This window comes from Gossypium hirsutum, chromosome D04 (assembly GCF_007990345.1).
Source record: "Gossypium hirsutum isolate 1008001.06 chromosome D04, Gossypium_hirsutum_v2.1, whole genome shotgun sequence".
NCBI classification, from domain to species: domain Eukaryota; kingdom Viridiplantae; phylum Streptophyta; class Magnoliopsida; order Malvales; family Malvaceae; genus Gossypium; species Gossypium hirsutum.
In genome coordinates, this window is record NC_053440.1 from 51711989 (window position 1) to 51784077 (window position 72089).

General features: G+C 32.2%; 2 protein-coding genes, 2 long non-coding RNA genes, 3 other non-coding genes and 4 pseudogenes across 8 annotated transcripts; 1 reads left to right on the plus strand and 10 right to left on the minus strand.

Annotated features, from left to right (window-relative positions):
- Window positions 1-8843: 8843 nt before the first annotated feature.
- On the minus strand, window positions 8844-10980 carry LOC121215936 (uncharacterized). Its single transcript, XR_005911927.1, has 3 exons — window positions 9998-10980; window positions 9753-9890; window positions 8844-9533 (listed from the first exon to the last, which is right to left on the minus strand). It is a non-coding gene; the product is annotated as an uncharacterized lncRNA (long non-coding RNA).
- Window positions 10981-11303: 323 nt separating this feature from the next.
- Window positions 11304-12350, minus strand: LOC107898963 (uncharacterized). Its single transcript, XM_016824538.2, has one exon. The coding sequence runs from the start codon at window positions 12280-12282 to the stop codon at window positions 11389-11391; it is 894 nt and encodes a 297-aa protein (XP_016680027.1). The 5' UTR covers window positions 12283-12350; the 3' UTR covers window positions 11304-11388.
- Window positions 12351-15626: 3276 nt separating this feature from the next.
- On the minus strand, window positions 15627-19229 carry LOC107898961 (uncharacterized). Of its 2 annotated transcripts, XR_001684535.2 has the most exons (3): window positions 18848-19229; window positions 16420-16761; window positions 15627-16329 (listed from the first exon to the last, which is right to left on the minus strand). It is a non-coding gene; the product is annotated as an uncharacterized lncRNA (long non-coding RNA). The 2 variants fall into 2 exon arrangements; XR_005911928.1 differs by lacking the exon at window positions 18848-19229 and having other exon boundaries at window positions 16420-17210.
- A 3566-nt stretch (window positions 19230-22795) lies between these two features.
- Window positions 22796-24143, minus strand: LOC107898960 (major strawberry allergen Fra a 1-E). Its single transcript, XM_016824537.2, has 2 exons — window positions 23941-24143; window positions 22796-23222 (listed from the first exon to the last, which is right to left on the minus strand). Exons 1-2 carry the CDS (start codon window positions 24110-24112, stop codon window positions 22936-22938), a joined length of 459 nt encoding a protein of 152 aa, XP_016680026.1. The 5' UTR covers window positions 24113-24143; the 3' UTR covers window positions 22796-22935.
- Window positions 24144-31756: 7613 nt separating this feature from the next.
- LOC121215937 (F-box protein SKP2A-like) lies at window positions 31757-37313 on the minus strand (annotated as a pseudogene).
- A 7759-nt stretch (window positions 37314-45072) lies between these two features.
- Window positions 45073-49349, minus strand: LOC121215939 (callose synthase 12-like; annotated as a pseudogene).
- LOC121215938 (callose synthase 12-like) lies at window positions 45547-47883 on the minus strand (annotated as a pseudogene).
- Window positions 47814-47894, minus strand: LOC121216661 (small nucleolar RNA J33). Its single transcript, XR_005912841.1, has one exon. It is a non-coding gene; the product is annotated as a small nucleolar RNA J33 (small nucleolar RNA).
- Window positions 48104-48184, minus strand: LOC121216664 (small nucleolar RNA J33). Its single transcript, XR_005912843.1, has one exon. It is a non-coding gene; the product is annotated as a small nucleolar RNA J33 (small nucleolar RNA).
- LOC121216663 (small nucleolar RNA J33) lies at window positions 48396-48476 on the minus strand. Its single transcript, XR_005912842.1, has one exon. It is a non-coding gene; the product is annotated as a small nucleolar RNA J33 (small nucleolar RNA).
- A 4040-nt stretch (window positions 49350-53389) lies between the features above and the next one.
- On the plus strand, window positions 53390-55946 carry LOC121215940 (tubulin alpha-1 chain-like; annotated as a pseudogene).
- Window positions 55947-72089: the final 16143 nt, after the last annotated feature.

A 72089-nucleotide genomic window follows, 5' to 3' on the forward strand; every position in this document is an offset into this window, starting at 1 on the left:
AAAATTTATAATATATGCATTATCTATAATGTATATGTAGTACTGTTACATCCCAAATCCCGGGTTAGAAGAATCGGGTTTGTGAAATCGAGAGTTGTCACACCCTGATTTATAAGGTTAATATTGTGCGTTTGTTAAGTAAGAAAGTTATTGGCCTAGTGGTTAAGAAGTAGTATAAGTATCCTTGAATACCATTACTCCTACTCGTAACATATTTAGAGGATTAATAAAAAAATTGACATTAATATAAAAATAAGCATATTTATGAATGTAAGGAAATTTCCATGGATTAAGATGTAGAAATAATGAATTTGTGAGATAAATATGAAAATGATGAATAAATATGAGATTTATTGTGAAATAAATACGTGTAAACTCTATGGTTAAAAGATATGGAAATGAGCCATTGGCAAGTTGAGGTAGAAATGGTTGGTTATGAAATGCCTTATTAACTAATAATGTATTATGTATGTGGTGGTTGCCATAGAAGTTATTAATAAGAATGGTTTTGGTGTATATGAAGAGTCATGAAATGAGATATTTATGTGTAAATATGTCATCATGGCAAATTAGGGGGATAATTCGTTAAATTTTTAACCTTACAAGTTGCAGATAGAAACGACAAATTATTGAATTTGTCACCATATGAATATTAAATAATATTTTGAATTCTATGAATATCTAAACTCTAGAATTCTAATATGGCTCTGTTTGAATAATAAGAGTGTGACTAGCCTCGGTTAAATAAGTTATTTATAATGCACCCTAATAAACTTAGTGAAATAGTTAGGATATAATTGACATGCCAATAGGGATTATGTGTGCTTTTGGTTTTAGAGGGACGTGATTTGATGCCTTAGGGATAAGCACTTTTGTGCTCTTTGGTGTTTTGAATGGTTTCCGTGCATCTAAGTCATTTTATTGGAGTTTACTAAAGGTGAAATAAATTAAAATATTAATAATGAGACTTGACTATGAGTATTAATTGTTATATATAAACTAAAATGGAATGTGATAAGAACTATAAGTTAAATAAGTTGATGAAAAATTGAGTAAATGATATGTAAGTTGAGCCCCTTCCTCCATTTTATTATTTTTGACAACTAGGGAGAAGTCGCACCTCGAAATAAATATATACAGTTAAGAAATAAGATTAAACAAGAAATAGGCTTCAAGCCTAATGGTTAATAGTTAGCTTCCCTCCCTTGTGATCCCAAATTCAAACCCCTCAGTCCTCTTTTATTTTGGGAATTTAGCAAGTCTCCCAAAAAGAAAGCAATATGTACAATTAAGTGTCTAAATTAGGCAAGAAATAAGCTACAGGCTCAATGGTTGACCCAAGTTTGATCCCCTTCCTTCCTTTTTAATTTCGTAAATTCACCAAATACACCCCATAACTTATGTATATGATTAAGCGTAATAAATAAACAAGGAATGAGCAATAGGCTCAATGGTAAAAATGTTAGTTCTCCTTGAAGCCAAGGTTCAAGTTGCCTCCTCCACCCCTCTCCATTTTAAATTCAGGTTTGGCAAAATCTTGGGAAAATTGCATGTAACATCCTTAGTGTTTACAAACACTAGGAATTTACCCAATTCTTTCCTAATTAGAATTCATATATTGACCTTCCTCAAAATTCTAATAGAATTAGAATTCCACCATCTTTTTCTCTTCTTTTCCTAATTAGATTTTCATATTTCCCCTTTTCAAATCCTAATAGAATTTGTTCCCATCTTTCTATTTATTCTCTTTTTATTTTCTTTTCCTTTTCTTTACATCATATTTTCATCCTATTTGTGATAATTACTTTTCTTTCCCGAATCAAAACATCCTCCATTCGATCGTTCTTTCCATCGAGTTTTTAATTGTTGTCAATAGCATCTCTTTTCTTACCAAGAATCAGACCTGATTTAGGTAAATTGGATCAAAATCGATTGTAAGGAACATCAAGCGAACCTTCGGTGAAAGGTGTGTGTTCTATCCCAGGTGAATCAGAGGTGATCGTGTGTAGGAATAGGGCCACACCCACATGACCATGTGCCCTGCAAACCCTAGGCTAGTTCATGAACCACACAGTTGTGTCCCTCCTGTAGGTTAATTTTTGCATTTGCCAGAGGACCACAGTCTATTACACGGCCATGTAACCCTTCCACATGGCCTATAACTTCTTACACGGCCTAGCCACATGGCTGTGTGACCCCTGATTTACAGTTTTGCTCAAAATTTTATGAATTTTTCAGTTTGTCCCTATATAATCCTCAAACTATCTATAGAGATTTTATTCACTCGATTGAGTCCTTAATATTATGCATATGCTAGAATCTGTGAGTTGATGGTTGAATTGCTACTATATAATAATGATATGTGAATTTTACATGTCTACTGTCATTGTCTTTATGATGAACTGATACTATTATTCTTACCAACCTATTGATGATTGCATGCCTATTGTTACTGTTGAATTAAATACATGTTAAGCATGTCTACTATTACTACTGAACTGAATACATGTTAAGAATGTCTATTGTTATTGTTGAACCGAATACATGTTAAACATATTTACTGTTTCTGTACTATACTGTTACTTGCATGTCATACTACATAGTATGGGGTAGGATAATTGAAAGGAGGAAGTACTGACAATTTAATAATCTGCAACACTGGTGGTTCATCCACAAATTATTGGCAGCTTTTATTTGCAAAGATGTTGTGTATTTACAACCTAATGGCAGCTTGTCTACAAATACTAGTGGTTCATCCACAAATTAGAGTGTTTTGATTGGGAAGAGTTCTGGGGAACTCTTACTATGGAGTGTAGCGACGGGGCAGGACCTTTCATGTTAAACTGAAATTGCATTGCATTGAAACTCATAAGTATGCTCGAATGAACTGTCAAATTTTGTTATACTATATGATTGTTATTGTACTAAAAATTGTTATCATGTATGCTTGGTTTATTGTTCTGCACTAGTTTACTTGTGATCGAATTCACACTGAGCTTCTTAAGCTCATTCTCCTTCAATTTCCATCTTTACAGATAACCACCAGGTTAGGACGTGAATGCGGCATCTGAAGGATCTCATCTCGGAATAATTTTTTTCACTATATAAATAAAAGTATTTTAGATTCATTATTTATTCAAAGACTCTATTATTTTGTTTTGTTTTTTTTTTTTGAACTGTGGCATGGGACTTAGGTTTGGGGTTTATATTGCATGCATGACATTTAATTTGAATATAGGATATTGAAATATAAATATTAATTAATTATGCATGAGATTTAATTTGAATATAGGATATTGAAATATGGATATTAATTAATTATGCATGAAATTTTGGTCTTTACTAGAAATATGAATAGATATCACTTTTCTGATATTAGATTATAGGTAAATCCTGAATAATAAATAAATGGAAAAAAGATTAACTAAGTCTTCAAAAGTGGTTACTGTTAAAAGGATGATGTTAAACTTAATTGGTTTTGTTAAACTCATGAGTTTTTTCTGAAAATAGGCTAAGTGTTGTTCTAAGATAAACTCCGATAGCTTACCGGGTCATTTCGGTGACCAATTTAATCTTCCAAATTTGAATCTAATGTCTAGGTCGGGTTGGGGACGTTACAAGTATAATGTATATTGTTGGTAGGATTTGTGATGGATTTGGTGAAATTTGGTAGAATAATAAAAGATTTTATTGAATTTGAGCTTTAGTTCAACTTTGTTAATTGGGTGTAGGTAATGGCCAAAGTTTAATCCTTCAAAATTTTATGAAATTACATATTTGTATAATGATAAAATTGTACTTTAATTTTCTAAAAAAATTATGATTCATCTCTGACCTTTTAAAATAATTTTATGCTTCACCTTTATTTGTTTAACTTTACATTGTGTAGCTCAAAGTTTAATTATATAGAAGTTATAGCTCTTTGTAAATGAATTTTCTTTTTACATTTTATAAGCTAAGGTATAAGAGAACGTGTGTCTATGTTGGATAACTTCAATTAAATCAAAATACATAGACAAATCCAAATATGTTAGTACTTGAATCTAGAATTTCATGTAAATATTAAAAAATTCCATATAATAAATATCAAAATTTAACATTCCATAAAAAAAATAATTATAATATTTTTATAATAATGTATTTTTCTCAAATATACCAAATTACCCGACATAGAATTGGAGTTAATAATTTAATTTGACCAAAACACCGTAGTAAATTTATTTCTCTCTCTTGACTTTTATCTTTTTTTGTTACTCAAATCTTTAAGGATGGATGTCGTAAATTTTCTATTAATTTTATGTATGTAAAATTTATATATAATCAACTTTTAACCTGATACATCCAGTAAATAAATAATTTAATTACCTTAAATTGGGCTAGTTAATTTTAAATTTAATTAGATGCATAAAATGAGTTAAAATCTTACCTGTAAAGCTTCTGCTTAAGAAAGATTTCATCCACAAGCATTATTGTTTTTTTTTCTTTTTAATTTTGGTTATATCATTAAAATGCTATCATCAATATATTGCTAGTTTTACCAATTGTATTGCAACTCACTTTACAACTAGACACTGGGTTACTTATCTATTTTGTCGACATGTTTTGATTTAACTATCGTAACTATTTTTGTGCATATTTTTAAGGATATTAAGCAACAATTTTTGAGATTATGATTGATGAAGAGATTGCATTAAACAATTATATTAAAAGAGTTCTTGTAGAACCCTGAATTGTGGTCTATTAGTCTATTGTTCACCTTCCTCGGCAATAACCTGTGATCAAATCATTATTGTAACACCCCCTTGCGGACAATCAAAGAAGTTAAAGTAAAGACGAGCTCTTTTATCTTATGCCCTATCAAGAAGTCTAGTTGGGGCATAACTTTATTATTTTCATGACAATCATACCAGTTCAATTATACAAGTCAAATAATACATATATATTAGAGACTTGCTTATTGTTTTATATACGAGTGAAAAAGAATACTAATTTGTTCATTAAAGAAACTTGTGTTGAATACATATTGTTTTATAAATAAATTGTTTCGACCATTTTATGACTAAGCTTTCAAGAAGATAGACTTAATAGAAAACTACGAGCAAGTCAAGCTTAAACTCTATACGACCAGATCAATAACCTATAGAAGGCATTCTAAACTCTAAGTACAAATAAACCAACAAAACATACACATTCATAGCCTTTAACCCTATAGTTTGGCCGGTCATATATGCCAATGAGAATATGTTAAAAGAATGGTCCCCTGGGAGGAAGTTTTTTTGGGCAGCATTAGTGCAACAAATTACGTTTTTCTAGTCTTAAGATTAAGGGTTAAAAAGGAAAATGGGTCAACTATTTGGAATAAAAAAATTTGGGAATTTGAATATTTTCCATCTAGAAATTACCCACAACGTGGATCATATTTCATTCCAACATTGACTGGACCCTTTCAATTGAAATAAAATTGATAGTTTTTGGATCGTCTTGAATATATAAAAGGTTGATCTAGAAAGCATCGGCAAAATGGATCATACTTCATTCCAATATATGCGTCATCTTTATCATTATTAAAATGTTTATATTTACTCGTATGAGACAAATTTCACAAAACACGATATTTTCATTTTATTTATTTTCTCTACATCTAGAAAGTTTCTTCCTAAGCTTCACTCCATCTTCCTCAAGTTATTAACTTCTTTTCTTATTTTTATTTTAGGGTTAAATAATTATATATATATATATATATCTCATTTTAAGTTCAATTTTATCTTGGGATCATATCATTTTTATCTCTAAATTTAACAATTAGGTCTACTTTGATACCTATACTTTTTTATTCATTCTGGTACTTAAACTGGACAACTAAATTCATTTTGATCTCTAAACTTGCAAAGTATAATTTCAAGTGATGACATGGTTACAATATTAAAGTGTCACATACAGTGTTCTAATAACAGGACTAGTGGTTGATCCGGTCATACCATTGGTTCCCGATTCAATCAGTTCGATTAGTCCAACTTCTAGACTAACAATAATTAAAAATTGATTTTTTTTAGAAAAATTATTAAATCAGTTCAACCTGTTCAACTATTGATTTTTTGTTTGAGTTTTCTATTTTTGTCAATTTTTGAGCAATTTCTGATTCAACCGGTTCAATACTTTTGTTGGACTAGTAAACTAGTCAATTCTCAATCCTGACCAATCCAGCCATGTTCCAAAAACATTGGTCACATCATCAAATCTTGATTGAATCCAAGTTTAGGGATCAAAATGGATCTAGTTGCCAAGTTCAGGTACCAAAGTGAACCAAAAATAATACATGTACCAAAGTGGACCTAATTGCCAAATTTTAGGGCCAAATATTATATTATTCCTTTTATTTTTTAAAATAAAATATAAGAACTTGTATTATATTATTAACCTTATATTTGAAAATAAAAAGTTCCACTAAAGCTTAAATATGCTGCAGACATCTATGAGATTTACATTAAATTTTTTTCTCATTCATAAATATTACTTGAGAGATTAATTTGATTATTCTATAATGAAATCTTAAAAAATTCTTATATTCTTTCAAAAGGAAAATTCCTATAATTAGTAATGTAGAAGAAGAAGTAGATATAGAAATGAGAATTATTATACTATATTTTTGTTGTGTGTAACCAGTTATTTATATATATAAATTTAGTAGAATTGATTTAAAGCTCTCTAAAAATAACATATTCTGATGTAATTAACTTTAAGGTTTTGATTGTTGATTAAGTTATAGTTTGATTTGTATCAGTATTGTTATCAATGTAGGAGGATAACACTAAAATATATTTATATTTCTATATAATGATCGAGGAAGAAGTGAATGAGTAGTTTTAGATTATATAAAAAAAATTAAGATTTTGATTAGGAATAGGAATGAATAATACCATATTCCTACAACATTTATCATAAAACTGAATTGGTCTTACGTTAAAATAAATAATCCAAATTTATTTAAATTTATTAAAGTTTTTAATGATTAAAAAACAGTAGATTTCCCTTTCACCACTCATCACGTTGAATTTTTCCCTGTTGAAAATTTCAAATCCGTCGAGTAAATCACTCTTCCAGATAAACTCGTAACAATATATATGTATATATAGATATTAGCTGGAAATTAAATATTTTATTTCTAAATATTTGTTCCAAAGGGATTAAGGTTTTTGTATTATATATATAATTATCATAAATAGAAAAGTATTAGACATTAATATTACAATTCTGTGGAGCTATTTGTTCAAACTCAAAAGTTAGCTTGAAACTCGAAAATGTTTGAAAAAAATATAAGACTTGAAAAATTGATTTGGATAAAAAAATTAAGCCTATTAAAAATATGAATCGAGCTTGAATTTCAATATTAAAGTTTGAGTCTAGTTCAGACGGACTTGTTTTTAAGCTTATAGCCATTAATTTTATATATTATATAAGAAAAATTAAAAGTTTAAAATTTTAATAAAAATATAGTGTTAGTAAAGGACATATAATTAGTAAATATTAAATAAAAATAATTATATTTTAAAAATGTAAAATAATATAAGCGGCCTAAACGAACTTGATTAGCCATTTACAAATATGGGTGGACTTGGACAACATATGAAACTCATATTTCAAGTTAAGTCGGGCTTGAGTAATTATGTATGGTATTAATACCACACATAAGCCTAGCTCGAATCAACCCATAAACACCGCACCCTCCATTTCATTCTCACTACCTACTTTTGTTGTGCTTAAAATTCAGATTCTGTTTCATATCGGAATATCCATCATGCAATTCTTTTTTTTTTAAGTTGATTTGTTCAATAAAAAGAATTTGTTTCTCTACATTCAATTTCTTTAGATGGTATCAGATTTCTTTACTTCCTTTATATTCTCTTTCTTACCAGCTAATTTTAGCCTTACTCCTCCAAGTCCTTATTTTTAACATCCCAATTAAAATCCAACTTTGATGTTGGTCTCTCCAGTCCTCACCAGTTTGAATTACCATTCCTGGTCCAAGGAAATGAATATGGCACTCTCTCAGAACAAATTGAAATTTGTTGATGGCACAAACATTAATTCTTTACCTCTTTCGTGGGAGAGATGCAACAATATGGTGCTTTCTTACTTGACACATTACATGTCTCCTTCAAACATAAGCAATAATCCTTGGATTGATAAAGTATATGATGTTCAGGGTGACCTTCGTGAAACGAAGATAGCACTCTAAGACAAAATTGAAATTTGTTGATGGCATAATTTTAACTCCAACAAACACTAATTTGTTATATCCTGCGTGGGAGAGATGCAACACTATGATGCTTTCTTGATTGGCGCATTGCGCGTCTCCTTCAAACATTTCCAGTGTTTGCAAAATTATAAATTTGTTTTGTACATTATAAATAAGTATACATTTCGAATGTAAAATAAAGTACATAAAAAATTACAAAATTAAGTAATCATGGGTGTCCCGAATGTTTGTCACAATCGGGTGGGTGTCGGGCATGCCTAGGGTTCCATCGTATTATTTGGTTTGGCGGCTCCTTGTAGACTTCGGCTTCACCTTGACGTGCACGTCGGTAGTGGTAAGCATTCAATCGAATCGAATGAAAATTTTGAGTTAATCGAGTTGGTGAATCTTATTTTATCATCCTAACTAGATTTGAAATTTTCTCAAATCGAGTCGAGTGAGATGGAATTCGAATCAAATCGAATATATTTGTTTAAGTTAAATTAAAAAATAATTTTGGTATTTTTCATTTTTATGTATTTTTTTTAAAAAAAAATTCTTTAAAATTTTTAAAAATGCTCATACAAAAAAATTGAATTGAAAATTTAAAAGCAAACTGATGAAAAAAAGTAAGAAGATTTTGATTTTTGGGGGTAAATTGGGAGAAATAAAAGTTTTTTTTTAGAGGATTTTGATTTTTGGGAGTAAAAGAGGAGGGAAAATAAAAATTTTTGGAGGTAAGGGGATAAAAAAATTTGTCGGGGATTTGATTTGTGGTAAAAGGGGAGGGAAAGTAAAAAATAAACTGAAGAGAAGAAACCGATGGGGTATTGGGGGTTAAGGGTGGGGTAGTTTAATATTCAGTCTATTCAAATTATTCAAGTTATTCGAATTCGAAAACTCAACTCAATTCAAACTTGAAATTCAAAAAAGAAATTCGAGTTGACTTCGATTAACTCGATTCGAATAATTCGAAATTTAATTTTTTTTCAATTTTTTTGAGTCAAATAGAATTTTGCTCACCCCTACACGTCGAAGTTGATCACTAACTTCGTCTCCTTCCTCCGTGGTTGACTATGATCATGTCCTAATCGCCTATTGTGGGTCCCCCTAGGTTGAGTCAACGGTTGCAAAGATGACTCATCTTGGTAGAACAACAATGTTAAGAGTGTTTGCAACACTATTGACAAGCCACTATAGAAGGTGGGAATTGAAGGTGATATTGGATGTGTTGGTGTTGTTGGTGAGGTCGACATTTAATATGGCACGGTAGGTGGCAGTCATGCATAATGTATCCCTGAAAAAGGTGTTGATGAATGGAATGATGGGGCATATTGTGGTACTTGTGTAAAATAAACTAGTGTTGAATGTGTTGATGCAGAGAATGATTGTACGTGCTGTGGTGGTTGTGTAAAATAAACCAGAATTAAAGGTGATGATGTGGGGAATAAGTGTGTGTTGTGATGCTTGTGACAAAAAGATGGGTTAAAAGCAAAAATAAATGAACCACACTGACCAAGAGGTTGCACGGCAATCAGGTCCTCCAGTGCAAATGGGGCAAATGTCAATCCCGCTTCGTCTCCATCTCCCGACCTAGGATTGATACACCCTTGTTTTGGCCTCCTACGGCGATGTTGCCTACTCCTCTTTGAAGCTGGCAATAGATACGACTTGCCGTTATGTCTGGAGCAATCCATGTAATCCAAAGATGCCGCCAACTTCAATGTAAGAAGTGATTCACATGTTGGAAAGAAATCGTACCTACGCTCCCACATCTCGATATACTTTTTGTGGAATGTTGGTCAATCTTCCTCGAGTCTTCTCCATAAGTCGATCTTGTGTAGGTCATCAAGCTCTTGGGGTGATGGCAGAATACATTGCATACACTTGAACTATCACGTGACTTGATCGAATTCGAGCATCTCGACCGTTGCAAAAACAACCAATGACACTTTGACATGCTAAATGTTGCGATTGGCCAAAATTCGATCGAGACGCATTCTTGAATCCTCGGATCCACATATGGCATCCATACAAAATGCATTACGAATTTATAATTTTTAGAACGCGCGTAATATTTAATTTCAAGTGATATAATACATATTATATAATTTTGAAATTCGTAAACTAACCTCCTTTTCAATTTCATAATCTACTACTAGTCGGATGTCCTCGAGCTCGGTCAGTATACCGATATGTCTCACGGTGTTGTTCCACCTGTTCAAATAATATACTATTTCAAAATTACAACAACGAAAAATAAACAGTAACTATATTGTGGAATGAATTTTACCATATGACGAGTGAGAATTTGTAAGAGTTCCACTCGGGAACGTAAAAAATGGTAGTCAATACCATGCTCATGATTGAAGAAGCATATAATTGCCGATTTTAGTTCAATCCAGTATCGTTGCTCAATACATTTCTCGGTACAATGTCGCCAGCACCACTGATCCTCAATTAAGTCGTCTCGATTCTTTCAAGTTAGCTAGTAGTAGTAGCTACCTTAAACATATCAAATTGCGAGATTTATCTGGCATTAGCAAACCGCCGATCAACCTCAAGTTGAATGTGGGTGCGAATTGTTTATTTTAAACGTCACTCGTTGAAGCCTCGATAGTTTGGAAGTTGTTCTCCATCTCATCTAGATCCGACTACTTTCTTAATAGTTGCTCGCATATTGCATTCCAATCGGCACTAATAACTGAACCCGTAACGAAATCCCCATCAATTTCTTTTTCAACATATTAACCGACTCTTTATACTAGACTAAATCATCGTTTGAACATTTTCACTTATTATCCCAAATTTTATGCACAATTGATTAAATGAAAAAAATTAACTATTAAAGTAAGTTAAAGGTTTAAGATTTTGAAGTTGAAGATTTTTCTCAATTATTTAATTACTTTTAGTAGAAATTTTATTAAAATGTGAACGAAAGTATTAAAATATGATTAGATTGTTATTTTATTGGGAATGTAAATTATTTCACTAACATGAAACATCCAATTTCCGAATTACTATTCTGTCAAGTAGATATGCAGCTGATGGGGTGTCTCCTTGGATATTAAAAACCAAAACTAGTTTGTATTTACGATTAACAATGCTTCTAAATGACGGCAACACCAACTAAAAACAAACATACATTAATCTTAATAGCGGCCACGCCTTGCCAACCTTGGTGAAGTCCTACTTCTCCCATTCTGCGCCTCTGTTTTCTTCTTATCTTCTTCACTTTCCGGCTCATCGTTAACCTCCTCCACCATCTTCTTCACATCGCTACCTATCCCATCGCTAAAGTTCCTCCCTCTTTTCCTCACCAAGCCGCTATTCTTCGCCACTCGCTCAAAATCATCGCCCAGTTTCCGCACCGCACCGTTCCTCAATACCCTCTTCTTTTTTCTCTTCGCCACCGTTACTTCTTCTTCATCATCGCCTTTGTTTTCACTCTCGGTGTCGTCGTCATCGTTAAGATCCAAGAACCTCCTCCTTTTAACCGCCACGGGAGCAGGAGGGGGAGATACGTCTTCGTCATCTTCATCGCCCCTTAAGCTTTTCTTAAGGTTAAGACTCCTGTCGGGGGTGTCCTTGAGGAGCTTCTTGCGCTGAGCTTTAAGCCTTTTGACGTTGCCTTCTATGCGACCTTGGAGACGGAGGCGCTTGAAACTGAGACCACCCATGGACCAATGGGCTTCATAGGCCCATGAGAGCAGCGGATCAAGGACTGGAACAGGAGAATCCACGCGTTCGGGGTTGAACTTGGTGTCGGTGTAGATGCGAGGCCGTGGAAGACTGCTTCCGTAGAACTTGCCAGGACCGAGAGAAACCACCATTGTTTGACGCTTAGTAGTAGTCTGAGACCCTTTCGGGAATTTCGACAAACAGTTTAGTGAGATCGAAGAAAGGGGGGTTTGGATGGTGTGTGTGAGAGGTGTGGTGGGCTTTTGTATTTGAAGCTTTAGAGGGGAGTTTAAGGTAAGCGTGGCGGGTGAATTTAGCGGGAAAGCTATGGTTTGGAGATTGGCGCCCAAATGTAGCGCCATCATTGGCTGGCAATCAAGGTGTTTGGGGCTTTTGGCGGGGAATGATCTACAATGCTAAAATGGAAATAAATATTCCACATCTCAATTAATTGTAGAGATAAGTAAAAGACCCTTTTGTCTCAACATTTTTCATTTCTCCATTTCAACTTTTGTTCAATTTAGTATGAATTTTCGTGCTGTTGTAAAAAAAAGTATTTTTTGATAAATGAAATTATAACCTAGTAAAGTAAAAAAATATTTAAATAATCCTTAAATTTATTAATATTATGAAATTTCAATAAAAATATAAAATAATTATTTATAACTCGTTATTAATATTTTGATATATAAAATATAAAATTTGAATATTTTTAAGCAATTAGCATTAATTATTTGTAAACTTTAAATTGAATATATAAATAATATTTTAAATATTAAAATATAATCATTACAAATTTATATATATAATTTATATATTTAGAATAAATTTCAATAAAAATAATTTTATATCCAATATAAATATTACATAAAATTATAATTAAGGGTTAAAAATGTTTGACTTCAAAAATACTTTTCCCAAACGCAAAAATTAGAAAAAGTGTATTTGCATTTGGGTTCAAAAGCACTTTTTAGCGAACCTTAGTCTAAGGGCTAAATCTTCATTGCTGTAGAAAAGTGTTGTGGAAAAGTGCTTTTAAGAAATGCTTTTAAGAAATGCTTTTGAAAATTTTGAGTATTTAGTATTGCTGTCAAAAAGTGTTTTTAAAGAATAAAATATCCATTTTAGACATGATATTATAAAGTAACAAATATGTATTTAAATAATGTTCAAATTAGTTAATATTATGATATTTTAGCAAAAATATAAAAAAACAATTTATTATAACTTATTGTTAATATTTTAATATATAATATTAATTTTAAATATTTCTAAGTAATTAATATTAATTATTTATTAAATTTAATTAGAATATATAAACTATATTTAAATATTTAAATATTTAAATATAATAATTAAATATTTGTACTTAGATATTGACTAGACCTGTCCATGGGCCGGGTTCGGGTCGGGCCCGAAAAAAATTTCGGCCCGCCTCCTAGGCCCGGGCCCAGCCCGGCCAGAAATATGGGCCTGAAATTTTGTCTAGCCCGGCCCGAGAAAAATATTATAAGCCCGAGCCCGGCCCCGGCCCGGCCCATTTTTAAAATAAACATTAAAAATTTATTATAAAAATAAAAAATAAAAAAAAATTTATTTTAAAAGTATTTTAAAATTTAAAAATAAAAATAAAAAAATTTATTTATTATATTCGGGCCGGGCCGGGCCGGACCCGGGCCAAAAAAGTGGTTCTCGAAGCCCGGCCCGTTTTTTAAACGGGCCTCATTTTTTGCCCAAGCCCATATTTTGGGCCTATATTTTTACCCGAACCCTCCCATATTTCGGGCGGGCAGTCGGGCCGGGCCGGGCCGCCCGGCCCATGTACAGGTCTAATATTGACACAATTGTATTATTATAAAAATTATTTTTTTATTTTTAATTAATGCTTTTAACACATTTGTATTATTTTATTTTAAAATGTATTTGAATATATAACTCATATTAGATATTAACATAACATAGAAAATATAAACCTAACAAATTAAAATATTACATATATTTGGATTGAAGTTTTAAAAAGGGATAATATTTATATATCAAATATAAATACTAAAAATTTTACAATAGCATTTACAATTTAAAGTGAATTCATTAAACTAGAAGCTATAGCATCTCTTGTTAATTCCATTTCAAAACCATTTAAATTGTTTGATTCACCGTTATCATCACTATCATCGTCGTCGTCGTCATCATCACTTTCTCGACCATGCGCATTTTCTGAATCAATATTAATCTCATATGCTGAGTTAATATATTCGTATTCCATAAAATCTGCATCATTTCGACCGACATATTTTCGAATAAAATTGTGTATCGTCATTGTAGCAACAAAGATCATTGTTTGCTTTTCAAAACTATAACTTGGCATATCCCTTAAAATGTCCCATTTATTTTTCAAAACACCAAAAGTTCGTTCAATCACACTACGTAATGATGAATGTGAATGATTGAATATATTTTCTTTACCAGATATCAGTATACCTCTATGGAAGTCAGGTAAATGATATCGCTGACCTCTATATGGTCCAAGATAACCTTTCATTTGAGGATATCCAGAATCAACAAGATAATATTTTCCTACAAGTCATAATATAACAAACAATTAATTCAAGAATTTTTTTAATAAAAATAATCCATTAAAGAACTTATACTTTATTATTTAAAAAATCACATATAAATAAAATATCTAACCATTTGGAGGGTGCGGAAATTTATATTTTGGATCTCGAATTGCATCAAGAAATATTCTAGTGTCATGTGCCGATCCTTCCCATCTTGCCATGACAAATGTGAAACACATATTAAAATCACATACTGCCATAACATTTTGAGTCGGGATACATTTTCTTCCAATATAGGAAATTTGTTCATTTGGTGGAAGAATAGCCGCAATGTGAGTACCATCAATTGCACCTATGCAATCCTGAATAAATAATCATATTAATCTCGTGCATATTTTTAGTATTGATAAATATATTAAAATATAATAATATAAAATTAAATTTTAACCTTAAAATGCGGCATATATCTAGAATCATTACGTATTTGTTCAGGTATTGAGCTAAAAAAAAAATCTTCGGGTGCAATTAGATCAGTGGCCATCCTTGAAACTTTCTCAAGCACAACTGCAAAGTATCGACTAATTGTTGATCCAGACCTTTGAAATCTTTCTCGACATTGGGAAACTTTTGCACCGGTGCCCAAGATGTATAAAAAAATTCCCAACATTTTAGTAGAAGATATGTTTCTTGAAGTTTGCAAGTTGTATCTTGTCTCCAAAACTCTCAGCAAACTTGTGAATACCATTTTAGACATCCTAAAATTAATCATACAACGTGATTCGTGACCGTCAAGGATCTCTCTGATCCATGTCTCATCTGACTGTTTTGAATCCATACATGGTTGCCTCAATATATATTTCTCGTAATATAATTGTACGGAAGAAAATGTAACAACAAATAATCGGTTAAAACATTCCATGCGTTGTAAAATCTATTTCTTTTCCCTTTCATCGTCACTTTCATCACCGCTATAATCCTCAACTATACTCATCACTTGTGAATAAATTTTATATACAAAATCACATATAAACAACTATTGATAAAACTAATTTAGTAAAAAATAAGTAGAATATAAATTCAATATCTAAAGACCAAACATAAACAACTTTTAATAAAACTAGATTACACATAAATAAGTAGAACATAAATTCAATATCCAAAAATCAAACATAAATAACTATTGATAAAACTAGTTTAGCATTGTTGTTTAGTCACATAATAGATATCTTTGAACCCTAAAAGATCAGAAAATTTTCAACTATCCTCCATTTCCGTCTTAAGCCACAAAGCTCTAATATTGGGATTAATTGATAAAAACATAATTCGCTTGTCCTTATTGAGCAATAATCTAAGTGCGAAAAAGTATAGCAGACTAGCTTCTGGAACTTCTTCCGACATGCTATCAAACATTTTGACTGCTTGTGGAATACCATATGGATCCATAACAGGAGTCAAACTAGATATGGCTTGACTCATATTGTCAGCTGCATTGCAAAATTTTTCTATTTGACTGGACAATCTTGCAGCCCCTCCAATTTGCTTTGAGGATTTCTTTCTTTCAGTTTTAAAATGTGAACTTGACATCTCAGGGTTTTTTCTTTTTCTTTTTTGACTGTTTCCATCAATTTGAACATCATTTAAAATGTGAACATCATTTCTCATATTTTCTTCTTCATTCTCTTCAGGTATTTCGTTGTTAACATCCTCAAAAAAATCACTAGGGAGTGTACCAGAAGAAGGTGCCCATGCTTTATCACCTGTTACAACTATCCCCATGAACATTTGGTCCAACTTCCCTTTGAATTCAATATCAATGCCCGTTGTTCTAAATTTTTTAGCTTTAGGCACAACCTACATATAAAATGATAGTTTAATAACAGTAATTATCAATAACATCATAAATAAGAAAAAAATAAAAAATATTTAGAATTATTAATGTACCTGGAGCCTACTCTCCTACCATCCATCCGATGCATCAACGGTTCTTTTTATAGGATTCCACCCTAAACCAGTATCTTCGCCTTTAAGTTTCTTCCAAGCTTTCCATTCTTTTTTTAGGGCATCCCACCTATTTTTAAGTTGTCTTTGTGAAAAACCCTTGCCCGTTTCTTTCTCAAAGTTGGTCATTATTTTCAACCATCCATCTCTTGTGAAATGAGTACTAGGCCTATTGCCTTTCAATATCTCTTTAATACAAATATCACAAAATATTTTTGTCAATCTCTTATCCCACATTGCTTTTAATTTTTCATCACTAACTTCAACCACCGAAGTACTCATATACTGTGTATACGAATATATTCGTTTTAGCCAGTAAAGCAATCAAGAAAATTAAATGTTACATAAGTATATATGTTTACATGTGTATCAAAATTTTAACTATATACATGAACAAATAACAGTAACAATGATAATAATGAAGTAATCCAAGAAATTGATTAACATGGTAAAATGATATAAATTTATCATTACCATCATTAAAAAATGAAAAAAAAATCACGAGAATTAAGGGCTAAAATTACTCTTGATGAACATTTATAGGCACAAGTTTTTAATTAATATTTATGTAATTAAAAATAGTCCCTTTAAGATGATTATTAATTATTATTATTGCTACTGAAAAAATTTTCTATATATTAAGCCTTGAACATGTCACTTGTGTTTTTTTTTCTCTTTTAAGAATTTAACTGAAGTCGCCGGAAAATCACAGGCTTTATCACCGGAACACATTTCATCTCCTTTTCTCTCTTCTCAGACCAACTTTGACTTCAATCAAATTTCAATCAACAAGAATTTGTTTTGAAAACATAAAGAAAATTCCTTTTTTGGGTTTTGAAAATTGTGAGATTTTGGGCTTTTCGAAGAAAAGTGGAATGGGCTGTGCTGGATCGACTCTGGCCGAAGGAGACGGTGAGTCTATTTTACTTTGTTTTTTTCTTCTGGTTTTTCTTGATTGGTTGCTGAGAAAATCGTCGAGAAAGTTGGAAGCTTGAAAACAATGACAACATCTTTGATTTATTTGAGCTCTAGAAAACTTTGGAGTTAAGCTAGTTAAATGGTATATTGAACAAGTAAAGTTTCTGATATTTCCTAAGCAGCTAAAAGGTTTTCGCTTGAATTTCTTTTTATTTTTAAAAATTTTGTTTCAATTTATAGTGTTTTTTCGTTCATTTTAAGAGATATATAGCATTTTGGTTATTCAATTGTGTGATAATTATAGTCTCTCTTTTTTTTCCTATGGATGATATAAAAACAAAAACAAACCATAATGTTGGAGCAATGATTGAAATATCTATCATCTATATATTCATGTAACAGCTAAAAGATTGAAATTTATGACTTATTCCTGTTCATAGTATAAATAATGTTGTTATAGACTGAAAAAAGAGAAAGTAGAAGAAAAATGGGGCTAAATTTGGGATGATGATTTAAATGTTCTATTATTAGCTTGCAATTAGTACTCAATTTGTTTTCCAAATGTTTCTGAAAATTTTCTAATGTGTTCCATTTAGCTTTTTCAATTAGTACTCAATTTGTTTTCCAGATGTTTCTGAAAATTTTCCTTATCCTTTAATTTATTCCCCTCTAAACTCTACCAAAATGAGTTGTTGTTTGCTGAAATAGAGTATATGCATAAAAAGGTAAGTATTTTTTTTCCATTCTTGTTGCTCTTCACATCGCTATTTAATCCAAAACTAATATTTTGTATTTTCACAATTCCTAGCTGCTGCTAGTTTTCACTCTCACGCCTAATATTTCTTATGCTTCTCAACACTCAATATCTATTTCTCACTTATACTTCTTTTTTCTTTGCTCACTTATACACACCACACATCTAAACGTGTATGTATATAGGCTATATAAACCGACTTAGAGGCTTAACCTTACTGCCATACTTTCAGCAAGCTACCACCTTGCTTAGATTCTTGCCACATTGTTTCTATCCATGCATTATCAATTTAAAACCATTTATAACTTTCCACCTAGCAAGCCAACTTACCAACTTATCTCTATGATAAGCCGACCTTGAAGTGGATTTGACTTTTAAAACTTCCCCTCAAATCCAGCTTTTTCATTATATGTTTTTCTTTTAAGTTTGTGAATATGTTTGTCTTCAGTGAATTTGTAAAAATATCGGTTAATTAATATTTCGTCTTGCAATTGACTGGTTGAACGTTTTCATTCTTCACCTTTTCTCAAGAGGTAGCTAAAAGTTCATGCAACAAAACTCATCCTATGAATTAAACCTAGAGATCAAGGAAGCAAATCAACGGATAATTTGGTGTACTAATTTTCCAAGACATCACCAGCAGTAAAAGAAATCTGAAAAAAATGGAGTTACCCAGACGAAAAAAAAAGATAAACTCACCGGTGGTGGAGAAGAGGAACAAAGAAGCAGCAGAAGAACAAAGAACCAGCACCAGCAGAGGAACAAAGAATAAGCAGAGGAACAAAGAACCAGTGATGGGAGAAGAGATGAGAGCAAAGAACCAGTGTTGTGTGTGTGGCTAAAAAGGTAAAAGAGCAGCCCAAAAGCACTTTTTGGCTGAAAAAGCTAAAAATTTCTGCTTTTTCATCTGGCCAAAAACACTTCAAAGAAGTTAGAAATTTGCTACGAAATGAAGTGTGTTCTTCGTTACTTTTCACCCAAAAGTACTTTTATATGTAAAAGTGCTTTTCAAACGCCCAAAAGAACTGGCCCTAAGTTTGGATGGACCAATGACAAAGAGAGATTTGCTAATGCCAACTTTAAAGCATTTTATGATATTTTTTGTGGCATTGATCAACAAGAATTGAAGAGGATATCGAAGTGCACTAATTAAAGAGGTATGAGACATATTTGAAATAGCCCATAAAAGCATTTTATGTTATCTTTTGTGGTATTGATCAACAAGAATTTAAGAGGATCTCGAAGTGCACTATTATTAAAGAGGTATGAGACATATTTGAAACAACCCATAAATGTATTATTACACTTAAACAATTCAAGATGCAAATGTTAACCACCAAATTCAAAACTCTAAAAATACAACATTCAGAAACCATGAGTGAAATCTATATTATCCTCTGTAATTTATCTAATCAAACATTTTTTCTTGGAGAAGAATACTCCAGCTCTAAGCTAGTTAGAAAAGTCAACAGAGCAAAATTAAAGGTGAAAGGTGTATCACATTACAAGTCACACATGAAGTGACCGTTGGAAAAAAATATAGACATCATATATATAATAAGAATAATTACATGCTATTATTTACTATCACAAAATATTAGTTCAAATTAAAAGTGATCTAATTTAGCTGAAGTTTATGGGGCTTCAATTATTAAATAAAGTAATACATGTAGATAACCTAGCAACTAATTTCCAATTGATGATGGGCTAATTAGAAATTAAGATTAATGTAGAAAAGTTACATACTAGGGTTATGATCCCAAATTGCATATAGTAACTTTTCTAACATCTCATCTTCAAAAAAAAAAAAAAAACTTAAAATAAGGATTCACCAAAATTTGGTGGTATACCGAAGAAGTCTCACTAACTCTTTGACTACGGACAGGAAAAGAGGATAATTGAATTTATATAGAATCAATCTAAAATCAATCTACCCATGAGGATTAATTAAGAAAATGGAATTTAGAGAGAGTCACTTTCTCTAAAATACGAGTGTATTAATTTGAAAAATCAAAACCACAAGATTTCTAAATTTCATGATATCAATGGATTCAGGTATGCTTTTGCATCTAATTTTGTGTTTTATTATTAATAATTTGACATGACAGATATTGATTTATGGTTTTAAGTTTTATATCAAAATTTTACGATTCTTATAGTGGCCACTTCGATCTTCATTTCAATTGAAGAGCTTCAAGAACAATTTGTTTTGCTTACCTAGACCTTTAATAAAACCTTTAAAAGCAATTCAGGAGGTTTAAGAAGTTTGAAGCCACCAAAAACATTCTCAAAAATAAATATCAAAGATGAAAATGAAGGAAAGAGAAATGAATCTAGTGCCATGAGTATCACGAATTTGGATACACATTCAGGTTGAATATACTAATACTCTGAAAAAAAAGTTAATAACTGTTCGTTTCATCGATATGTATTGATATATACCAATTTCACATCCACCATCATACCTCGACTCTCAAAAGGTTATAATCTTTTTTATATGTTCATTACAATAGATTACTTATGTTGCTAACACCCACGAACATTCCTATTATACATAAAACATAATGAATCAAAGTATTTAGTTTATTGATTAAGAGTGTTTATTATAATTTTAAAATTTCCAGATTAATTTATAAATTATATTTAAGTAGTAATTTAAAAGTTACGTTTGAGTTTAAGATTCTATTATATCTAAATATTTTGTACTGGATACCTTCTACGGATTGTATTTTTTTCTTTTTCTTTTTGCCTTTCAACGTTTTCTATTACATAATGATTTACATCGGATTGTCTAATTTTTGCTCCTTTTTATTTTGTTCTTTCGTGTACTTCGATTTAATGATGGGCTAAATTTGGTATTTAAAAAGCCATCAAATAGGTTTAATTAGAGATGGTAGTGACGAATGATGCCAGATTCACCTCTACAGTCACTTTATTCCAATTTTTATGTACATCTCATTCCGCTCAATTTGGTGTTTTACTTATTTTTTTATTTTTTAAAAAATAAACAGAATTATCTAAAAAATATTTTTAATATTCTCAACTTTATTTTTACAAAATACAATTAAGGGATAATAGGTAAAAATAAGTTTTTCCTATGACATATTTTCAACTTTTTTAATAGTTATGTACGAGGGTAAAATAGTAATTTTATACAATAGACGAATCAAACAATTATTATAATTGTTCTGTTTTGATTTTTTACGTGCCTGTTTCACTGTTTATGTTTGAGGATCGTAGCTGCCCCTCCCAATAACATCATCTCCAAAGTTCATAACTACGTTCTTCCCTTAAAAATGTAATGTGTCTTACCATTATATTCGAACACTTGTTAAATTATTGCTACCAAAAGAAAAAAATGTATATACTTTGATAATTTCACTTCTAATCCCTTTTAATTATAAACAGATAAATTAATATTTTTAACCCTTCCAAGAAATTATTTATTTAATTTAATACAATATCTCTTAGCTTAAAAAATAAAATTTATTTATACTCCAACACCAACACCAAATTCTAAACTTCCATCCCTAAGTTGGATGAATAAAGAAATACATGTTTATGAAGTGCTTTATGTGGTTTCGCATTAAGAGTAATATTCCTGCGGTCTTTTCATAAATAAATTCCAATTTGACTTTGATGTTAGATTGTTGTGGTTAACAACAAACACAACACCTTTCTGGTTTTCTTTCATTAATTAATTTATATCCCATTCCACGATTGGTTTGCTTTACAAAATGGAAGAAGCTTTTTATACCATTACCTCTTTGTTTAATAAAGAAGAAGTAGCAATGAAGGCACAATGAATGGTAATGAAAGATGCCCACTTCTTCTTATCAGTTATTAGTAATATTTTATATAAAATGAAAACGTGATGAGAAAGGAAAATTATTAATAATAATAATTACCCCTCAGGTGAGACCTTTATTCTACCCACTCACCTCTAAAAGGATAAAATAAGTCAAATGGAATAAAGAGAAACACTGAGATTAGATTAGGTTACTATGTAATCACTACAATTGTAAAACAACCAATCTTTGTGATTTGAAGCAAAGAATGGAAGGGTGATTAAAACTTTTAGTAGACGTTTGTTTGGGATGGATTCATATCGTATTAACTTTATCCCTATTCTTAAATTTATATCAAAAAATGATCATTTTATCTTATCATGATGGATCATTTGGGAGACAGTAATTTTCTAGGTAGGCAATGATGGGATAGGGATGTGTGAAACATGCAAGACAAGGCCCAACGCCTGTTCTTGACGAGGTAAACTAAAAAGCACTACGTGCTAATTATACATATGTTCACGGAGCCTGACAAGTATTGGCATATGGGATAGTGTTTGTTGTTACTGCTTGACGAGATTCTGAGGGTGAAGTCCATATGTGCGATCTACCCATCACACTTTATATTAAATTTGATTAATTAATTCTTTTTATTTGATTTAACATATTATTATTGTAAACTAATTAAAATTTTATTACAGTCGATTGAGTTTTAAGTTCGATTGGTATGTATATTATTGTTAATGCAGGAAGACAAGGATTCGACTGCGATGAAGTGCATTATCCTCCTATTTATGGATTGAAGAGGAGATATAAATAATTTTAAGCATTGTATAAAAAAAACAAATATGATATGAGATTACAAACAAACCACACGTTTTTGTTTTCAATTTATTTAATATGGAATACAGTTTCACGTATAATTTCATTCCAAAAGAGTCATAATAATTATAGTGAACATAATATATAGACAATGATATGACGTGCATGTATGATCTGCTAGTAGCTTAGCTGAAAGTTATCAAAGGACTTGAGGAACCGGAGAGCAGCATCCTTGGCCTTTTCAGGTGGAGGAGTGGCCGGTGCGGACACCTTGAACTCAGCCTTCCATTCAGCAATGCATTTGTTAACGTTGTTATCTCCTTCAATAGGAATGAATGAGAAAGTGACTCTGTAAGCATCATACATCTCCTTCAAATCCCCTCCTATCACTTCATATGTCACCGACCTTCCCGTTTCCACCTTTTCTATCTTCTCCACGGATTCTTTCACATAATTCCTTATAGCTGCATGTAATTATGACTTGACTTGTAATAAAAAAACATGTATTTTACTAAGACTTTTGACTCACTTTGTTTTCAATCGTTTACTATGATTGCGTCATGTAGGATGATGATCTTAAAGATTTTGGAACATTAATTCACTCACAAACTTTTAAGACCAATCCCATAATAGGTTTGGATGGACGGTACGTTTACTTGCGGTTAGTGTAAAAATAGCGATGACAATAAAATTAAATATTGTAATAATACTGTAATATGATACAAAAAATAAACTAAACACACCGCAATATACCCCACTACTTATCTAAACCCACACTAAATGATCTAGCATCTAAAGCTTTTATGTTAGAAACATTATAGTCCACATCTCCATATTAATCTACAACAATATTATAATATTGGCCTCACAGTCCAATTATACGACCCAACCCTTCAATTTGGGTTCGAATCATAGAAAATGCTAAAACTAGTGGTACTAAATAATTAACCAGATGGAGTCTTAATCAAAACTAAACAATCATCCAAAATTAATCTAAAAAAACCACCATCAACATCGCAATCAATTAAGATAAACAGTATGATTAAAAAAATGAAAAAAGTAATATATATGATGATAAATCATGTCAGGACCACTATTTAAATCCCTTTTGCTCGATAAATTCAAGTAAATTAAAAGGTAAGAGAGACATGTGTGTAAGTAAGTAAAAGGAGGGCTACGAACCAGGACCAAGCTTGAAAAGCCTCAAGCTGCCAGGGGCACCATCACCTTGAATGTATTCAGCGGCAGAAAGCAAATCAGGATTGATTTTGCTAAGGATTGCATTGTTTCTGTACATTTCCCAAGCTTTCTCCGACGGGATGTTCAGTACCACTTCCCCTTTCATCGTCTCCATCTCCTTCTTCTCTCTCTTTCTGTGTTTGTGTGAGTACAAACATATTGTATACAGGTGGAGTTGGTTTTTATAATAAGACACTGCAATAAAGCCCACGTAATGTGCTTTTTTATTATTATTATTATTATTATTATTATTATTATTATTATTATCCTTTTCTTATGTTTTCACGTTGCTATTTCTTACATCCAATTATTGCACACACATCCCCTATTTTTTAAAAAAATTAATCCCAATCAATATTGTTGACACATTGTGAGGTAAATTTGTTTCTATGGTTGTTTGTATGATTGAAATACTGACCACAGTTTCAAACACTATTACATTGCTCTACTTGTCTATTTTAAAGTTTGTGCTATTTATTTTGAAGATAATTGTATGAGCAAAGCTCAAAATATGAAGACTAATTGAGTTGAAATTGAAGACTTGAACATTGACTTCTTGCGAATTAATATCGGTTACTTGCGGAACAAGTAAAGTTACTTTTTATATTTGAAGACATTGGATTAAACCAAAACTCTTATGGAAGTATTATCTTATGCAGTTATGTTGATCTTTAGCCTTCTTTAGAGAGAAGTGATTAGATTGTAATTCTTATGTAAACACAACTTAAGTAGTATATAAACTTAAGTTTTGCCTAGGTTAAGGGTAACTGAGACTTTGGATAGAGCACAAATATGTTCAAGTTAGGAACATGTGTGTGCATTATTTTTGTAAACAATCAAGTATCTTGAGTTGCAAAATTAAGCTTTCGGGACGAAAGCTTAGAGGGATGGTGATCTAGTTTTTGTACAACGGTGAGGTCACTAAATTAGTGACTGTTAGACTAGTGTTAGGACTTAAATCATTGGTTGTACAGTGAAAAAGATAGTGAACCATTATTCTGGGCAAGGCCCTATAGACGTAGACTGATGTCGAACAGCATAAACAATCTCGGTGTTCCTTTTATTGTTTTCGCACTTTTTGTTTCGTGATTGAAACTGTGACCATAGTTCCAAGCTTCATTTTAACCATAGTTTTAGTTTGCCAAGCAAGTACCCCCTTTCGTTTTTACCTATTATATTCTCTTTTACAAATCACAGGTTTCAAATTTTATATAATAATATAAGAGAAATCTATTTACATCGGTGCAAATTTAAAGTGGTTTACACCATTTTGTAACTTACTCTCATATTTCTTGCTTTATTAATATAAATCATGCATGCCAAATTTGACGCAAATTAAAAATTCCAAACTATTTGTTTTATATATATAAAACTTTCAACTGTTGAATGAATATTAATATATACACTTTTTTAGATTGATATGATAGAGATATCAGATCGGTTTGAAATTTTTATGCATCACAAATATAATTATATCGATAAATTTAATAGTTGAATTTATAAAATATTAATTATAGAAAAATTATGAAAAAAGTGGATTCCTCTCTAATAATATTTTGAGATAAAAAAAAAGAGAAATTGTTTTAGAAAAATGAAAACACACCTTTTTAGGTTTTTGGCACGTTGGAATCAAAATAAGCATAGTCCCACTTAAATCAATGAAACAAAGAAATTGAGAAATTACTAGACTCACGTGATTAAAGTTTCTTTAATTTACGGTTTTTAAGTTCTTTTTAGGTTTTCTTTTATTATATTTTTTAGGATAAGGCATTTTCATTTTGGGTGATAAAAATAAAATTTTTACAGCTTCATCATTTAATTTTTAGGATGTTTTATTTTAGTCACTCAACCGTTATATTTTTAACAGTGGTTAACTATATATGTCGTATTATGTTCACACTTTCATTTTGGCCACTCAACTTCTAAGTCGTTTTTATTTTAGTCACCCCAAAAAAAATCTTCTTTAAAATATTGATTGGGGTAAAAAATTTTAAGGATTAAAGTGAAAAAAGATAGAAACTAAAATAATATATTAAAAAAATTGTCAAATTGTACTTGCTTACATATTGCTGAAAATTCTTTTTTATATATATTTAAATTTAAAAATTCAAAATTCAAAATATAAAAAAAGTTAAATAAATTGTTGAAAAATTTTATCCCTTAATAATGTTAACCGATTTGTTATTGTAATATTGAAATTAATTAAATTAATCTCATACTAAATTTTAAAATTTTATTTTATGTTTCCATATTATTCTTAATGAAATCAACTCGATAACTCATATTTAATAACTGTTTGTGAAATTTAAATTTCTTTTGATTATATAATCTTGAATAGGGGTGAGCGTACAATCGAATTGAGTGAAAATTTTTCGAGTTAATTGACAAATCATATTTTATCATCTAAACTCGATTTGAAATTTTTTTAAATTGAGTTGAGTCGAATCGAGTGAAACTGATCGAGTTAAATTAAAAAAATTAAACATGTCAAATTAAAGTCTTGTTACAGTATAAATAATTATCTATTAGAGCACATAAATTTGAAAGCATATATATTCGAAAACTTTTTAAAAGCAAAATAATAAAAAAATAAGATACTTTAGCATGATAAACTTGAATCATTAATTAACTTATTTAGGCCCCAAAATTATTAATTTAGAAAATTTTCAATTTTTTAACTTTCTTTTTATATTCTTTATAATTTTTTAATTTTTTTAAAAATTAAAAATTAAAAATTTTGGAATTTTTATAAATATATTGAACTTTAAAAATTATTTTGAATTTTTTTTGTAATCTTTTGGAGAGAGAGACCAATTTGCTCATTTTTAAATTCGACAGGGACCAAAGAGGTATTTACACCAATCTATTATTCAAATTATTCGAGTTATAAACTTCAACTCCACTCGAACTCGAAACTCAAATTATTTATTCGAGTTGACTTGGATAACTCGAAGAACTCAATTCTATTAACTCGAAATTCAATTTTTTTTTCAAATCGAATCAAATTTTGCTCACCCCTAATCTCGAATCTTTCACACTAAGCTAAAAGCAAAAAAAAAAAATCATTGCAATCAATTAAATTAATTGCTTGTTCTTCCTTTGGGTAAAGAAGTGATGAACAATTTTTGGGTTTTGTTTGGCATGGAAGATAAAATTAATTAATTTAATTAATTGTAATGATTTTACTTTGCTTTTAGCTTAGCATGAAAGACTTGAGATTATATAATCAAAAGAAATTTGGGTTTCATGTACAATTATTAAAGAAGATTTATTTGATTTTATTTTAATTTGGAAACATAAAATAGAATTTTAAGATTTAGAAGGAGATTGAATTAATTAATTTATTTAATTCCAATATTATAATAACAAATCGGTTGACACTATCAATGAATAAATTTTTTTAATAACTTATTTAATTAATTTTTGATATTTTGAAATTTAAAATTTCAATATTAAAAAAAAATTAGAACTTTTGACAAAGGGGTAAACAAGTACAATTTGACAGTTTTTAAAGCATTATTTTAGTTTCAAGCATTACTTTAATCCTTAATGTTTTTTTTACCCTGATCAATATTAAAAAAAGGATATTTTTTGGATGACCAAAATGAAAGCAACTTAAAAGTTGGGTGACCAAAAAATAGTGTGAACATGATGTGGCGTGTACAAGTTAACTGTCATTAGTGATTTAATGGTTGGGTGGCTAAAATGAAAGTTCCCTAAAAGTTGAGTGACGAAATTGCAAGGATTTTCAAAATGAAATCATCCCAAAAGTTGGGTGACCAGCTAGGTAGTTTACCTTTCATGATCTATTACTCTTGCATTATAATTCTATTTTATTAGTATGTTACCATGCTTAGCATTGGGTAATTATTTATCTATGTCAAATTATAAAGTAAAAATTTAAAGGTTAAATGTTCTAAGTACTTATACACTTCGTACATTTTAAATTTAATGTCCTTACTTTTATTTTCAGGAATTTATTTCCTATACTTTTCAAATTTAAAAATGCAGGTTCAAATGTTACCACTGTTAAATTTTTTCTATTAAATTTCACTTGATTACTTTTTGAAATTAGAAAGGAAAAAAAAAGACTTAGTAGTGATGTAACAAAAAATTAGTTGAAAATATTGATGTGAATTTTCTTTCTTAGAAACACCCATTCGAACTAGTTATGATAGTATATATATATTTGGAATAGTGCTCTTAAGAAAGATTATGTCAACATTGTAATTGAAATAGTTAAAAATATTAATTATTTAGACTAATTAATAACATTAAAAGTAGAGGGACCAAATTATGTCAAAAATTAAAGTACATGGATTCAATCCAAGTTTCAGCATAGTAAAAGACAAAATTGAAATTTGACTATTCTCTTATTTTAAAAAAAAATCCAAGCAAATTCAAAAGATGTGTCAAGCTCTAAGACCGTAAGAGTATTCAAATTATATATAACTACGTGATAGTTTAATCGAAATGTTAATAATATTTTTGCTATTTGAATTAACTAATAACATTATAAAATATAGGGACTAAGTTATATAAAAAATTAAATTCCAAATTCAAGTACAATAACGAGAGTAAACCGAAATTGAACATTTTCTTATAATGTAAATCATAGACGTGTCAGAAAAAGGACATCCCTAAAGTCCTTCCTAGTTATATAGATTGTAAAAGTAAAAGACCAAATTAAATAAAATTAATATGTAAAGGTTAAATTCTAAATATGATTATAATAAAGGGATTAAAACTAAAATTTCATTATTTATCTTTGAAGGATAAAAAGAAAAAAGAAAAGAATAGTGGGTGTGCAAGTGTCATGAAAGAAGGCAGTAAAACCTTGCTTTTTATATGTAGTTTGTAGATAAGGATTAAATCTCAAATACGATTAGAGTAGAGGGATTAGAAGTAAAAGTTAACCATTTATCTTTAAAGTAAAAGCAATTGTAGTGGGTTTGTGCACGTGTCGTGAAGTCTTCCTTTTAAATATTTCATAGTAGTCCTCTTAGATTCTGCTGTTTGGCACTTGATTGGCAGCTTCAGCACTAACCAAAACCACTATGAGATATTTTGAAGTGAAGAATGTTTGCGTCATAAATTCGGTCCAAGTAGAACTTTATGGAAAGCATTTTTATAATAAACAAAATTGTATGTTTTGGGATTAGAATGAAATCATGAAAACCGAAGTTAATAGTCCATGGTTTTATATGTTCAAATCTTCTTATATTGTGAACCCATTAAGAGATCATCGCAAAGCTAGAAGATAGAACTATTATTGGGATCAATACTAGATTTTAGGGGTAAGTTTGATTTTCCATTTTTTCTATTTAAATGTTTTTGTTTTAAAATTTTGGACTTATTTTAATAAAATGAGCTTTATTTTATATCTTTTTGGACATTAATAGATGAACTTTTAAAGTTTCTCCATAAATATTTATAAAAAAATTAAGTAAATAAAAAATAATCAATAATTCTTATATGTTATTTAAAATTAACATATAAAAATGTACATTATTTTCACTATTTTAGATATAAAATATTTATTTTTAAATAATAAAAATTAAAATTTATTATAAATTAAATGAAAATAGAATCCGTTTCGATTCGAGTAATCGTGGTTTTTAACTTGTATTCCATAAATCATTTAAGCATCTTAGTTTAAATTAATTTTCAATTTTTCTCACTCACTCTTATTGGATTTATTGAAAGTATCATCGAATCAATAGCAATAAGTCCTGTTTGAATATGCTCATAAACAGAACCTCTCGAAATAATACCTGAGGCAGGAGATTCAATTAACCGAGATTTAGAAGTTGGAATTTCACCCCAACCATCAATAGGCTTAGCCAGATCATTTATAACACACCCAAATAAGCCTCACTCACTGGTATCTGAGCAATTTTTCCTGTTACTTTTACAGAACTTCCCTCTTGTATCATCAAATCGTCACCCATTAATGCAACGCCAACATTATTTGATTCCAATTTTAGGGTAATGCCTATAGTAACCTCTTCAAATTCTACTAATTCACCTACCATTACTTCATCAAGACCACGAATACAAGCAATGCCGTCGCGCACTTGAAGTACGGTATCAGTATTTACAATCTTTACTTCTCTATTATATTGCTCAATACGTTCACGAATAATATTACTAATTTCGTCGGCTCTAATAGTTACCGTGAGTATTTTCTAATTATTTTTTAAAAGAAAAAAAATCATTTTTTTATCACCCCAAGTTCCATCATGTTCATTCTCTAGAATCTTTTGCTTATAAAACCATTATATTCTTAATCCACACTCGTACCATTATGAATTAAGTCCTAGAAATTTTAATTAATGAATAAATTGGAAAATGGAATTATATTGTGATGACTAATTGAGGGTATATTATGGTGTTTAATTTCTTAAGATTGTAGGCTGCTAGTGGAGGAGGAGGTCATAGGAAGAAATTAAGTTAAAAAAACAATAGGCCAAACTTTTTCTAGGACCTAGGGGAATATTTATGATTTGTTTTGATATTGTTTCCATTCCATCTTGAAAATCTAATAAAGTGTTGTATTCACCTTTAATATACTTGATATCAATTTGAAAAGATGAAATATCTCTTGTAATCTAGCAAATATTTGACTGAATATTTTTCAAATATAGTCTATGTATCTTTCATGTTAATTTTAGGATTCATGTATAATAAGGGTAATTACATGTTATCATTATAGGTTAGCTCAAATTAAAAGTGATCTAATTTGGTTAAGGTTTATTGGGATTTAATTATTAAATAAAGTATGGGTCAAATATGTGTAAATACTCTAGTAACTAATTTCTAATTGACGATGGGCTGATTAGAAATTAGGGTTGATATGTCTAAGTTATGTATTAGGGTTATGGTCCCCAAATTACACATAAGATATCTTTAGAAAAGAGAGAGTCACCTTCTCTAGATTACTTATGTGCTAATTTGGAATATCAAAACCGTAAGATTTGTAGATTTTAAAAAATTGATGAATTCATGTACGTTTCCACATCTAGTTTTGCTATTGACTTATTCTTGATGATTTGACATGACAAATGTACAAGCCCAAATATGCCCGGGTCTAAGCCAACACTCAGGCCCAAACCAACAAACAAGACCCAAACCCTAAACCCGGCAACTAGCAGCCCAACACAGCAAAACTAAAAAATCAAAAGAAGAAAACCCTAGCCGTAGCAAGCCCTCGCCTCCAGCAAACATCCAGTCGCCGTAGGACTCGGAGATCGGCCTCCCCACGCTCGCTGTTTGCTCCACGAACTCCTGCAATCGTGGACTCAGAGAATCCGGAGGAGAAAAACAAGCAAAGAAACAATATCATCGATTTATTTTCTTTTTTTTTCGGCCTATAAGAGGCCACTTTTAATCTGTAAATAGGGGGAGAAGAGAAAATGAACAGTGAACAGAACCAATATCAGTTTTTCTTAAGGTGATTTTTTGGTTTTCATTGTAGCGTTCATCGTTCTTCCACATATATATACATGTATTTTCTTTTACTTTTTTTTCCTTTTATTTCATTTAAAATAATAAAAAACAAAAAGAGGAAAACTTACCTTTCGACAAAGTCACCGAGCCGTCGCCATCTCCGTCGCGTTCGGAGCAGTGGTGAAGGGGCTAACGATAGGCGGCGCAAGGAAGCTAGGGTCGAAACCCTAGCAGAGCAAAAGAGGGGGTTTTTTTTCCTTTTCATTTGGGTAAATGATTTTTTAGAGAAAAAAATCTGTTTTAAATAACAGATCAAAACGGCGCCGTTTTGTCCAGGCCCTGACCCGCGCTGTGACCCGACCCGAAGGGGAGGATCCGCGTGTTTGGCTTCAAAGGGGAAATTGCGCATTTGGCCCCTCTCTTCTGCAACGCGCTTCAATTAAACATTTTTACTTGTTTTAAATTTGGGCTGCACATTTTAATTTTTCCTCAATTCGGTCTTATGTTGCGCAGCGTTTAGGAAGGCGGGAATAATTTCCCTTTTGGTCCTCCGCTATTGCGCGCATATACAATGTGGTCCTGTCTTTAAATTTGCTTTGAATTTTCCCATTTTTTCTTTTAAGTTCAATTTAGTTTTTTAAAACTATTTTATTCATTTTTTATTATAATTATGTTATACTATGATTTTTATTGTTATTATTATTATTATTATTATTATAATTATTTTATACATACATGCGTCGTTCTTTTATTTAATATATATATGCATGTTGAATTTCAATGTCAAAGCAGTAAGTTATACTACATTGCAAATACTGAATATGAACCCAATGAAAGCAATACCTGTTATGCGGACACAGCCACACAAGTCAAGGCATCTGAGATCAGGGCATCCATATGCTAGACTCGTAACTCCTAGATCACCAACGTTGTCACACCATCCCAGATTTAAAGAGTGCAACATATTGCAGTTCTGTCCAATAGCCTATACCAATATTTCTGACTCAAGTAAGTCAATTTTCTAATTAGCAAGTAAATAATAGTATTGTTCATACCTGCAATGCGCAGTCAGTTGCAGCTTTAACGCATCCACAGAGATTTAATATTTTTAGTTTTCAACAAAATTTAGTCAAATATTCAAGACCTTCATCACTAAATGATGTGCAGCCACTGATGTTAAGTTTTGTAAGCTTACGGCAACCATGGGCCAAAGCTTACAATGAGCGATCACCAAGCTTGAAACTTTTGCTGAGGTCCAGGTCCTGCAGATCATGACAGAATTTCGCAATCGTCTCAAAAGCAGTGTCCTCAAGCTGCAGATTTTCTTGGCGTAGTGCGAGAGTTAGCAATTTGGTAAATTTAGGAGCAAGGGATAGAACCAAGTTGTTCATGTTCTTCCAGCACCTGCAGCAAGATACCACACAACCCAATTTTAGCGAGGAAGTAAACTACCACAAATAAAATGACAAATCTAAATGCAGCCAAGCATAATATGAAAAAGTTTCCAACCAATAAGGTAGATATAAGATATTTCAACATCTCCACATCAAACACGCTTTAACCATTACTACTAAGATTAAATGTTAAGCAAGTTAATAAGCATCAGGGGGCACAAAAATACTACCATAACCACCAATATACATTGATAAATATATTTAAGAATTGATAAACCCGACTAGGAGATTGTTTTCAAGTCATGCATTATTTTATCCTACCTATCAGAAACTAACGTACTAGGTGCTACAAACTTGGAGAACACTGAATACATCTTCCTAAATCAACCAAATACTTTCTTCAAGATTCATAAAAAGGAACAATGGCAAATATATTATTTGTAAACTCGTATCATTTATGAAGGTTCAAAAATCAGAAGCATAGCCAAATGAATGGTACTTCAACAAAAAATCATGCAAGTTTGCTGGTTAATTATAGTTAAAATAGAAAGTGACACAAGCAATTGTAAAGGCAATAATCAAGGGCTAACTGAAAATAGAACTTTATGAGGTTAACCCAGACATCTCAAGATGGGTAGGAAATGCAAGTTCAATCAAAGGGAATTACATCTTAAAGAAAAAAAAAGATAAAGCTTCACTAGTCATAATTTCAGACAAAGAAAACGCAAAAACTAAATCAAATCGGCAAAACACGATCTTAATCTTAGACATAAATTATGCAACAAATCGCCGAAAACATTGAAGAGCTAGGTAAGTCACGTGTAACACCCCTTACTCGTATTCGACATCGGAATAGGGTACGAGGCATTACTAGAACACATACATTTGTAAACGTATTGAATCGAGTTATAAAATTTCATCCAAATTAAAATTTTCAAATTATTAACATGCTTTTATAATTCTTCACAATATATATAATGCAACATTTCCTTCCAACCACAATCTCAAATAATGAATTTAGTCAATCGAGCTTAATATCAGATGTCAACTTATTTTCCAACATTTAACTTCAATTGCACTACAAATACTTGTCAAATTAAGGATCGTCTTACGGATTTGAGTACATCGTTTGCCCGACACCACGATTTGCTTGAATATTTCACAATGCTATAACTCAGTATGGTTTTCTTCACGGAAATACCATACCTACTTTTCACAACTCAGTATGGTTTTCTTTACTGAAACACCATACCTACTTTTCACAACTCAGTATGGTTTTCTTTACCGAAACACCATATCTACTTTTCACAACTCAGTATGGTTTTCTTCACGGAAATACCATACCTACTTTTCACAACTCAATATGGTTTTCTTTACCGAAATAACATACCTACTTTTCACAACTCAATATGGTTTTCTTCATTGAAACACCATACCTACTTTTCACACTTTGCCATGGATCCACCATGGACTTATTCGTCGATTCATCACTGGCTACTGAACGCACGTACTCAATCCTGTGTATTGCTTAATTTGAACTAACAATCTCATTTTCTTCTCATTTTTACCATAATCATAATTCAACAACAATATACGAATTGTTACATTATATCATTCACACATTAACAATTAATTATAAAAGTTCAGCTGTATGAACTTACTATTTCATTACCTTTCCACACCCGTTTTCTATGCACATCACACAGAATATAAACATATCATTCAACCATAGTCGCAAGCTAGTGTATTTAAACATAACTCTTTTTTTGGGGCTAACCACATGATAAACCATTTCACTAGAGATTACTTAATTTAAATCTTACCACCCTTTTCATGATCACAAGCATATTTCCAATTACGCACTTACCATTTCAGTGCATAACTTATAAATTTAACGCGGCATAATCCAACCACTACTTGGCCAAAGCCAACATGTGTTAATTCATAAACCATTCATGACATTACTTCATGCCAAATTATATACGGAATATACCATACACACATATTATGAAACTTTATTTTCACACATGAGCTTATACCATGACCAATAATGCTCAAATATAAGCATCATTTCTATTTCATCATTTATCAATTAAAATCAAGCATATGACCAATTATACACAAATCATTCATATATTTTCCAATTTTCCTCCTCATCCTCTCCATTCCACATCCTTAATGTATATAACACACTTAAACAACATTAACTATAATTTCACTATTCACTCACATGTATATTCAAAGCTGTTTATCCGAGTCAGAGTCACTAAATTATTTTTATCCGGAGCTACACAGTTCAAAATTAAGATCCATTAATTTTACCTAAAACTAGACTCACATATCTTATTACCATAAAATTTTCATAATTTTTGGTTTAGCCAATTAATACAATTTATTCTTTAAAGTTTCCCCTATTTTGCTATCTGACAGTTCCGACCACTCTTCACTAAAAATGAATTATCTAATTGTACAGAATTTGGATGATGTTTCCGTTTATTTAATTCGAAAATATATTCATTAAATATTCTAAGCATATAAATTATAACTCATAATTATTTTTCTTCATTTTTTATGATTTTTCAAAGTCAGGATAGGGGAACCCGAAATCATTCTGACATTGTCTCACAAAAATTATTATATCTCATGATTTACAATTCCATTGCTTACACTGTTTCTTCTATGAGAAACTAGACTCAATAAGATTTAATTTCATATTTTATTCACCCACTAATTCAATTCCCACAATTTTTGGTGATTTTTCAAAATTATACTACTGCTGCTGTCTAAAACTGCTTTAGTGCAAAATGTTGATTTCCATTTTGCCCCAAATTTCACAGTTTATGCAATTCGATCATTTCTCAATTAACCCCTCAATTAATATAATTTTCTCAATTAATAATTTACCTAGACATTATAAGTTATTTCACAACTATTTAAATTTAGAATTTCCACATATAACCCTAACTTCAATCTCTTTTACTATTAGGTCCCAAACATTCACTTTCTATTCAATTATTTTGATAAAACCAGCATATGAACAATTTAAAACTCTAATTCCATGCTAAATCATCATATACTTCCAGCATGCATTCATAGCAACTTTCAACTTCTTTCATAGAATCAAAAACTAATGAATACAACAAGTGGCCCTAGTTGTAAAAGTCATAAAAACAAAAAAAATTTCAAGAAATAATCAAGAATTGAACTTAACTGCAGTAAAAATATGAAGAACCAGCTTAAGAAAACCCTTCTATGGTGTTTTAGCTGATGAGAATGCAGAAAAATGAAGAGAAATCTAGATAATTCCACTTTGGTCCTAACTTTATTAAGTAAATTTTGCAATATTCCAAATTTTCCCTTAATTCTCCTGACTTTGTTGCCGATTTCATGCCTTTGCCGTCCAGCCCAAATAGAATTTGGGTCTATTTTCCTTTTAAGCCCTCTTTCTTTTATCATTTAAGCTATTTAATCATTTCCCAAAATTTTACATTTGTTACAATTTAGTCCTTTTTGTTCAATTAATTACCGAAACTTTAAAATTTCTTAACGAAACTTTAATACTAACTTTTTAGCACTCCATAAATATTTATAAAAATATTTATGGCTCGGTTTAAGATCTCTGAGGTCTCGATACCTCATTTTCGATTCTAATTATTTTAATATTTATTTCTAGTGCACTATTCACTATTTCAAAAATTTTCCTAACTTCACGTTTAACTTATACTCACTAAATTAATAATATTTTCTACCCATTTTTCGAATTTAGTGCTCTCGAATCACCGTTCTGACACCTCTGAAAATTCAGGCCATTACATTTTCCTCGTCGAATTTGTGGTCCCAAAACCACTGTTCTGACTAGACCCAAAATAAAGAAGATGAGGAAAAAAACGAAAGAAACATTTAAAGCGATAAAAATCATGAGCCAAAACAATTAATGAAATGAAATGAATTTTCAAAAAACAAGATCAAGCAGTTTCGTAAATTCGTAAATAGGATACAAAAAGGTTTTACAAATTTAGGTTAGACTGTAGCGTTTCCAGCAGAATTGGAGAGCACACGTTTTACAATTTGGGGAGCATCAAAAACAGCTATGTATTTAAACAAACCAACGTACCTTCTCATGGTATCTTTTAAGCTTTTAAGCACTGGAGGGTTGCCTCAAAGCAGTAGCAGCTATCCTGAATGAGAAATCAAATTTCTGTTCTTTTCAGCCAAAAGCACATTTGTGGGAGAAGACAATTCCAAAGAACCAGCAAAGCAGGGGAAAGAAAGTTTGTGGGATAAGATGACAGGTTAATTTGGTCAATTTTCAGCCAAAAGTACTTTAAGCTGAAGAAAATGAGAAATTTTTAGCTTTTCATTTGGAGAGAAGTCTTTTTCTGATGGTGAAATTTTCTGAAGAAAAGGAGGCTGTTCTTCATTCCCTTTAAGGGAAAATGACTTTTTTAGCCAAAAGTCCTTCTAAAACGTGCAGAAGAACGGGGCCTTAAAAAAATGAGTTAAAGATTAATGTTTCTGGTTTTTTATTGCGCTCTTTAGATAACCTTATTTTGGGTTATTTCAGAAACTGTAGTGCAATCAGAAATTTTAGTTTTAACCTTTGACTATTGGGTAAATTTTAAAATTGAATATTGGTATAATTATATATATATTAAAATAACTTAATTGAAGCAATAACTCACCAAAGTGATCTTTTTGTATAATTTATTTTGTTTTAAAATATAAAAGGTTGTGCGTAGGTAACTTAAGTTATGTTAATATTGATCGGCCAAAATGAAAGTTAATGATATTACATGTACAACTATGGTAATAAACATGTGACATTTATTCGGCTTTACATGTGAACAATAAATTAGCCCAAAGGAATATTTATGGTTCGACATGTTTTTATTGTCAATGTTTGATTATTACACCCAAGATATCACTTAAAAAGTTAATATTTTGTCCAAATATGAAATATTAAAATGTCTAATATCTTAAGATGAGGTTTACCTTTATTCAAATTGGTTTGCTTTAAATTTGAAGTCTTATGTGAAGTTGTTTATGATTTATTCAACTATTATTATATTTGCCAACATCATTGTGCATAAATATATATACATATGTATACTATTATTTTTTTAATTTGGTTGAAAGACAAAATTAAGAGATACTTTGAAACAAATAAATTCAGATTTTGGCTTTGGGTTTTAATTAAGAATGTCTAATATATTAAATAGATTAGTTGAAACAAAATGTCACCAAAGTGACCTCTTTTGCATAGATTAGTTTATTTAAAATATCAAGATGATTATATGTTTTTGTGATTTATGCGTTTATTAACTGACCCAAAAGGTAAGTTAATATTTGACAGAATTTTAACGACATTTGTGATAATAAATGTGTTACAATTATAAAGTACTTTATGTGAGCAATATGTTAGTCCAAAGATTAATTTATTGTTTGACATAATTTATTGTCAATGATTGATTGCTACAACAAGAGTACCGCTTACTATTAATATTACTGTCCAAAGACTTGATATTAACGTTGTATTTGGTATCTTGAGATAAGATTCGCCATTATTTTGAATTTATTGTTTACGTATGAGTGTTGATGAGAGCTTGTTTTTATTTATTTTTATTTTATATTCAGTTAGTTCATCTTCTGCTACCACAATATCTGCTAATATAAATTCTATACTCATGCATAATAGGACTAATTTCAATGAATGAAAAAGACACTTACTTGTAGTGCTTGATTGTATGCATATAGATCTTGCACTAAGAGAAGAACAACCTACACCTCTCATTGCGGAAAGCACCCCTGATGCTAAAAGGGATTCTGAGAGATGGGATCATTCAAATTGCATGAGTCTAGTGATTATGAAGCACAACATTCCAGAATCCTTTACGGGCACAAAATTTGAAAAGATTACTCAAGCCAAGGGTTTCTTTGATGAAATTGAGAAACATTTTGCTAAAGACGATAAGGTTGAGATGACATCACTTCTGACTTCTTTGATGTCTATGAAGCATAAGGGTCAAGGAAATTCTGAGCGATCTAGGGGCTATGAGTTTTATGATCCCACAATTAGGAATATTTTTTAGACGAGAATTGCAACATTTTTTGAAAATGTTGAGTTTGGAGGGAGAAATAAGGTTAGAGACATTACTTTTGAGGAGAAATTGGATTCTAACTCAGTTCCTGCTATCACTTTTGACGATATTTAGGTTCTCATACCTATCATTGATCAAGAAGTGAATCCAGAATATCAATAAGACAATGTTGAACAACTCCTTAATCAAAATGAGGTAATTGTTCTAGAAGAACAAACTCAACAACCTCAAGAACGAATTCCTTTAAGAAGGTTCACTAGAAAAATGGTTATAATGGCTTTGGTGGAATATTTTGACATTAAAATTGCATCAAATGGATTTTAAGTTTAATGGTTTCTAAATGGTAACATTGATCATACATTTATATGGTGCAACTAGAAAACTTTGTGTCTGATGATGCAAATTTAATGATTTGCAAATTAAAGAACTCCATCTATGGGCTTAAGCAGACTTCTAGTCAATAATATTGTAAATTTTACCCAATGATTATCTCATTCGGTTTAAAGATGAATTTGACAGATAATTGTATATACCACAAGTTCAATGGGAGTAATGTCCTGTCACAGTCCGATTTCGACCCTAATCGGACAGTGGTTTCGAGAATATGAATCCGATTCTGAAAAATATTTTAATACTATTTTCTGTGTTTATTATGTGTTAATTTACATGTGTGAAAGTTTCGTGAATTAATTTTATTGTTTGTATGCTTAATTTAATAAAATGACTTAATCGCGTAAAATGTGAAATTGACTAATTAATGTGTAAAGTGCTAACTTGCTAATGTCTTTATAATGTGAAGTCCTTAATAGGAAATTAGGTCATTAATCAAGATAGTGGACGGCATTATGCTTATAATTTATAGTTTTTATATTATGTATAAAGGTTATAATAATATATTATATTATAAAGTTAATATATTAAAAGACAAACAAATTAAAAGCCACATTTTCATCTTATTTTGACCGAAACTAGAGAAAAGAAAAAGAAAGAAACCTAAGCTAGGTTCGGCCATCTTTTGAAGCTTAATTCAAGGTTAGTTTTTGTTCGATTTTTGATAATTTCTACGTTTTTGAGATCATTGCTTTGAATACTTCAAAACCCATGTCTTAATATTGTGAATTGTTGATGATTTTGAAATGTGCCATTGATGAATGCTTGAGCTTTGTGATAGTTGATGATGAAAAATGAAAGATATGTGAAAGATTAACATGTTTTGTCTTTGAATTTTTGGTAAAATTGAGTAATTAGGGCTAAATTGTGAAAATAATTTTTTTAGGGACTAAAATGTGAAATAAATGAAATGTGTGGACTTGTATGAACACTAGGAACATTCGGCCCTAGTATGGTGTGATTAAATTTTGTGTATTCTGTGTTTTGTGCAAAAAGGACTAAATTGCAAAAAGTGTAAAATATTAGGGGAAAAATGGTAATTTTCCCATTTATGTATTTTTGGATTTAGTTGAATGATTTGATGAATAAAAAGGCTAAATTTGAATATGTTTAGATCAAGAAACGAAGAAAACAAAATTGGATTGGGGAAAAACGAAAGTAGTCGAATAGTCGAACGTGTCCGTCGATATCTGAGGTAAGTCAATTAGCAATTAAATGTTATCTAAATTAAATATACGCTTATTATATTTATATTACATATGATAAGCTGAAACTTAATATATTCAAATTGAATGAAACTTTAAATTTTATTATTGATAGCCGAACACAAGAATTTACTTTGGTAAGTTGATATTAATGATGCAAATTACATGTATGTTAGCTAAAGTTTGTTTAAAGTTCAATAATATAGAACTTATAGTGGATAATATATGTATATACATGTATAAGTTCTTGAATTTAGTTAAAAGTATGTATGTTATATTTATATATATAAAGTTCGGATATATATGTATATACATTAATAAATTCTTGAATTTAGTTAAAAGTATGTATGTTATATTTATATATATAAAGTTCGGATATATATGTATATACATGAATAAATTCTTGAATTTAGTTAAAAGTATGTATGTTATATTTATATATATAAAGTTCGGATATATGTGTATATACATGAATAAGTTCTGAATTTAGTTAATGTTGAATGTTATATATGTTTACAAGAGGTTCGGATAGTTATGTATATATGAGTATAAATTCTTGGATTTTATTAAAAGTATGGATGTTACATATATATATATGTATAATATATTTGAATATGTTTGGATCGAATAAGCATGTATATATATGAATAATTGCTTATATTGAGTATAAGTATGAAATTATATATGTATATGTTAAATTCGAAAATGTATGTGTATACAAGTATAAGTACTTGTTTCGAATGTAAGTATAAAATTATATATGTATATATGTTAGATTTGAATATGTATATATGTACATGTATACTTTTTTTTTATTGAAATGGGGTATGAAATTATATAGGTATGTGAGATTCGAATGTTAAATGTACATAGTATGTTATAAGTTAAATAGTATGATATTAGTAGTAGTATCTAAAGTATGAAGTTATAGATAAATGTGTTTGGTTGAATCATTGAGATATTAATGTTGGATTTGGTGATTGAACTTTATATATATCCATGTGGTTCAAGAATATAAGTTATAAATTTTGGGTTGAATTTTTATGTATGGATTTTATATACATATATAGTTTGAATATGAGTTACAACTTATGTGAAATGAGATTTTAGGCTTAGTGTCTAGAAGGCTTATCGCCAGTGAGATAATTCAAACTTTATGTCTAGCAGGCTTGATGCTGGTGAAACATTTCAGACTATAAGTCTAGCAGGCTAAAAGTCGGTGTACTGAATCAGGTTTTAAAACCTAGCAGGCTAAGTGTCGGTGATCTGAACCAGGTTATAAGCCTAGCAGGCTAAGTGCCGGTGATCTAAACCAGGTTATAAGCCTAGCAGGCTAAGTGCCGGTGATCTGAACTAGGTTATAAGCCTAGCAGGCTAAGTGCCGGTGATCTGAACCAGGCTATAAGCCTAGCAGGCTAAGTGCCGATGATTTGAATCAAGTTATAAGCCTAGCAGGCTAAGTGCCGGTGATCTAAATCAGGCTTTAAGCCTAACAGATATGATTTTGGTTATATGTAATGGCTAAATATATGAACATCTGTTTCTATGTATTTGATGAGCATATAAACGTTTGGATCTTTGTGTTTAGTGAGTAAGTACGTATATTGGTTGTTATGAAATTGTTGGATATATATATGTGTGTATGCATTCGGCATATGTGGATTATAAGTATATATGTGCATTCGGCACATGTAATTGATAAGTATAAATATATGATTTTGGCATATGTATTTGAATAATTATATATATAAATGCATTCGATGAAGTGCAAGCGATAAGTACACTAGCAATCAATATATGCAGTTAGTGAGTATGTCTATAACTTGGTTATATGCATATAATGAATATACATATGTTCGTTTATATGTATTAATTAAATATACATTCTTTTAGATATCAACAAAATGACTTAAGATAGCAATGTTTGAATCATAATTATATTTGGCATTTGTGATCTCAATAAATTTACTTAAGGAATTATATGATTATTTTATATGTATTATAGATATGCTAAAGACTTACCAAGCGATAAAAGCTTACTTTGTTAGTTTACGTCCATTTGTTTTATAGATAAAAACAAAGCTGCAGGCTCGGGGATTGTCAGCAAAGATCATCACTCTATCTATTGTCTCGGTATTGAAATGTTTAAATTTTAACTTATGGCATGTATAGGCTAGATAATGTTTTGGAAGTCGTACTTTGATGTACTGTATATATAATTAATAGCCATACGAAAATGGCTTATTTTCTTATGGTTTAACGGGATCGAAATGTTATGTTTTGTTTTAAAAGGTTAAAGTAGAATATATAATTATACTTACTTAAAATTTGACAAAGCTTAATATATTTCAATTTATATATATATACAATGCTTATATTTTGATTTGGAAATAGTAGATTTAAACCTGTATTCAAACGAATTGCATATAAATGTTAAATCCTTGAATTCTACTAAACGTCTGTATTGTATTGTGTTTTGTCCAATAATACCTCGTAACCCTAATTCGACAACAGATACGGGTTAGGGGTGTTACATGTTCTATATTTGGTTTTATATGTTAATGATATATTACTTGTCAATAATAAGTTAAGTCTCGACCAATACCCTAAGAATGATTTTGAGATAAAGGAAATGCATAAGATTTCCTACGTCTCAAGAGTGGGGAGTCTAATGTATGCTCAAGTATGTACAAGTCCGAACATTGCATACGTTGTTGGGATGTTAGGAAAATATTTAAGCTACCCTTATTTGGACCGTTAGATAGTAGCCAAGAGGGTTATGAGGTATCTTTAGAGAACAAAAGATTACATGCTCACATATTGAAGGTCTGGTAAGTTAGAGATCATCAGGTATACAGACTCCGATTTTGATGGAATATTGATGCAAAATTTTGTCACTAGGGTGAAAATTGTGACAATAATTGGTAGTCATTTATTCCAATAACAACAGGAACACATCAAAGTCAAAACACATAGACTTTAAGTTCCTAGTCGTTAAAGTAAAAGTTCAGAGTGGTCAGGTGCCTATAAAGCATATTGAGACAAACTCCATGATTGCAGATCCGCTTACTAAGGGATTATACCTGAGGTTTTTCATGAGCACACTGCTGATATGAATGTAATGTCATTTAAGAATATTTGATTTTAGTGGGAGTTTTTACTTTTAAATGCTTTTATGTTATAGACACATTTTCAATTATTTCAGTTTATGCATATAAAGTTTATTTTCTGCAGAAATGAAGTTTATTTGGTTTATTCACACTCTGGTTTTGGTAAGGTTTAATCTCACTAAGGAGGACCAGTTGAAAATAGACATGTTTAGATCATGTTGCATGTAATTTCCATGCTACACATCCATATTTGATCTATGTTATTTAGTTGTTTTAATATATGTGATCAGGGATGAATTTAGTTATGATATATGTAATGAAAGTCGTCTTTGTTTTGTGTTAACATAATTAATGGACGAGATTGTTTGGAATACCTTTTTGGATATGATAGTAAAGTTTTGAGCTCATAAGGTTATATAATGACATGTAATTATAGAGTAATTAATATATGTGGTCCAAGTGGGAGATTGATGGAAATTATGGACATCACATGTATAATAAGGGTAATTACATGTTATTATTTACTATTATAATAGATTAGCCCAGATTAAAAGTGATCTAATTTGGCTAAGTTTTATCGTGTTTTAATTATTAAATAAAGTATGGGTCAATTATGTGTAGATACACTAGTAACTAATTTCTAATTGATGATGGATTGATTAGAAATTGGGGTTAATGTGTCAAAGTTATATATTAAGGTTATGGTCCCCAAATTATATATAAGATATCTTTTCTAATACCCCATCTTTAGAAAAGAGAGAGTCACATTCTCTAGATTACTTATGTGCTAATTTGGAAGATCAAAACCGCAAGATCCATAGATTTTAAGAAATTGATGAGATCAGGTATACTTCCACATCTAGTTTTGTTCTTGATTTATTATTGATGATTTGACATGACAAATCTTGATTTATGATTTGTTAAGTTTTATATCAGATATTATTTTACGGTTCTAACATAGGAATGTCATGAACCTTACCACAACACCCAACACTTATCGATAGTTTTATGATATGTTTAGTTTCAAAAGTAGCATGTTTTGTTGACCATTTTTCCAGTTTCTTTTCAACTATATTTAGCTGATTATTGTTCTTTAGATTCCTTAAGCATTCTTTGCTTTAAAACAATTTCTATATCATAAATCACTATAATTTGTTTCAACATTTTAAAAGCTTGCTTTATAATTTGGTCTGACTAATTTTGTATGTTTTTGTCAATGCAAGTTCTCTCCCACAGCTAATTGGTCCTTTCTTGTTGAAAATTTCCAAGTCTCCAATTGACAGACACAGAAGGTGTGGATAAAATGGGGCATTCATTATAACTCGATTATTAGCTTATTGATCGGGTGTTCATCTTAAAACCCAACAACCCTCTTTGTAATATGTGAATTGACAGTGATTTATTGCAAATCAATTGTAGAAGAAACAGATTGCATCAAAATTTTTCACATCCGGGTGGGATATTGATGTTACAAGACCCTTAATGTGGTCTCATTCAGTGGACCTTGATGGAAACCCCATTTGGGGTCTTTGTAAAATATGAACTTCTGTCTCTGTTTTGCTACTGTGTTTTCTACTGTCAACAAACCAGAAACTACTGGCACTTTTTTAACTATTCTATACAACCAAAGACAAATACCTTTTTTCTTTACCTTGGAAAATTCCATCTAAAATTGAATACTACACCAATCCTGACGAAATCTCATCTCATATCATATCCCCTTGTTTCAAACTCCAACTAATGGTGGCCAAGGAATCTCCATAGGGACTCAACACAAGTCTGCAAAATGTAAATCCATTACTCAGATTATAAAAGCGTACTCAAACAGCATTTTGCAAACAAAACCATCACTCTACTAATCATATGAGCAAGGCTACAAAGTGCTGATATATACCTAAATATTTTATGAGTCAGTCAGATTTTTTCCGGTAACAATCTGGAAGATTTGTAGACCCCTGCTAAATGCTTCATTGAATAAGATCCTTGTCTTCATTGATTGAAATCCAAGCATCCACGACAAACATGCCAAGGGGGCCATAACAATCATCCCAAACAGTATATCATAAGTCGAGCCACATACACAACGGACTCCCAATGCCTTGTAGACTGCAGAAAGGGTCGAAGCACTTGGGCGATCGATATAAGTCCCCAGCCAGTGGGAATAAAAGCTAATAAACTGGTGAGGATGTCAATAAATTTGAAGGAAGTAAACTCGAGTCGTGCAATTACAACGAGTATTCCGAAAACAATGACCAGGAACTGAACCAGCTGAAAGTAGATATGTTCCTTAGCTGCATATTTATCCCGAGCATATGAGATCACCATATAGATTATAAATGCCACAAAAATGTAGATCTAGGACAGCAAGTATACATAAATACGGGTACTATTAGCAGCAATTCCCAGCTGGTATACCATTCCATACTGGAAAAAGAAAAACCAAAGGTCTAGAACTATCTCCAGTATCTTTCCCCAGAGGCTAGTTGTCCTTAGATGATCTTGCTCCTCATACCACCATCGCTCCCAGCTCCGTTCAGCCTTTGCAAAAACACCACCACGGTACCATATCCAGTTCATAAATTCATCAAAGTCATCAACAGTCTTTAACCAATCAAAACCAGAAGGATTGAATACAAAAGGTGCCATTATCCATGATAGGACCAGAAACCAACTTGAGATAGTCATAGCTATGTAAACAAATGTGTCCTTTGCATCAGGGTTGTGAGATGCATAAATAGTAAGTATGAGCCCAAACTCAATGGCCTTTATAAAATGGCTGCGAACATACAATCTGTAATTTTCTGCAAAGCTTTTATGCTGCACAACAAAACCACGGCCAGTTCCCCGATACTTGGGTCTACCATGAAGGACAGTCCAGCCAAAGAAGTGAGTACGGGTTCCCATGGTGAATGTGTAGAAAACTGATGAAAGCTGAAGTTGCATTGTCAAGAAATCCCAGATAGCTTGAAGGAATCCATGCTCAAGGGAATTCTCTACTATCATCGGAAGAGCAGTGAAAATACCAAGTTGGATGATGAACTGTTGATTTAAGATGGCACTAAGTGCTTTATTGTTGTTGTTGTTGCTTGCCAAGGTAGCGATCTCAATGCCACTGAGAGCAAGATAAAGTCTGCCCCACAGAAAAGCATATACAGTAAGAATAACCATCAGTGTATTGACAAAAAATCCTACAGTGGTATAACATCCAGAAGAAGTCCAGTCTATGACCCAGCCGATAGACATCTCTGCTGAGAACTTCCTCACCATTCTCACTAGCAACCTTGGTTTCAAACATCGAAATTTGATTCAACCCAACATCCCTTCCCTTCCCAACCTGGATGTATTCATGATGCGAGACATTTCCTCCTCGCAAAGTACAATTAAAGCCAGTAAAAATGTCCTCACTAATATTAACCATTCTGGAAACTTTACTGATCCCACCCTGGGTCAAAACCCAAAACCTGTTAAAGATATCCGGGTGGCCATAATGCATACGAATCTTCAGAGGATTTGCCAAGACACGCTGTCCTAAAGTGACGAAACTTGTTTCTTGAGCTGACATAAACCAAGTAAGTGATGAAACAGAACCGGTAAAAATATGTTCCCTGACTCCCAATATGGTGGGCTTTCGTATACCATAGTAGGACTTGTATTCCTCCAAGAGATTGCGCATTTTCAGTGTCTCCTCAAAGTAATTTTCTTGGTTCATATCAATAGTTTGAACAGCATCACCACGGGTGAATATGATGGCATGGTTTTGATTTTCTGGTTTGCCCTCTCCAAGCTTCAATGGACTAGGCAATTGGACATGATAGATTTCCACCTCTTTCTGTAATTGCTGATCATACTTCACAAGAACAGAGTAATACTCTTTCTCATCCCTCCCAACTGAAACATCATCAACATAGGCAACTCGAAGAGCTTCATTGTGTTTCATCAGATACAAGATTTCCTTAGCATGTGGATCCTTTTTGTCCTTTTGAGCCCCATATATCTGACAGGCAACCACATATGTGAATTTCATCAAAGAGGCACCTTTCTCGTGGCCTTTAAATAGCAAATTCAGAGAACTACTTGCTCCACCTAAACTCTTGGAAGAAGGTGACACCTTAGAGTTGAAACCATCCAAACTAACATCTTCTCCCACAGAACCAAGTTCTTGTATCCCTTCTCTAATATCCATCTCCGAAGCAGAATCAAGGAAAGCCAGCATCTTTAGAGCTCTATAATAGTACATCATTCCTCTGACAGTTTGAAAAAGTGTCTGACCTCTGTAAGATGCCCAGAGCCTCAAACCACATATGTGAATTTCATCAAAGAGGTGCCTTTCTCATGGCCTTTAAATAGCAAATTCAGAGAACTACTTGCTCCACCTAAACTCCTAGAAGAAGGTGACACCTTAGAGTTGAAACCATCCAAACTAACATCTTCTCCCACAGAACCAAGTTCTTGTATCCCTTCTCTAATATCCATCTCTGAAGCAGAATCAAGGAAAGCCAGCATATTTAGATCTCTATAATAGTACATCATTCCTCTGACAGTTCGAAAAAGTGTCTGACCTCTGTAAGATGCCCAGAGCCTCAAACCATACATATGTGAATTTCATCAAAGATGCGCCTTTCTCATGGCCTTTAAATAGCAAATTCAGATAACTACTTGCTCCACCTAAACTCCTGGAAGAAGGTGACACCTTAGAGTTGAAACCATCCAAACTAACATCTTCTCCCACAGAACCAAGTTCTTGTATCCCTTCTCTAATATCCATCTCCGAAGCAGAATCAAGGAAAGCCAGCATCTTTAGAGCTCTATAATAGTACATCACTCCTCTGATAGTTCGAAAAAGTGTCTGGCCTCTGTAAGATGCCCAGAGCCTCAAATCTCTTAGCTTGGTTGTCCATATCTCATCATCCTTTACCATTCCTTCTCGTCACATTCTTTCCATGAAATTTTTCCAATCATCGTCATATATGGTCTGCAAATAATATAGGATAGAAATTCCATCTTCGTTCTCAGTCCGGAGCTGTTCTTTGCTATAGAGCACTTCTTCATTATAGTGAGGGTGAGGACACTAAAAGCCATCATCTTCTCTACTTGAGGAGCATGAGGGATATTCATGAAAAGTGAATTGCTAAAGAATGCAATTCACCGTCTAGCCTCAAGATTAACTGGAATATTCTGCATGGAATCCTTGGAAGTAAGAATTGTATGCAAGCGCCTAACTTGCCGATAGAACTTCTCATCATTGGGGTCAGGCAACTTAACAACTTTTTCAAACAGCAATCCTGCCATGGCAGCAGGGTCACGAGGTGCCAATCCATCCTCCCTAAGTTGTTCAATGGTCCTCTGGTCTTTGAAAAAATCACGAACAGCAATCTCATACAGGGCCTGCAAAATATACACCACCTGGCTTGCATCTTTCTTGGGCTTGGTCAATATCTCAACAAATTGTATCAACTTCAAATGAATCTGGGGTAGAGAAGTCATTTTGAATGTCTTGGTAAACTTCTCAATCTCAATAGAATGATCAATTTCATGAAATAGAACAGCAAAAACGGAATACTCCTCAGACCTGGCATTAAGGATTTCAAGCATCATGTGCTTGATACTGTCATAAGATTCAATCACAGCACAACGCCTGTACTCGTTCTTGCTGATTTTATGCCAGAGCCACTTATCAGGGGCATCCACCAACTCTTTTTGTAACATCCCAATTTAGGGCCTATCGGAACAGTGGTTTCGGGACCCCAAATCCGATGAGGAAAAATTTATTTTTACTATATTTTTATGGCCTACAATTTCACGAAAAGATAGTAAAAATAAAAATAAATTGTAGGCCATAAAAATATAGTAAAAATAAATTTTTTCTCATCGAATTTGTAGTCCCGAAACTACTGTTCCGACTAGGCCCTAAATTGGGATGTTACACTTTTGCCTAGCTAAGAGCAAGTACCAGCTCCTTACATAGCAAAAAACATGGCCAGCAAATAACCCTAATATTTCAAGAATTGTGGGGCAACTTTAGTAGTTCAACTTCAACATCAGAGACAAATATCTTCTTCCCTGAAAATGTTAATTATCTCATTCCATACCAGAGCAAACTTTTGAGCCTCAACCTGGTTTGACTCAAGCTTCCTGTAAGGTTGCCCAAGCCCATATCTCAGCTTCAACATGCTAATAGCATCATTAAACTTGTTCTTAAATGTTGGTCTGGCATCCAATAACTGTTCTTCTGGCATCAGATTGAACTACATTGCACTGGCAAAGAACTGAAACCTAAGCTTTAACTGTTGGATGTTTTTAATCTCACCTAAATGCTGCAATAACCCCACTCTTGCTCCCAAAAAGGAGGAATAAATTGAATACCAAATTTGAATGTCCATCAAGTAAATAAACACCACAGGTATACACAACAAACCAACAGCCAACTTGATACTACCACCAGGCCACTCGTAATCCACATTGTTAAGACCTAACAATTGTTTGGTCGGTTTAATCATGGGTTTAGTCTGCAAGAAATAACTAAATGCAAATTTCGTAGCTAAAACCAATACCCAAAACAGAGTATACTTAATATTATCAACTAGCCCTTCCCTCAATCCCCGACCAACAAAACTCTTACTCTGAAACCACTATGTCAACAAGTACAATATTTTCCAATTGGTCTCCTCTATAAAGTTCCAAACCCAAGGAAGAACAAATAAAACTAATGCCAATAACTCTGGCAAGACATAAACGAATGCAACTAATAGAAAAAAGACCACCCTCTTACCAGCCTCAGCACTCCACCTTCTATACTGGCTCCTCTGCGACCAGATCCTTACATAACAAGCAGGAAAAGTCACAATCCAGCCAGCAGCAACAACCGCTTTTAACACCATCCTAAAGCCAAGCCCGCAGGTGTCTCTCGAAACACGGCTATACTGCATCCCTACATCTAATATAGCCTGTAAAAGTCTCATCCCACTCCAAGTAATAAATACTATCAAAACCTTAACTCGAACATCGTTACTTGTCAATGCCTGCTACAGATACCCCTTCTCTTCCCATACTACAATAATGGCAGTCTGAAGAAACAAAAACTGCATCACCCAAAGCCTCTCAAAACTTCTGTAAAGATTCCAAAATGACCTTTGCTCAATGAACCCAGTTTTCCCAACATGTTTACTTCTACTGGAAGTAACAAAAAATTTGTTGCCCACATCAAGCGGCCACTTAAGTTTCTTAAAACATCTCTTACTCCAAAAATAATCATTCAAATCATCATAATTCCTCCAAGCAGTATGCGGCGCCGTTCTATTCTTGCTATTCTCAACTTCCGCCTTTACAGTCTCGTATATCAGCTTCACCACGCAGTACAAAAACGCATTTTCTCCCGATAACAACGGCATAACGGGCTGGCCAGTGTTTTCGTCAATGTAATCTTCTAAAATCTTGTTTAATTCCATGGCCATGTGATGGAATATGTAGCAGATACATTCAGGCATGAACCGGAGGTTTGTAGATTCGCCCCAGATCAACAAATAAGCCCCACGTACAGTAATTCACGGCGGTGATCAGAGTTAGAGTGGCCACTTTTAGAGATCCATACGTTCGATTTCTTTCCTAAATAAGAGCACCAGTTAGTGTAGTTCTTGAGGAGTTTTCGACGAAACGTACGAAGTACGCCGGCGTCGAGAGTGTCAATATTCTCCGGCAGAAGGGATAGCCGCATCTGAGAGTTGGCCAATTGGAGGACGAGGTGTTCCCTCTGGTTTTTGAAGTTGTCGTGTTGGAAACAGAAGAAGAGAGCCAACCAGTCTAGGAGGTCCATCGCAGGATGCCATTGTCCATGAGGTGGCAGTCGTAAATCTCCAAAGGCACGTAGAGCAGAAGCAACAGCTCGTACTTCGGAGAAACGGAGAGAAGGATGGTCGGTGCGGAGGTTGTGGACAGGTATTATGTTGTACGGTTCATCTTCAGGTGGAGTGGTCTGGGTCCGGCCCGACTTAGACCCGGGACAGTAGCGGTAAGGCATTGCATCAAATAAAAAACGAAAAATTTGAAATTAGGGCTTTGGAGATTCAGTTGCAGAAGAAAAGGTGGGGGACTTCAGTTTTTTCTTTTCCTTTTATTGAAAAGGAAGATGCTACTGGTAATAGATCGTGAACATGCGTATTATGCGGCTTTCTAATGCTTTTTTTTTTTAAATTAAGGTTAATTTGTATTTTGTTTTTTGTCCTCATCTACTAACAACATCTGTGGTAAAAATAAATTAACTTCATTCTCATTCAATTATTTTTATCAATTTAATCCTTCTCATGTTACTGTCCTTTTTTTTTTACTTTCTGTTAAATTTCAATTCTGGTCCTTTTATTTTTTAATTATATAAAAATGGTCAATTCCGGTCTTTATACTATGCTCAATTTTGAGATTTAATCTTTATTTTTAATTTTTAACATAATTTGATACCTAGTGTTTATTCTAATTCAAATGCTTGCATAAATTTAAAGAATTGTTAACCTCATTACATTTGTTGTTAAATTCAATCCATCACAATGTCATTTTTTTGACAGAAATATCGAGTGAGTACTTTAAAAAAAAAAACTTAAAATGTCACCTCAATAAATTTAACGAAAGAATTTTAATAGTGTTAACAACCGGACCTGAATTTTTAAATTCAAAAATTAAAACAATTCTATATTATTATTTAAGAATATTTTAAAATTTCTTTTTTCCTAAAAAACTTTATAGTTTTTATTTGTTTATTAAATCAAATAAACAAATTACATATAAGGTAATAAGCATTGTCATTAAATAAATTCATTTAATATAATTTGAGTAAATTATAAATTACATTTAATTCATTTGATTGTTTTAAAAATCATTTAAAAGTTTCTTTGTTTAGTTAGATTAGTTAGTTTATTTTGATCAATAATCTTTTAATACGTTGGATTATATGGAAATGACCAGTGCTGGTTTAAAGTTGTAAGAATAAATTTACACGCACATATTTCTTTTTTTTAATTTTAAACTAACAAAATTTGAGATAAACTATCATGTCAAATTGTATTTTGTTTATTTTATTCAAAAATGGGTAAATTAGTCCCTATATATTAGATCAAAGAGCAAATTGATTCTTTTGTTAAAAATTCCATCCATTTCTACTATTAAAAACTAGTTCATGTACATTAGTATGATGTACACGTTGCATACCTCATGTCACTGTCCGGTTATTCCATCAGCCACACCGTTTTTTGACAATACAAATAGATAAAATTTTTAACAAAATGACCAATTTACTATTTAATTCAACTCTTACTACAGAAACTTCTATGGTACTTTTACCAAAATTTTGAATATAAATTATAATACTTAAATTGCTCTTAATCCTTAAAAAGACGAAGATATAATGTGGTCAAGCTTCAAATCCATTTGAATTCACATCTTCCAAATTGTGATAACAATAATGTGAAAATTTTAATCTTTAAGACGTAACAAACGAGAATTACATTATAATCATAAAAAATACAGGTAGAATTTCATCGTTTATATATTTTATTAATTTGACACATTTTTAAAAAAAATTAAATTTAATCATTAATATTTTAAAAAGAGTGAAATTATATTTTTAATAAAAATATTGACTAAAACATTAACACCATGTTTGGTTGGGTGTATTGGCTATGCCAATACACCCTTAATCGGTGGGCCCCACTTATTACACCTCTAATCCGTTGTTTGGTTCAATGTATTGCGATTACGGGCTAAACCATTACTCACCTAATCGGTGAAATCCACCAATTTCTAATCCTTCCGTTTTGCTCAGTTTAGATGCTGCTTCAGTTTACCCTCCCTGTTTTACCCTCTCAGTCTTCTTCTTTTCAGCTCCCTCTCTGAACATGTATTTAACACCCATTTCCCCATTTCCCGTTTCCCCTCTTCCCCAAATCAAAATCCCTAACCCCGTGCCCGACTGCCCTCCTCCCTTTTTTTCTCAATTCAAAAATCAACCTTCACCTCCGGCACCAATCCACCTCCACCGATCCACCTCCGGTCCTTCACGAATCCACCCATTTCCAGAATCAGAGGTTAGAGCGAAGCTACAAACGTCTTCTACCTTTGAATTTCAAAGGTATATTAACAATGTTTTTTTCTGCTGGAAGCATTCTGTGTGCCAATGCCTTAAGAACAAAAAAACACTCTATATCTTTCGTTGTTTTTCTGATTTATTTTTGTTGGGTCTCATTCAATAGCCTATATCAGTTACAGATGAAAAAATTACCGAGATGGTATTGTTTCCAACGATTAACGAGGCATGTCGTGTTTTGGATGAGGGTGTCGTTGCTCGAGCATCAGCCCTTGATGTTGCATCTGTACTCGGAATGAGCTTCCCATCCTACTGGTAACTACTTCGCCACCAATTTTTGTCTCTGCAACTTGAACTCAAGAATAGTCTCTAAAGTTTGGAGAATTTAATGGTTCCCTTGTTAACTACTATAGGATCTACTATTAAGAATCAGTATTTGCTAATAGATTGCCTGCCAAATTCAGTCACTATTTTCTATAAAAAAATGAATTTGGTTTCTTGCATTATCTATGTTATAGTTAGTTACATGATCTCTTATTTTCACCATGTCTTATAAAACAATAGCTTTGGCTGCAGTGGTGGTATCATGTTCCGGGCAGATACAGTTGGGTCGAAGCATATCTATTTGAGCCTCAAGAAATGGTCAGAAAGGTACGGTAGCTACTTTAAACCATCGAATGCAATATTTTCAGGGTGTCTTTGTGTAGTGAAATGAGTGGTAGACTTGGTAAACTTGCATGTATTACAAAATTGAATCTAGAGATCTGTTTCCCAGTCTTGACTTGAGCAACTTACTGCCAATCTTCCTCCAAAGTAGTTTCCTAATCAATTTGGCTTTATGTTTAATAATGAGAGTTTGCTATTGGTTTTTCTTGTTAGAGATCTGTGTGTTTGTTATAGTTGGTTATAGGTAAAATGTAGGGACGAATTGAAAGAGAGTAGAATGAGTGTACTTCAGGTTATTATTGTTGGATTGAGAGAAAACTAATAGCTGACAAGGTCTATGAATCTTATGGTGCAAAGGCAATGTGTTTGGCTTCAGCATATATGGAGTATATAACTGGGCTTCATTTTGACTGTCCTTATGGTAATTGATATTTTCTTTGATTGCAGGATGATTCCTTGCAAAGACTAAGCATGGGGTGGCAGCTTTCGCTGGTGTGAATTGAAGGCTTATGAGGGGATTCTTGCACCATATGACAAGACAAGAGAATGGTTATTCCTGATGCTCTCAAATTTTGCAGTAGTTGGTTTCTTTTGTGGAATTTAGAATTTCGTTTTCTTACTTGCTTCTTGTGGTCTTCAGATGAAATTAATTCTAGGGCATTAGATGAAATTAACTTCAGATGAAATTACACTAATCTCAATAGGCTGGTCTCTCAGGTACAATAAATGATAGCTTTAATTTGATTGTTTGCATTGTATGTGTATACTTATGATGTTTGGATCGTTTACAGGTTATTTCTTCCTTGACTGCATCTTTGAGATTTGATGGTGCTTTGAATGTGGATGTGAATGAGTTTCAGACCAATTTAGTCCCATACCCTAGAATCCATTTCATGTTGTCTTCATATGCACCAGTGATTTCCGCGGAAAAGGCTTACCATGAGCAACTATCAGTAGCAGAAATCACAAGCAGTGCATTTGAACCAGCTTCAATGATGGCCAAATGTGATCCACGCCATGGGAAATACATGGCTTGTTGCTTGATGTACAGAGGAGATGTGGTGCCTAAAGATGTGAATGCTGCACTGGCAACGATCAAGACCAAAATGACCATCCAGTTTGTTAATTGGTGTCCCACAGGGTTCAAGTGTGGCATCAACTACCAGCCTCCAACTGTGGTACCTGGTGGGGATTTGGCCAAGGTTCAAAGGGCAGTTTGCATGATTTCAAATTCTACTAGTGTTGCTAAAGTGTTCTCAAGGATTGATCATAAGTTTGATCTGATGTATGCAAAGTGTACATTTGTGCATTGGTATGTCGGTAAAGGTATGGAGGAAGGTGAGTTTTCTGAAGCTAGAGAAGACTTGGCTGCTCTTGAGAAAGATTATGAAGAAGTGGGCTTGGAATATGGTGAATGAGATGAAGATGAAGGGGATGAGTACTAGGCTAGAATATAGAGTAAAATCTGCCAATGGACTTATTGGTCAGCTAATAAAAATGGGTTATTTTGTTTGCCTTCTCTATTGTATCAAACTTCAAAACATATTTTAATGGATCTTTGCTTAATTTCATATGCTCTAACTTACAGTAATTTCTTTTTGCAATTTATTAATTTAAGCATTTTTGAGATAAATTTTAAAATTACTAGATAAATCCTCTTCCCATGCTTCGGAAAATTAGTCATATTTTGACCAAGATATTTATATTGGAATATAATGATTTGATTAAATTATATATTTTTACTAAATTATATTTTTAATAATAATTATTTTAAATTATATTTTATAGTATTATATATTATAATTTTAGTAAATTCATTTAAGAATATTTAATATTAAGAATTTTATTAAATTATATATTTTTGTTAAATTATATTTAATAATAATTATTTTAAATTATATTTTATAGTATTATATATTATGATTTTAGTAAATTCATTTAAGAATATTTAAATATTAAGAATTTTATTAAATTATATATTTCTATTAAATTATATTTAATAATAATTATTTTAAATTATATTTTATAGTATTATATATTATAATTTTATTAAATTCATATAAGAATATTTAATATTAAGAATTTTATTAAATTATATATTTTTATTAAATTATATTTAATAATAATTATGTTAAATTATCTTTTAAATTATTTATTGTTAATAATAATTTACCAAAACAAATTTCTACTAATTATTAAGAATTTTATTAAATTATATATTTTAATTAAAATATATTTAATAAAAATTATGTTTAAATATGATTAAATTATTTATTATTGATAATAATAATCTTATTAAAATTTAAATAACAATAACAATAATCATTTACCAAAACAAATTTATGCTAAGGGTATTCTAGTCATTTTAGTTTTTTCCATTATGCTATTACACCTCTATTCCATTCAACCAAACACAAGATTACTATTACGCTTCTATTCTATTACATTCAACCAAACAGTTGATTTGCTATTACACCTCTAATCCAATACACCTCTAATCCCAATACACCTCTAATCCAATATACCTCTAATCCAATACAGCGAACCAAACGCACCCTAAGTTTTTAATTTGGTTGGCATGACAACCTGTATAATAATCTGCATGTGCTTCATATTAACACGACACTATTTATTTTACATATCATGTAAAAAGAATTTAAATATTATAAAAATATTCAAAATAAAAAATCCAAATAAAATATAAAAGTTGATAAAAGTTCAATTTTAATCAAAATTTTTAAACTCTTTTTTGGAAAATTTGACTCTTTCACAATAATAATAAAAAAGGTGCTTTTGGTTATGGGTGTATTTTCAGACATTGAACTGCAAACACACTTTCCTAAAAGGGGAAATTGAAAGGACACCCCTTTTCAATTGCCTTAAACTAGACCTGTCCATGGGCCGGGTGACCCGGTCCGGCTCGACGGCCTATCCGAAATATGGGAGGATTTGGGTAAAAATATAAGCTCGAAATATAGGCTTGGGCAAAAATTTAGGCCCGTTTAAAAAATGGGCCGGGCCTCGGGTAAGATTTTTTTGGCCCGGGCTCAGCCCGGCCCGGCCCGAAAAATATTAAATATATATTTTTTATTTTTAAAATATAATAGTTTTTTTATTTTAAGTTTATTTACTTTCATTTCCTTGACTAGTGTTACAAAATAATAATAATAAAACATCAAGTTTATTTTACTAATCAAATATTAGATTTTGTTACAACAATTAATACAATTAATAATTTGATAAATTTACTAATCAAATGTTAGATTTTATTACAACAATTAATACAATTAACAATTAATAATTTGATAATTTTACTAACAATTAATTTTAATTTTATTAAAAAAATAATTTTAATTTTAATTAAAAACGGGCCGGGCTGGGCCGAGCTTGAACCCTATATTTTTTCTCTGGGCCGGGCCTGGGCAAAATCTCAGGCCCATATTTTGGGCCGGGCTCGGGCCTAATAAACAGGCTGAATTTTTTGTGGGCCCAGCCCGGCCCATGGACAGGTCTACCTTAAACCAAAATATATAAAAATTCCAATTTTGAAGGTGAAGAAGACGTCAAGCAAACTACAAATTATTTCACAATGGTCCTACCTTCATCTTTTATTTTTATTTTTATTATTTATTTATTTATTTAATCCTAATATTTTGAATCTATATAACAACACAGATTGTATTTTTTCATAAATGAAAGGGAAGCTAATCGAAGATATTTTTAGAGGTGCCGAAATTAAAATTTAATTTTTAATGATTTAAATCTTTATAATTTTTAAAAAATTAAATTAATTTTTTTTTAGGAATCAAAGTGTAATCTTATTTTTACTATTTTAAAATTTTTGAAAAGTTTAAATGATTAATTTTTCATTTTAAAGGACAAGTCCTGAGAGCTCCACTAAATACCCCACTAAAGTTAATGCTAAGCAAAGGTAAATTCATCGTACTCTTAACGTGCAAGACAAGCAATTTGACCACATAACATATAATATTTGTCTCTACAAACAAAACAATAAAAGGAAATAGAGAGAGAGAGGGAGAAAGAGAGAGATTAGGTAGGTCAATTGGGGTACCTCGGTACAACTGAGGCGTGACTAATTGGTTACATCAGCAGTAGACATTGGGTAGGTCAATTGGTCATGCTTAGGTTACGGAAGCATCTTTTCTTTTTCTTTTTTCTTTTCTAACAGGCCTTACTTAAATAAAAAATAAGTAGTGCCGCTTGATACACCTACGACACCAATAATTTTTTTTTCATTTTTTCTCTCACTGTGTATACTTGTATCTTCACAAGTATTTTTAGAATTACAAACCAGTGTTACTTGACACAATGGAGGCATTAATAAATAAATGTTGTCTAAAATTGTCATTGTACAAACCCAACAATGCCCGGGCCCAATTAAACCTAGAATGGCCCAACACCTAACCCTAGCCCACTAGCCCAAAGCAGAAACCACTGCAGAAACCCTAGGCTGTTAGCAGCAAGTTCAGCGCCGCAACGGCCTCGCCAATGCGGCGCCCCTCGCTCCCGCACTTTGCGCGTCAATCCCGCACATCGCGCCGTCGCGAATCTCGGACCTTCCCCACAAGCACGTACCTGCAACAAGCGAAAGAGAATAGCAAAAGATCCGGCCAACAAAGAGAAACAAAAGGGATTTCTTTAGATTTTGATTTCATTTTTTCCCATTTTTGACTATTTAAAAGGCCATTTAGAAATCTGTAAAGGGGGAAGTGTAAAAAAGATACGAAAATAGAGGGACCGAAAGAAATACAAAGGCACAGAGGAAATTTTCTTTTTTTTTTAAATAAAAAGGTTTTCTTTTTTTTGTCGATTATCGTTCTTTCATTTTTTTTCTTCATTTGTACATATATATATTTGATTTTTTTACTTTCGCTATTTTTTTATTTATTTTTGCTTAAAATATAAAGAAAGGAAGAGAAAACCTACCTTTTTCGCCGGAATCGCCGAGTTGGTGCCCCTCTCTGTCGCGATCGGAGATCGGGGCATCGACGGAAGCCTTGGCGCGAGGCTGAGCGGTGGCATATGAGGGTTGAGGAAACCCTAAAAGGGTCTGGTTTCTCCTTTGGAAAGGGGAACCCAAAAGAACATTCTTTTGCTTAAATTTTTTTTTCTTTAAAACCTAAAAGATGGACAAAGCAGGCGCCGTTTGGTTTTTGGGTGGGGTCTGCGCATATCAACCTTAAATGGGAGATTTTCACTACTAGTCCCTCTCCTTTGCGCCACATTTTATTAAGCCAGTTATTTCTTTTTAATTTGACCCAAATGTTTTACCTTGTTTCAAATCGGTCTTCATAGCAGTGCAGCGTTTTAGGGAGGCGGATTTATTCCATTTGGGCCCCCTCAGATAATGCGTGCGTTGCAAATTGGTCCTGTTTTATTTTAATTTCATCTTTTTTGGTTATTTTGTTTTTTTCGCAATTTGTTTTTTAATTTTTATTTTTAAAAGTATTACTATATTATTGATTATCATTTATTACTATTTCTATATTTATACACGCATTTCTTATATAGTATATATATACATATTTCTTTATATAACATATATAACTTTATAAACACATGCATTCATACGTTTTTTTCTTTTATAGTTTTTTTTTTGTTTTTTAACTTTCATATATTTCATATTTTATATACACTTATACATTTTTATTTTGTAAATATATACACATATACATTTTTTATCTTTATTTTATTTTCATGATTTTCATATACATATATACATGCATTTTTTATTAGTTTTTTTGGTTAGATGAATTTAATTCTTTCTTTTTGTTTGCAAATTTATTTGTAAATTGTACTTGTATATATACTTGTAAATATTTATTCATATATGTTTGAAATTAAAGTTATGTTTCATATTATACATTAACTTTTAACATACCTTTCGAGAAATATATTTTGGTTTTATCGAAGCATTAAAATTATCATATTTTTACAAATTTCCAAAATATTTGGCATTCATGATTCTCGGGAAAGATTGTGTCCTAACTTACTGGATTGCGATTATTTTTCGATGAATTTAGAAAGCCAAGTATTTGTTTTGCAATAAATTCGCAAATTTTAAATAAAAGCTTATTCTCAAGAATTCAAAATGTTGCGTCCTAACTTACTGGCCATGACATTTTCTTCTCGAAATAAGAATTTTCAAAAGCAAAAGGCAATATTCGGGTATTTTGAAGATTTAAAAACATTGTGCCCTAACTCACTGGGTGTGGTGTTTTATTTCTTTGAAATAAGAATGTCTTATTATTTTAATTCGTTCATGAAATAAAAAGTTTCCTTTTAAAATCTTTTCAAATTTTCGACACCAAGGCATTAAAAAATCAATTTGGTACCAATTTTGGGCGTTACGAGGGTGTTAATCCTTCCTCGTGCGTAACTGACTCCCGAACCTGTTTTCTCAAATTTCGCAGACCAAAATTATTTTTAAGGTGGGCCGATCACACCTTAATAAAGGATCGGTGGCGACTCCAGTTTTGTTTTTTAAAGTCGACAACTAAAATTTTGTTTTCAAAAAAGCGGTTTCGACAGCTTGGCGACTCCACTAGGGACTTTAGAGAGTCGAGCCATAAACTGATTATGTTTGTCTTTGTGTCGGAAATCAAAAGTTTTTTTAAAAAAATTCATGAGTTCCCTTCATACTCATTGATTTTTTTCCCATCATGGTGTTAGTAACTTTGTATTTGCATTTACATTTTGCATTACATGGTCAGTTTTACCCTTTAAGTGGGAGCGAGAAACTAGTCCTTCGTGAGGTCTTCACCTCCGTGCAGGGTAGTGGACCGCTTCCGGGATACATCCGTACCTATGTCTTCGTGAGATTTTCATCTCCGTGCAGCCATAGGGAAATGTATCCCCCTGAACTAAACTTGATCCACATGAGCCTATAATGGGTGAGGATCGAGGAATCTGCTGGTTCGGGTACCCTTACTCTAGAAACTAAACCTCATATAGTGCACTTTAGGAACTTGCCCTAGGTAAAGCTATACCAAACCCTAGGGGATTCCTGAATAAATGCTCTTGCTATTTCATGTTTGTATTGGATTATATCTTTTTGGTGTGATACTGACTTGGGTTTATTTTGTTTCGATTGCATGACATCATGATTGCATTGCATATTCATCATAAAAAGAGGTGTTGATTCACGTTCGGTTGTTAAATAGAGAACTTGTCATAAGGAAATGGGTTTCTTTATAAAGTAGAAAATAATACGGTTGCCCGAATATGTTTCGAGAAAACACAACAAGAGAAAGATAATAGTTTAATGGAGGATTACACAACCATTGCTCCGTTGCCCGAAGACTCAAGCTGACGAAGATTATTCGAGAGCCGCTGAACTTTTTTTAAAGGGAAGCCAACGAGCATCACGACGATAAAGGAGCAACGAGTCATGGCCCGGATCAAGTAAAAAGGAGATAGAAGAGACATCCCTTTTGAAGAGTTTGTGAGATTTATCTTAATGCTTGAATGAAGAAGAGGATCGAATGACTCCGCCTATAAGGGCAAAATCGTATATATATCTGCTTTATGTAAAGAGATTTATTTTCTAGTAAAGTTGTTCTAATAGAATTGAACCAAGAATCAACGTCTCTTTTCGCATTCACTTCATTACGTGCATTAAGGACCATTAAAAGACCCTAATTGAGTAAATTTATTTCAGCTAAAAAACCAACATTCTTGCGGTACCCGAACAGAAACTAAAAGAATGGGCCAAAGGTTGGAGAGATTAGAGCTGATGCAAATACAGATGCTAGAGCAATTGGCCAAATTTCAAAAAGATATGAAGGATCAGATGCTAGAAATCCAAAGAAATTTGATGAGCCAGTTAACCCAGTTATTGGATATGAGGTTAGGAAAAGGAAAAAACCCAGTGGTCCACATTGGGAATGATAATGAAGGCCCTGCATATCTTCCAGGCTTTACCCCAACAAACATCCAAGCACAACCAAACACATATCCACAAAGGGTAACTATTAACATTCGACCACAGTACCAGACCAATACCTCGACACCGGTGAATTTCGCGACAGGCTCAGGTTCCAATCTTAGGGGAAATCTAACTAATCCTGTTATCCTCGATGATCTAGCAGAAACAAAACAGGCGAAAGTAGAGTTTTCAAAACAATTTGAAAATCGTTGCAAACAGAATGGGCAAGAATGGAACTCTCAAGACAATGCTTCAAAAGTCTCGAGGAAGAGGAAAAATAAGGTGAATAATATGGGTAGGTATAACGAGAGTTGTTCAAAGCCGATTACCGCAAACCAGCCTAAGACGGTTACTATTGGCCATCAGATCCCTCCAATACAAGAATCTGGCACAAAGCAAAACATTAAGAAGTCTCAATTTGCACCAATCCCAATGTTGTACCAGGAGCTGTATCAAAGTTTATTTGACGCACATGTTGTCTCCCCTTTCTACTTGAAGCCTTTACAACCTCCGTACCCCAAATGGTACGACACAAATGCACAATGTGACTATCATGCGGGAATTACGGGGCATTCTATAGAAAATTGCACTGCCTTTAGAAATCTGGTCGAAAGGTTTATCAATATGGGCATTGTCAAATTTGAGGATTCATTCAGTACAGAAAACCCGCTACTCAATCATACGGATAATGAAGGGACTGCGATGAATGAAGAAATGTTGGGAAACGTACACATCAGTGCCGAACACGAAGAAACAACTGGAGAAGAGATCTTGTTAGATGTTCGCCCTTTATAAACCTGGGAATGTTCTAAATAGTTGGACTGCAGAGGAAACCCTGTAGTATTTAGAGTTTGTTAGAGTAATGTTCAGAACACACTTGTTGCTTTCAGCCTAGAAGCAATAAGAATTTCTTTGTGAAATAGGCTCACGTCTGAATATTATTATTTTAATAAATACATTATTGCAATCATCTTTGAGCAAATGTTCTTTCAGTCTTTACGTTTTCGTCGTTCTTTTTGATTTTTTCTACTAAACCATTCATTCGCTCATTCATATTATTCATACATTCTTTTTTATATTCTTTGGTACCCACTATGGGTCCCCAAATATCAATGACATGAGTGACGCTGCTACAGACCCAAAATCTCCTTTTGAGTGAGACATGTGTTTAGATGGATCTCACAACTTTGAAGATGACATGGATTGTAGCTTATTTCTGGACTTATTAAGGATGGTAGAGCAGGAACGAAATTTTACCTCATGAGGAGACAATAGAAACTGTGACCTTGAGGCAACATGCATAACCGAAAAAACAAAGCAAGACGTTGTTGGGTTACTTCAAGCATTCAAAGATGCCTTCGCAATGACATACCAGGATGTGCCCGGTTTAAGCACTGTTATTGCAATCTGAACAACAACACGATATTAGAAATTTGCAATATGTTCAATGTGAATATCATAAATGGTGCAGTGAAAACTCTACCGGGGCAATGCCACTCTTTTCAGTTTATCACGATTTTTTCATTAAAGTTGAAATTCTTTCTCTTCGAGTTTTGACTAAGCTGAAGTAGGATAAAGATCCAATCCCGACACGATTAGTTGAACTTAATTGAAGAAAAAGGCTGGAAACTATTCATCAGGGTTAGATGTACCAAGAAATGAATGATGCGAGCCTATAGCAAAAGGTTTGTCCTAGAGAATTCCACAATGGCAACCTAATGCTGAAGAAGATCCTCACTCTACAAAGAATATAACAGATGCCAAATTGGGAAAAACATTATGTTATAGAGAAGGTCTTTTCCAAAGGAGCTTTGATTTTGAGCGAGATGGATAATAAACCTGCAAAGTCCTGTAAACTCAGGTTCAGTCAGGAAATACTCCACTTAAAGAATGAGATGACCAAGGTGAAAACCCACAAAGGGTGCTTTGAGTCCAAAAAAATAAAAAGAGAAAAAGAGAAAAAGAGAAAAATAAAGAGGCTAAGGTGAAAACCCGCAAAGGGCGCCTTAGACCAAAGGGGATTTGAGTTGAAAACCCGAAAAGGGTGGCTCAAATATTGATTAGAATGGGGCATGAGATTATCGGAGTAGCTCAAATACTGATCAGAATGGGGCATGCAATGGTCTTGCTATACCTAAATCAACAGGAAAGGGTAGGCGACATCTTGGGGCATCGACAAAGTACTCCTAAACACATGTCAAACTCAGAATGATCTTCAGAAAGTCTGTACAACAAAGTTCAAGCTGCGATATTTGCGGCACCTAATCTTTATATTATTTTTTGTTATTTTTGGAACACTTCATTCATTTCCAAGATATGTGTTCCTAAATCAATTTCTTTGTTATCCATCTTTATTATCTTTGACAACTTATTCATTTTGAGCTATGCTCAGAACCAACTCAATTCTTATCCATGATCTTTTTTTGCAAGCATGTTGCATTAGAATAATGATTAATGGACCAATAAAACTTTCACAAGGGAAGTTTTGCATATTACCCTAGAGGTTTCTGAATAATATAGGAACCTCAAACAAGACTATTGTTTAGAACGCACCAGGTTGGAAATCTGATAAAGAAGAGTCTAAATTAAGACAATCCCTTTGAATTTTCTTGTCTAAAGTATTAATTGAATAAAATGGCAAGATGTTGTGTTGGTGACAAAGCTTAAATGAATAAGCAAGCAATGATCACTGAATAATAATAAGAAGTTGTTCTTGGAGAAGAATATTCTTCATTTGTGCATGAGCATTTGGTATGACTCCCTAGAAATGGTGAAAATGACAAAAGAGCTTCAGATTCTACATCCTTGAATTGTGATAGTGGAGGATTGAGAAAAGACCAAATCTTTTACTCTTGGGTTACAACGGGAGAAAGATGGTACAAATTTTGCATCCCAGTGGATCAAACTTGAAGGTTTATAGTGAAGGGCAATCTGGTCAAGTGTTTCTTTAGAGACACCAGCCGAGCAAAAGGTGTTATAGCACATTAGTGATGAAACCTTAATAAACTTGGAGTAATAATAACTCAAGTGTTAAAATATCATTTTCATGACATTCTGCATTTATTCAAATGTCATTCATAAATGTCTAGTTAGGAGCATTTGATTCATTCTGATCATGACATCCTAATCACTAGGCATAATTAGGTTCATAAAGTTCATTATACAGGTCATGTTCCCCAGAGAACAGATCAGTGATGATAACAGATCTTGCCTTCCTGCATTGACAGTGAAGCAGATCGAAGACACCAACCTCATCTCCCTCGGAGACAGTGGAGCAGGTTGAAGATAGCAGATCTTGCCTTCTTGCATAGACAGCAGAGCAGATCAAAGATGGCGAATTTTACCTCCCTGTGATTACAGTGGAGTACATTGAAGTCAGTAATTCTACTTCCCTGGGCTGCAGCGGAATAGATTGAGGATTTTAGATCTTGCCTCCCTAAGCAGTAGTGGAGCAGGTCAAAGATGGCAAATTTTACCTCCCTTTGGTTACAGTGGAGTACATTGAAGCCAGTAATTTTACTTCCCTAGGCTGCAGCGGAATAGATTGAGGATTTTAGATCTTGCCTCCCTAAGCAGTAGTGGAACAGGTCAAAGATGGTGGATTTTACCTCCCTGTGGTTACAGTGGAGTACATTGAAGCCAATAATTCTACTTCCCTGAACAGTAGTGGAATAGATTGAGGATTTTAGATCTTGCCTCCCTAAGCAGTAGTGGAGCAGGTCAAAGATGGCGGATTTTACCTCCCTGTGGTTACAGTGGAGTACATTGAATCCAATAATTCTATCTCCCTGGGCAGCAGTGGAATAGACTGAAGATTTTAGATCTTGCCTTCCTGCATAGATAGCGAAGTAGATCGAAGACGGCAGATTTTACCTCCCTGTGGTTGCAGTGGAGTACATTGAAGCCAGTAATTCTATCTCCCTGGGCAGCAGTGGAATAGATTGAAGATTACAGATCTTGTCTCCCTAAGCAGTGGTGGAGCAGATCAAAGATGGCAGATTTTACCTCCTCGTGGTTACAGTGGAGTACATTGAAGCCAGTAATTCTATCTCCCTGGGCAACAGTGGAATAGATTGAAGATTACAGATCTTGTCTCCCTAAGCAGTAGTGGAGCAGATCAAATATGGCAGATTTTACCTCTCCGTGGTTACAGTGGAGTACATTGAAGCCATTAATTCTATCTCCCTGGGCAGCAGTGGAATAGATTGAAGATTACAGATCTTGTCTCCCTAAGCAGTAGTGGAGCAGATCAAATATGGCAGATTTTACCTCCCTGAGGTTGTAGTGGAGTATATTGAAGCCAGTAATTCTATTCCCCCGGTCGGCAGTGGAAGTAGATCAAAGATACCAGATCTTGTCTTCCCATACTGGTGGCGAAGCAGATCGAAGATGGCAGATTTTACCTCTCTGAGATTACAGTGGAGTACATTGAAGCCAGTTATTCCTATTTCCTTGGATTAAAATTACAGATCTCATCTCTCTGAAGTTGCAGTAGAGCAGATCGCATCAAGATTTATCTTTTGGTTGTAGAAAAACAAATTGAAGCTATAAGTCTTATTTCCCTGAAGTTACAGTGGAGCAGATTAAAGATAGCAAACTTTGTTCTTATGAGAAGCTACAACATATGAATCCTATCTCCCTAACATTTCAGTGGAGTAGATCGAAGCACCAGTTCCTATACCTCTGAAGATGCAGTAGGAAGGAACAAGGCTACTGGAAAGAGAAGCATTAAAGAAGTTGAGGCTCAATAAGACCGGGCACAATTAGGCCTTGTAGTCTTTGCTCTATTCTCGTTACACGATAATGAGCAAAAAGGGGCAGCTGTACAAACCCAACAATGCCCGGGCCCAACTAAACCTAGAATGGCCCAACACCTAACCCTAGCCCGCTAGCCCAAAGCAGAAACCACTGCAGAAACCCTAGGCTGTTAGCAGCAAGTTCAGCGCCGCAACGGCCTCGCCAATGCAGCACCCCTCGCTCCCGCACTTTGCGCGTCAATCCCGCACATCGCGTCGTCGCGAATCTCGCACCTTCACCATAAGCACGTACCTGCAACAAGCGAAAGAGAATAGCAAAAGATCCGGCCAACAAAGAGAAACAGAAGGGATTTCTTTAGATTTTGGTTTCATTTTTTCCCATTTTCGGCTATTTAAAAGGCCATTTAGAAATCTGTAAAGGGGGGAGTGTAAAAAAGATACGAAAATAGAGGGACCAAAAGAAATACAAAGGCACAGAGGAAATTTTCTTTTTTTTTGAAATAAAAAGGTTTTCTTTTTTTTGTCGATTATCGTTCTTTCATTTTTTTCTTCATTTGTACATATATATATTTGATTTTTTTAGTTTCACTATTTTTTTATTTATTTTTGCTTAAAATATAAAGAAAGGAAGAGAAAACCTACCTTTTTCGCCGGAATCGCCGAGTTGGTGCCCCTCTCTGTCGTGATCGGAGATCGGGGCATCGACGGAAGCCTTGGCGCGAGGCTGAGCGGTGGCGTATGAGGGTTGAGGAAACCCTAAAAGGGTCTGGTTTCTCCTTTGGAAAGGGGAACCCAAAAGAACAAATAAATGTTCTTTTGCTTAATTTTTTTTCTTTAAAACCTAAAAGATGGACAAAGCAGGCGCCGTTTGGTTTTTGGGTGGGGTCCGCGCATATCAACCTTAAATGGGAGATTTGCGCTACTAGTCCCTCTCCTTTGCGCCACGTTTTATGAAGCCAGTTATTTCTTTTTAATTTGACCCAAATGTTTTACCTTGTTTCAAGTCGGTCCTCATAGCAGTGCAGCGTTTTAGGGAGGCGGATTTATTCCATTTGGGCCCCCTCATATAATGCGTGTGTTGCAAATTGGTCCTGTTTTATTTTAATTTCATCTTTTTGGTTATTTTGTTTTTTTCGCAATTTGTTTTTTAATTTTTATTTTTAAAAGTATTACTATATTATTGATTATCATTTATTACTATTTCTATATTTATACACGCATTTCTTATATAGTATATATATACATATTTCTTTATATAATATATATAACTTTTATAAACACATGCATTCATACGTTTTTTTCTTTTATAGTTTTTTTTTGTTTTTTAACTTTCATATATTTCATATTTTATATACACTTATACATTTTTTATTTTGTAAATATATACACATATACATTTTTTTATCTTTATTTTATTTTCATGATTTTCATATACATATATACATGCATTTTTTATTAGTTTTTTTGGTTAGATGAATTTCATTCTTTCTTTTTGTTTGCAAATTTACTTGTAAATTGTACTTGTATATATACTTGTAAATATTTATTCATATATGTTTGAAATTAAAGTTGTGTTTCATATTATACATTAACTTTTAACATACCTTTCGGGAAATATATTTTGGTTTTATCGAAGCATTAAAATCATCATATTTTTACAAATTTTCCAAATATTTGGCATTCATGATTCTCGGGAAAGATTGTGTCCTAACTTCCTGGATTGCAATTATTTTTCGATGAATTTAGAAAGCCAAGTATTTGTTTTGCAATAAATTCGCAAATTTTATGTAACACCCTTTACCCGTATCCGTCGCCGGAATAGGGTGCGAGGCATTACCAGAACACATACACTTGTAAACGTATTTAATCGTATTATAAAATTTCAACTAAATTAAAGCTTTCAAATTTTTTTATTTAACATGCTTTTATAATTTTTAACATTATATCCTCTAAATATTATATTCATAATAATAGGGCCTACGAGACCCAATTTATATTCATGCAATTCACAAAGTCTTAACAATTCAATGCTTCATTTCCTTTTCATTCAATTCATAATTTCTCATGTTCACAATTCAAATCAATTTCTCAGTCCAATATACATTTCAATATCACCATAATTCTTTTAATTCAAGTCATATCACTAGCAATAGAAATTTCCATTTACTTCTCATACAATTCAATATCATTAAGTTCAATACTAACACGTATTTACCATTTAACTCAACGTTTATCAATTATGATTGAATATATGACCGATTTATACACAAGTCATTCAGATATTTTCCAATTTTCCTCCTCCTCCTCTCCATTCCACATCCGTAATGTATATAACACGCTAAAATAACATTAACTATATTTTCACTATTTACTTGTAAGTAAATTCAAATCTGTCTATCCGAGTCAGAGTCGCTAAATTATTTATATCTTGAGTTACGAAACTCAAAATTAAGATCCGTAAATTTTATCTGAAGCTAGACTCACATATCTTCTTACCATAAATTTTTAAGAATTTTTGGTTCAGCCAATAAGTACAGTTTATTCTTTAAAGTTTCCCCTGTTTCACTGTTCGACAGTTCCGACCCTTCTTCACTAAAAATTAATTATCTCATTGTACAAAATTTGGACGATGTTTCCGTTTGTTTATTATAAAAATAGACTCATTAAGGATTCTAAGCTTATAAATTATAATTCATAATTATTTTTTTACAAATTTTAATGATTTTCCAAAGTCAGAATAGGGGAACCCGAATTCATTCTGACCTTGTCTCACAAAACCTATTATATCTCATGAATTACAATTCTATTTCTTACACCGTTTCTTCTATGAGAAACTAGACTCAATAAGCTTTAATTTCATATTTTATTCATCCTCTAATACAATTTCTAAAATTTATGGTGATTTTTTAAAGTTAACCTACTGCAGCTGTCCAAACTTTTTTAGTGCATAATGTTAATTACCATTTTTCCCTAAGCTTTCAATAAATGATAATTTCATCCCTGCTCAATTAACCTCTCAATTGAGCTGATTTTTCTCAATTAACACATTATTCCATCACTTTAAACTACTTTATAACCTTTGGAAATCAGAATCTTAGCACTAGACTTTAATTCCAAACTTTTTCACAATTAGGTCCTACAAATCAATTTCTATCGAAATTACCTAATAAAATCATCTCACAAACAAATTAAAGCTTCCATTTCATGCTATTTCATCATAAACTTACAACACATATTCATAGCAACTTTCAATTTCGTTCATAAAATTAAAAACTAATGAATTCAACAAGTGGACCTAGTTGTAAAAGTCATAAAAACACAAAAATTTCAAGAAATAATCAAGAATTGAACTTACATGATCCAAATATATGAAAAAACCAGCTTGGAGGGACCCTTCAATGGCGTTTTTTGCTGAGAAATATGAAGAATTGCCTATAAACTCTTTTGGTTAAGATTTTTATTTGTTAACTTTTGCAAAATTTCCAATTTTGCCCTTATTACATCACTTTTCCAGATTTTTCTTCTCTTATGCCGTCTCAACTATTCCATATTGGCACATTTATTCCTTAAGTCCCTCCTTATTTATCACTTAAGCTATTTAATCACTTTTAACAAATTTTACATTATTTTCAGTTTAGTCCTTTTTAATTAATTGACCACCCAAACGTTAGAATTTTCTAACGAAAATTTAATACCAACTCAATGACACGCTATAAATATTTCTAAAAATATTTATGGAAATATTTATGGCTTGATTTATGAGTTTGAAGTTTCAATACCTCATTTTCGATTCTAATTATTTTAATATTTATTCCTAGTACACTATTCACTATTTCAAAAATTTTCCTATCTTCACGTTTAATTTAACTTATACTCACTAAATGAATAATATTTTCTACTCATTTGTCAGATTTAGTGATCTCGAATCACTATTCCGACACCACTGAAAATTCAGGCCATTACAATTTCATTTTTCCTCGTTGGATTTGTGGTCCCGAAACCACTATTCTGACTAGACCCAAAATCGGGCTGTTACATTTTAAATAAAAGCTTATTCTCGGGAATTCAAAATTTTGGGTCCTAACTTACTGGTCATGACATTTTCTTCTCGAAATAAGAATTTTCAAAAGCAAAAGGCAATATTCGAGTATTTTGAAGATTTAAAAACATTGTGCCCTAACTCACTGGGTGTGGTGTTTTATTTCTTTGAAATAAGAATGTCTTATTATTTTAATTCGTTCATGAAATAAAAAGTTTCCTTTTAAAATCTTTTCAAATTTTCGACACCAAGGCATTAAAAAAATCAATTTGGTACCAATTTTGGGCGTTACGAGGGTGCTAATCTTTCCTCGTGCGTAACTGACTACCGAACCTATTTTCTCAAATTTCGCAGACCAAAATTATTTTTAAGGTGGGCCGATCACACCTTAATAAATGATCGGTGGCGACTCCAGTTTTGTTTTTTAAAGTCGACAACTAAAATTTTATTTTCAAAAAAGCGGTTTCGACAGTCATGATTGTTTAGTAATTGGATAAAAAGTGGGTTGTTGCCGTCAATGTATCAAGCGACACCAAGAAGCACAGTAACAAACACCCCATTTTCATTATTAATTTATCTCCATCCCATTTTTGTATTTAATTAATTTTTTAATAATATTTTATATAAAAAATCCTTTATTTTGTTTTTCAAAGCCATGATTATCTCTAAATACTTTTGAATTCAGATTCTTTTGAAGTGTCAGTTTAGTTGGAGGCCAATTTGATTTGCAACTTACATACTTTTAAGGCTCAATTCAAAATTTCAAGCCCATTCTTTTAAAAATGCCAAGTGCATTTGGTTTAAGCCCATTTCGTTTTTATTTGGTCCAAAACCCTTTTTTAGCCCATTCTTCAGGGCTCGATAGCCCAACTTGGTTTTCAATTGTGGCCATTGTTTTTGAATCCTAGTCTTTCCTGGCCGTTGAACACTTATATGGAAGCCAGTGTGACTAATAAAAATCGTCACAACA

Excerpts from the sequence above, each read along its gene's own strand:
- LOC107898963 (XM_016824538.2), bottom strand. The coding sequence starts at position 12,282 with ATGATGGCGCTACATTTGGGCGCCAATCTCCAAACCATAGCTTTCCCG.
- LOC107898960 (XM_016824537.2), bottom strand. The coding sequence starts at position 24,112 with ATGGAGACGATGAAAGGGGAAGTGGTACTGAACATCCCGTCGGAGAAA. Across the intron at positions 23,223-23,940 it reads GCTTTTCAAGCTTGGTCCTG|CTATAAGGAATTATGTGAAA; the intron begins GTTCGTAGCCCT and ends AATTACATGCAG.